The following is a 72,089-nucleotide window of genomic DNA, read 5'->3' on the forward strand; positions in this document are numbered from 1 at the left end:
TAATCACAAGGTCAGTCCGCCTTAAAGCATGGACTATGTACTGTTATCCTTCTGGGGGCCATAATTTACAAAGTAAACATCATGTTGCTTGCAGAAAAGACTTAAAGCTAGCAATTAAGACCACAAGCTCATCGGGAAAGTGTTTACTGAGGGCATAGATCGAGGAAACTCAGAGCTGTTTTCCCATAGAATTCTATGTGAAAACAAGTTTATGGGAGCGCTGCACTTGCTCCTCATATGAATGCACTCTGTGGACTCCGAAGTTGAATATTTTACAGTCAACAAAATTATATTATACTTTGATATATTGATGCATCCACTAAGAGCAACCTAGGGTGGCCCGTATAGGTCAAACACGCTGCGAGGCAAGTTCTTTGGGGGGAGAAAGTGACAGAAACCTGAACATGTGAAGGATTGCACCGAGAAGTGAAGGATTCATCAGTGTTGTGATTCACGTAATACTGTTAGCTGTTTACTGTTAGCTTGTCACTTCTGCAGCTGTTCCGTCACGTCATTGTTTCCCCAGAAACACTCCAGTTGTGTTTTGTGAGCTTTTATGTGCAGCACTTTTCTTTTTATGTACTTTTTTATGTTGCAATGCGTTTGACCTCTACAGGCCACCATGCTCTTACTTGATGTATGGATTCATCAAAGTATAATCAAATTTTGGTTCACTGTATTATATTGTATGTGGTATTTTAATTAGTGTCCATTGTGTTTTGTTTGTTTTTGCAGCAAACACCAACACCATGTTTGACCTTTTAGGACCACCGTAGCGACACCCATGTTTTTAGCCTAGCCAGTGACCAATCAGAAAGAAAAGCTTGGTATGTGTCATTAATTTTTTGGGGGGAAAAAAAGCAATAAAAACAAAACAAAAGAAGAGAGAAGAAGAATTTCAGGCTGACCTTAAGCACGTCCTGTAAATGTGTTAACAATTAATATCTGAACAAGAAACACAGGAACTTCCAATTTAGCTGCAAACCCCACACCTGAATATGCAAAGAGCAGGAAAGAAACAGTTCTTGCAAGTGCAGTGCAGGAACACGGTGCCATGTGGGCGTGCAGCTTCCACACAGGCTCACAGGAGTAAAGAGGTGATTGCATGGTCCCCGAGGAGCAGAATACACACGGAGGGTGGACATTGTGAGAGTAATTTCTCAATTGGTTGAGAGGAGATCTGGCTTTCTTACCTCCGCTGACGTGGGCAGATGCTGTTGAGAAGGGTCCCCGTGGCCTCACAGGAAAACCCTCTTGACGTCAAAGTGCGTTCCAAGCCCACAGATAGAGTGTTTTCATATGAGCGGCCTGGGCTTGGGTTTCAGTGAAGCTGAGAGGAGGGGAGCTTGAAATTAGGCTTGAAGCCTCTTACCATTTGCCTTTTATGATAAAGCTCATTGCTCATTCTTGCTTCTACGGAGAACAATCATGATCTGCTCTCTTCATGCCTTTTGTTTACCATTTGCCGTCCAAGTCTGCAGATCGATGGCGCTTTATACGTCACCATCTCCTCTTCTTTTGTTTTTATCACAATTTTGAAATGCATATTTGCTGTAGCCTTTCTGTTTTTTACCCATGACTCTCTCAGTCTGTTTTTCTTACTGCTAACATCTCACTTCCTTCCAACAGGCTGAAGCTGGTGTATTCACATCTCCAGCTGACATGTGACGTGGGAGCATGCACCAAACACGGAGGTTGTTAAACTGTGACCAGCTGTTTGCCTGTTGCCTCACCTCCTTCCTCACTTGCAGAAGAAAAAAACAAAAAAACATGCATAAATACAGATGTAGATGCACTTATGTACACGTGCACACACGCCAGATTAAGACTCGGAGTGATGTCCATCCGCCTTTGTGTGTATTCACAACTTCCGCAGTGCAAATATTTGATTAAATGCTGCAAAGCACAGACAACTACAAATAGGTGGCATTCTGTGCTTTAACCTGCAGTCCTGAGTAAAACAAAAGGTTCAGCTGCATCTCATAATGGTTTGAGGACGATGTGGATGACCACTTTATTGCAAATCTGCAGCACACTGATAACTTGAAGCAAAAGCTTGCTTGTCAGCGTAACCCAAGCAGGAAATGCAGCACTTATCCATTTGGATATTTTTGTTTTTGGTAGTCATTATGTTTCCATGTTAAAGCCAGAGGACTCCATGACTAAGAATGGTAAAATGACCTTGCGAGCAAACTACATGAAGGCAGGAATGAAGCAGCAATCCAAAGTCTGGTGCATTTCATGGGACCAAATCTTCAGCTCCAGGTCATAAATGCCTGTCTGACAAAAAGACTACAAAAACGAGGCCCACACTTAAACTGTTAGCATCACAACACAACCGCAGTGGATCTCTGGGGTGTGGTGTGGCAGGGAGGGCAGATGAGTGATCTCCTCTTGGTGGCTCTGTTCCTTTAAAATACTACTTCCAGCTTCTCTCCTGTTTGCTGACTTCTCTCTCACTCACACAATTTCCTTTTCTTCTCAGCAGTGAGCATCTAGTCCAAAAAAATCACAGCTTTCTCAATGCTTTACAGGTGTGAGACTAAAACGAAGGGATCAAGGTGAGCTCTGCTCCTGAAACACACGAGCCAACTTACAGACGCACACACACACAGTTAGAAATGGGAAGGAGCAGGACCCAATGACAGATAGAAGAAGAAGCGAGCAGTGAGGTACTCTACTGGTTATCTACTTACATTATTGTCTAGTTGGAGTTAGAGGATAGCCAGTATTAAGCTACTTGTGTATTAAAATCTCATAACACACTAAAATGTTTTTATATGGACTTTTTTATGGAGTTTTTGACAACTGTCAGGTGGAAGGAGAAGGGAAAATGTGCCAGTATATTATAACATGTAATGCTTGGTTTTAAACACAGACTGAATATTTGAACGAATGCTTTTTAAACCATTTGTGACATTAACATGTTGGTTCAGACCTATAAATGAAGTTACATAAGAGTAGGCAGTGAGCCAACAGTGTTTCTGCAAAGTCCTAAACAAATTCAGGGACTTTATTCCATGACTTCTGCATATATGTGTGTTTTTATGATCCATGACTTTCAGTGCATAGAAATAGTTTATCCATTGACAAGTGACCTTTAGGAAACTGACAATTATATATTTCAGAGTTATTTTTTCATTTGCATTTATATAGACAGATGCATAGCAACAGTAATCATGATTTCAATTATGTTTGATTTTTGTAAAAAATTTTTAATCTTTAGTAGTTTATTATCTTTATAACAAACTACTAAAAAGAAGGAATCTCTGTATGTTTTCCTAATTATTTTTACCTGTGTGGATAGCATGCTCTAAGACAGCCAAACATCATAGATCACTGTTTGACAATGACAGCGGGAACTGCATTAGTGTGTTATAATATGTTGACATCAAATGTTAAATGTTATAAAATGTATCTTATATGAGACCTGATTTAAAATATTTATCTTCTTTCCTTTTTTCAGTGCTTTTTATAATAAAATTTAGCTGTTTTGTTGACATTGTGGAAATGACTTTGGTATATATAACAAAGCAGCCAGTTCTTCTGTCACGGTCAGCTGTGTGGCAGGCAGGATGTAGGACCCAAACGCAGGACTCTGAGACAAAATACTTAACTAAAGGTGGCAGCTTTATTGCTGGAAAATACACACTAACACTAGGTACATGAACGCTGGAAAGACCACAAACAAAAGATGAACTAGAACTAAGAATCTTGCACTTAACTGCGAATGACGGGAAGAGACTTGACATTACGTAACATGGCTAGAAAACATTGAGGAAAACACAGGAAATGCAGAGGATGGCTCAACAAACAGGGAAGACTGAGGACTACAATACACAGGCAGGATAACGAAAGGATGGGGAACAGGTGGAAACACAGCTGGGACTAATCAGATATTAAGCAAAGGGGGAAGCAACACTGAAAATGCTGTACACAGGACACGAGACTATCAAAGTAAAACAGGAAACACAAGAGACATACACAAAGACTTGACACTGAGACATGACTGACTGGGGATGAAGCATCGAACACAGTGAGGACACAGTGACTGAAACTAGAAGGTAAAACAACAAATATAACATGAACAGAAAACCAATGAGAACTAAAACCATGAATAACAATAATCAACACTGGGTCACAGACCCATTATCGCGACTTCTTCTTCTTCTTTTTGGAGTTCTCCTCGGGCATCACTTGGCTGTTGAGTTTCTCCGGCTTGGATGTACAGACGTCCTCTTTCTCTTGGAATTCTTGCAGAAACAACTGCAGAGTCACCAGTGTTTCCGACTCCGAGTCCTTTGTCTTGCTTGACTTCCTCGATTTCTTGCTTTTACTAACAGTAACTGAGTTCCTTTTCTGCCAAACCATGATAGTTAACCATGATATACCCCATCATCTCATTTACTGTACAGATGAGGTTTTGGCAGCGTTGCTAATATCTTCTTTTGATTTCTGTTTTAGTATTCTTCATCATCATCTGTCCTCACTAGTGTTTAACTTTCTTGTGACTGCTTGGTTAATCAGAGTACTAAAATGCCAAAACTGACCTCCACAAAAGCAAAACACTGAGCTGCAAGACGCTAAAAAGCTCACATCCATGTAGCAGCTGATTATGCTTGAGTCTGTTGAAATCCAGCTCCCTTCACTGAATTCCTTATTCTATTATTATTTATCACAATGAAAGACGACACTTAACTTAGCAAACATCAACATAAAACAGTTTTAGTGATCAATTCAAAAGCAGCACTACCTTTTGTATTTCACGATTGATATATATATTTTAATTTTATTTGATTCTGCTCTCCCACAGTGAAAATCATCGGGGGTCTGCTGAGAGTGTGGCCATCTGTAACAACAAATTGTAACGATCTCCATTTTACCAGTTGCCCATTTTCTGGCTGGCCTCCGCTTGTTTTCTCTTTCGCCCGCTCCGTCTCAGCTCGTTGACATTTTAGTGGCCCGCCGTTTATTTTACAGCACTTTGCCAGGAATGTGCACAGGGGTGGGTGAGGGGGGTCATGCACATGCAAAAAAAAAAAAAAAAATCACCATTGAAATTCAGCAAAATAACATTTACTTTCTTGGCGAGGAGATGGGAGGGAGCAGGGTAGAAGGCTCATTGACAGAGGTAATTTGCAATAGATTAGATCTGTAAAATCTCCAGTGTGTGTGTGTGTGTGTGGAGGTAGGGAGGTCATGCCAAAATGGTGAGTTCAGGCCAAAGCAAATACACCTTTTCACAATAGACCCCCTTACTAGTATTGGCTGGCTGGCAGCCGTATAGCTGAGACTCAGGAAGTGCGTCTCATGTGTCATGGGGGGTTAATTGTGTTTTTGTGTTATCTTAGAAACAAGACCACCCCCATAAACCCCTCTGAATGCCCTTGCAGACTGCTGCTACACACCTGGACAAATAACAATATGGAATTTTGAATTATGTTCGATACATTGTGTGGTGCCCGTGTCCAGCTCATGGGCATTACACCAAAGGCCACATATGTTGCACAAGAAAGAAAAAGAAAAAATTCAGAGTACCAAATATTGATTTTATTTTCAAGTCAGCTTTAATATATGTCACATCCTTTATTTTATTCAGTCTCTGCTTCCTGTTACTGCAGTGCTGCTCAGAGGGATCACGCTCCAGCCGTCGTGATGGCCTCTGTGTGTGGCGTGTTAAGACAGCCGGGCGGAGGGGGGAAATTGCTGCTCTTGCACCTTGCATTCTTGGGCTGAGTTTCGGGGACCTCCCCTGTCCTTCTCTGTGGCTTCCAGTGAGGAAATTTCACATGTGTTATTCTTTTTTTTTTTTTTTTTTTTTTTTTGACATGTGTTATTCTGAGGGGGAAGACGTCCGTGTGTGAAGCCAGTCGGCAAGGTTTAATAACACAAGAGGAACTATTTGTTGGAGATCGGCCCTGATTATTGAGCTCAGTCAGTTGAATTCTGTCGTTACTTGCTGGGAATGCTTAGCTGCAATTCCTGGCTTTTAGTCACGTGACTGCTGCAGAGCCCTAGGAGGTAAAAGTCCTCACAGAACTGCACCATAGGCCTCTCATTTGTTCTGGGCACAAATGCTTAGATTGCCTCTCAAAAGAAGAAAAGCAAAGCCCAATATTTAAATCATGAAAAGCATGTTAACAAATATTTTAATGAAAAATCGCATTTTTGCTAGGTCACAAGTTGATTCCTTTTGCTCATGACTAACTGCAACAACCCTAACCCATGGTCATTATTTGATCAAAGGTTAGGGTTAAAGTAAGATCATAAGCCATGCCCTAACCCTAAGAATGATCTCAAAAGGTAAGCAGGGGCAGGTCTGATCTGTACTTGAATGGGAGACTGCCTGTAAGGTCCTCGTACTACCATCTTAGTCCAGTCGAGTACTTTGCTCTCAGACTAAGTGCTTACTTGAAGTTATAGGACATTTAGCAGTAGAATGGGAGGCAGAGCCTTCAGTTTTCTGGCCTCTCTTCTGTGGAACCAGATCCCAGTTTGGGTTTGGAAGAGAGACACTATCTCTACTCTTTAGATTAGACTTGAAACTTTTTGATAAAGCATATAGTTAGACCTGGATCGGATGCCAGGGCCCACATGATCACGATAACACCTGTGAGTACTTGTTGGTCAGACCATTCCCACCTTTGATCTCAGCTACACACCTATAAAGCTTAACGACTTCACTAACTTGAAATGAAAATGAAATAGCCTTTGTGGTAGCTCATGCTAGTGTACACACGCACTCACATGGTGAAAGCAACACCAGCTGTGTGACCCCTGCTCGTAAAAGAGGTCATCCTTTTGCTTCACAGAGAGCTGTCACTCCTCATTCTCCTTCTTGCAAAGATCTTCCTTCGCCAAGATTAAATATGCGGCTTGGACAGCAGGGCGGAGATATGCTAAGTGTGTAACAACCCCAGCTGGAAGCCAACTATCTTTTAGCTCCAGTGCTCATCCAAGGGATTGTGTGATACGTCCAGAATGTACAGACAAGCAAGGTACACCACAAACGCTGAAGTAGAGGAGGGCAAAAGAAAATCATAGAAAAGCAAAACGTGGAAAATCCCTCCTCTGGGCCCGCTGCCTCGAAACTGACGTCGGGTGCACTTGTACTCATTTGGTCGTGCGAACGTTCAGCCTCATTTATTTTTTTCTATCTCCGTCTGTGGTTCACACACCTTGTCGTCCTCCTTGGCTCGGACAGCTGCTCCATCTCTCATCCTTTCATTGCTTCTCCCCCTGACTCTGCCTCTCTCACACACACATTGCTTAAAGAGGCACGAGGCTGGGGTTTCTCACTCCGCGCTGACGTAGACAGATGCGAGATTCCCATCGTTACCTCTGCCCATTTATCATCTGCAGCGGTACAATTACATAACTGTGTTTAGACGCGAGAGAAGAGGAGTCGGGTTCCAGCGGGGGACAGTAGTGAAGCGAAGGAGGAAGTCAGCGAGTGCGCTGATGTCACATTTGTGCTCGCTTGCGTATGTGCGCTTTCACTCCCACTCTCTAATAAACAGGTGTGGCCCACCCAAAAGGGCACGTAAACATCACATGTGCTCTTTTAAGACAAAATAAACAAAACCGCAGTACTCATACAGTCCCCTAACTTTGTCCTCACGGTCGAACGCCATTCATAGAACCGTTAAAATGAGACATTTTCACATGCATGCTCAGTTTTTGGACATCCTGAGAAAGAAGAATGAGCGAGGTTGTATCTTACCCTACATGTGGGCTTTGGTGTGAGTCTGATTGGCTTGAGCATATGTTTTTTTTTGTGCCAGTGTGAAATTTATCGATGTGCATGTGTGCCATCAGACTTGTTTTCCACCGACGGCCTCATCAGACTCCAGATTCCAGTTTTCTTTACCTCCCTGACTCATCTAATTGTTTGTTGTGATTTACGCGGCGGTTATCCAGGCATGCTTTCTGAGCAGGCCAGTGACAGAGGGGAGGATTACCAACAACCCTCACCAGGAGACATTAATAGTGGGATGAGAGTTTAGACCCGAGTGAGTTACGGAGTTACATTAACTCAATGTCTTCCTCGTGGTAATAACTCCTGAAGCACTCTCACCCATCTGTCGTGCTTTCTCTCTGACGACATATCTTCTGTGTTTTTCCTCAGTTTGGCTTCATACCCTTGCGCACTCTGAATCCACTGGGGACACATTTTAGTTCCTTTTTCCAAATACCTCGCATAACTCGAAGCATGAGACAGAATAGGGAGTTCTGCCCAGTTCTTTATATTGCACTGCAAAACATATCAATCATTAGACGTCAGCAGTTCTGCGTTTTTTTTTCAGAGAGCACCACGATGGATCAGAGAGGCCGAAATTAAACAGCATCCAGTGACCAGTGTTACGGTGCCCGGGGTCGCTTCCATCATCCCGACATGTGTGAAGGTAGTCGACCCGGTGCGTGATGGAGAAGTGAAATCTGGCGTTGTGTTAAGGACTCAACAGACCCGAGCTGTGCAGAGTGCCGAAAAGCTGAACAAACACTCCTTTGCACAGTTTTCTTAATGAAATAAAATGTGTCCAAAAGTTTTTTAAAAACTTAGTTAGAACATAACTGTTTGCTACTTGTTTCCTGGTATTTATGCTCAACCAGGGGAGTCAAGTTATTTTAGGTAAATACTGTATGTCAGAGATAGACAGCCGAGGCCTGGTTATGTAAGTAAGCAGCTGATGTGTGAGGCACTGGCCATTATGGGAGCAGAGGGAGAGGAGAGGAATGTGAAGCACTTGTGAAGAAGACGTTGATGCCTTATCTGTCCGAAGACGGGCCGGACAGATAATTCGTGCTCACCTCATCCATTTAATTCTTTGCGTACTTGCGGCTTGATTTAAGGTTCCCTCCACCTGCCGCTGTCTTCTTTTGATGGACGCTCATGTTCTTAGAGGTTAAGCAAACAGTCCAAGGCACAAAGTCTGGTTTGTTCCAGTAAATTCACGTCTTTGAACGTTTCATTTGAATACATTTAAATCAGTTTCAGAAGCACTGCTCTTTATCATGTGGAGGATCTGCTGTCCTGTGGCCACACGGCCAATCAGAAACCACGTCCTTAAAGAAAGCCTGTTACATAAGAAGCAGCCATGCCTCATATGGCCGTACTAGAAAATTTGCTGTTGATTCTGGCAAAATGTCCATCAGCAGTGACGCCAAGTCAAAAGGCAAGCTGTCACCACTCCTCCCCTCTTAGACTCTGTGTGAATGAACACTTGGCTCCATAAATCTTCAGCTTTTGATTCACCCCAAACATTTCGTTCCTTCAGAGGTTGGTTTTCAGAGAAATTTATCTGACATTGATCAGTCAGCACCAAAGTGGTTTTGTGAGATATGCGGAAGTGATTCGGGTTTATTACATAACTGACATTTATCCATTACACAAATTATGACTGGATCGTTTTGTCATCCATGCATGACAACTACAGTACGGTTAAATTTAGATTATAGAAATAAATTCTCATTTGCTGGCAGCTTCAGATAACTCGAATTTTAACTTACTTACTATTTTGTTAAGTTAAAAATGCCAAAAAGATAAAATGTAAAGGAAAGAGAATAAGACAAAAAGACAGTAAAAACAACTAAGAACAAAAACGATGGAGGCTGTTAAAACAAAAACAAAAAAAGTTTGAGTCAACATGTGCAAAAAGCCAGTCCATAAAAATGTGTCTTCAGTAGAGATTTAACATGTTCCCGTTTTTGTGCAGATCTGATATTTAGCGGCAGACTATTCCAGAGTCTGGGACCTGCCACAGAGAAGTCTCCGTCACCGTGAGATTTAAGTTTAGACCTTGAATGGATAACATTAGTTTTAAACTAGACCTCATGGTGCTTTCTGGAGCATGAATAGATAGCAGCTCAGATGGGTAAGAAGGGGCTCGGCCATTTAGTGATTTAAAAACAATAAGTAACATTTTATGTTGGATCCTGTAAGTAACAGGAAGCCAGTATGAAGAGGACAACACTCGGGTTACATCCTCCTTTCGTTTCATACCAGTCAGCAGATGAGCAGCTGCATTTTGGACCAACTGGAGATGATAAATAGAGGACTGGTTCAAACCGAAGTGCAGAGTCATCTGCTGTTTCCACCTGTGCCTGATTACCCAGGCAGCCCTGTGTATATGGTCAGAGGGAGGCCACTACAAGGCTTTTTAAAACAATTCTCTACACATTTAATTTCAGAAATTACCCCCCCCAATATGCCTGCATTCTACATTTTTTGTAGCCATCATGCACTGCCATGTCTCTACAGTGGCCCAGAATGGACCAACCAAGCAGTAGCTCTAAAAAGGGCCTGTTCCAGTCTTTCCCATCATTCCCATAAAGCAGGGGTGGGGGAACTCCAGTCCTCAAGGGCTGGTGTCCTGCAGGTTTTAGATGTGTCCTTGATCCAACACAGCTGATTTAAATGGCTAAATGACCTCCTCAACATGTCTTGAAGTTCTTCAGATGACTGGTAATGAACTAATCATTTGATTCAGGTGTGTTGTACTTGTTGTTCCTAGAGTATTTAAAAGTAGAATGGGAGGCAGAGCCTTCAGTTTTCAGGCCCCTCTTCTGTGGAACCAGTTTCCAGTTTGGATCTGGGAGACAGACGCTGTCTCTACTTTTAAGATTAGGCTTAAAACTTTCCTTTCTGCTAAAGCATATAGTTAGGGCTGGATCAGATGACCCTGAATCCTCCCTGGATTCCCATGATGCACTGAGTATTTTTTTAGTCACCTTTCTCATTTGCAGCATGTCTTTATCCTGTCTTCCCTCTCCCCAACCGGTCGCGGCAGATGGCCCCTCCCCTCCCTGAGCCTGGTTCTGCTGGAGGTTTCTTCCTGTTAAAAGGGAGTTTTTCCTTCCCTTTGACTGTCAAAGTGCTTGCTCATAGGGGGTCTCTGATTGTTGGGTTTTATTATTGTAGGGTCTACCTTACATTATAAAGTGCCTTGAGGCGACTGTTGTTGTGATTTGGTGCTGTACAAATAAAATTGGATTGAATTGTTGACCCAGGGTGATATTTAAACCTGCAGGACACCGGCCCTTGAGGCCTGGAGATCCCCACCCCTGCCCTAAAGATCACTGTTTCTTCTTCATGCTTGAAAGGGATGGGTGTTCAGCTTCATGCAATCTGCAGCCTCACCGCTAGATGCCACTAAATCCAACCCAATGGTCATTTATGAGACACCCAAGTGGTATGATGCATTTCAAAAACAGCATGACCCCATACACGAGTCCCAAAAGACACGTGTATGGGAAATTTGATATATCAAAATATAGTACCAGTATGAAAAGGTTTACAGTACTGTGCAAAAGTCTTGAGCAATCTCCTCATTTCTTTATATGTTTGCTAGGAAAAGAGGATATGTGCAACTTACATGGAAATACAGCATATAAGACAAAAATAATTGGTACCATTCTAACGAACTTGAAAGTCAGACTTGAAGGACATTCAAAGCTCGTCTTTGGGAGTTAGCTGACTTTTGTTCTGTTCGCTGTCAAGATGACCCCACACTACTTCAGTGATGTGGAAGTCCGCTTCTGGGGAGGCCAATCCATGACTGATGGTGTTTCATTGTGTATCTTTCTATCCCAGTATGCTTTTACTTCATTGGCAGGGTGTTTGTGATTATTGTCAATTGTCATTGAAAAATGAAGCTGCTGCCAAACAAATGCTTTCCAAATGGTATTGAGTAGTGGATCAAAATCTGACAGTTGTTTTATGTATTCTGAATTCCATCAATTTCAGCAAGATCCCCAACACCACTGGCTGCAATGCACTCACCTGTTGTCACTGATTTTTTAGTTCAATTACTGTGTAGTCTGGCTTTTTCCTCCTGTTTCCTTAAGAATGGCTTCTTGACAACCACCCTTCCACTGAGACCATTTGACAAATGGCAAATGCACTGGTTCTTATATAGCGCAGTTCTACTCTATCTGATCACTCAGAGCACTTTACACAACTTGTACATTCACCCATTCACACAAGCACTTTTTCTATGCTGTTTTGAAGTGCTTTCTATCTAACATTCACACGTATTCATACTATGATGGATGCATCGGAGAGCAACATGAGGTTAGTATCTTGCCCAAGGATATCTGGCATGCAGACTGGAGCAGACTGGGATCAAACTACCAGCCTTCCAGTTAGGTGACCTGCTCTACCACCTGAGCTCAGCCACCCGATTTCTGATAAGGCTCCAATGAACAGTAGGTGGTCAGGTATAAATGGCAGGTATAAGAACTGGACTGAAAATGAATGAAAAAGCAGCCACTGTCCAAAGAACTTTGACAAACCTTAAGAAAGGCTGGAGAACTACTGCTCAAAACCACCAGCTTCCTTGGAAGCAAAATTTACAGAAATGAGGAGTGACTCAAGTATTGGCACAGTGCTGTGTTGACACACATCCTTTTAAAGTATTTTATTTGGCAGCGAGTTTTTATTAAAAAAAGTTTTTTTTTTTTTTTTTTTTTTAAAAAAGGACAAGACATGAGATATTTAGCCGTTTTCACGTCTAGCAGAATTTCTGCCATCTCTCATCATGCGGATGAACTCCACATCCTTCTTGGACTCTGCTAATGACAGCAGTCTGTCTGAACCAGATCTCCCCCGATGCAGACTCTCGTTGGTGTCATGCTGTGCGTCATAGTGCAGAAGAAGAGCTACATCACCAGCTGCAGCCCAAGATAATGCAGTTGGGTAACTCAGATGTGTGAAGAGATCCTGTCTAGAGAGGCAGCTCAATAATAACAACGACCATCTACTTGGCCAAGAAGTGCTGGGAACAGAGAATTAGCAGAAACTGTACTTTCCAAGTAAGAGTGGGGAAGCTGTCCTCTAGTAAATCAGTAACAGATGGCGTCATTATGTCAAAATGATTAATAAATAACATTAAGGAAACATAGAAATGCTACATGAGTGCTCAAATATACTTGGGTGGCCATTTTTTACATTTGGCAAGTTGAGCAAAAATTACTATTTTAAAGGTTGACTTTCTTTTTTTCTTTTAAACTTAATTTTGTGAACCTTGTTTGGAACACAAAACAACGTATGATTGACATGGTAGCAGACATGGCCTTCAATCACACTTTAAGATGCATGTAATATAAAGATAAACATGGAAACCATAAATTAATGGATCACATCACACCCCAAAAGATTTGCATTTCATTTGTAGCCACCATTATTATTATAACTTGTTAATTAAGACTACAGTGATAGTCTTAATTAACAAGCAGGTAAGTATCCCATCTCACAGAGCGATATCCATACCCTTTACAAAACCTTGCAGTCTAAAGTTTGAGAGAAACATTCCTTGAAATTCCAATTCAAGGACTTCTTGAACTATTTTTATCCACTCACCAATTGTTTGAGAACATTTACTTGACCACCTCTTAGTTTCTGCTTTCGTACTTGCAGTTGGTAAAATTTTGTAAGTATCTTTGTTTATTGAGTTCAGGCGGCACATTCCTCAAATAAATACCACTAGAATCGCCCAGCAAGTAAAAAGAAATCACAGGACAGTCCTAAAAACAATAAATGTGACCAAGTACTTTTCAGGTCTTTCTGTGTTTCTTTCAGTGTTGGAGCTATTAAAAACCTTAGACTTTTTTTTTTAGCCATTTTTATCATCAAGCACATCGGCAGCATAACAAAAAAAAAAAAAAAAAAAACCCTGATAAGGATAAGGGGAAGAGAATGGATGGATGGAAAGAAAAGACAAGCTATACAGAGAGGACATAAATTGATCTTGAGCAGCTGTTGGGCTTGTAACAACATTAGCATGAGGGATGCAAACACAGCGTGATCCAAGGTACTTCTGCTAGCACACTGACTGAAACAGAACTAAATACCCGACCTTTCTCAAATCCTTCCAAGAAGTTACATCCTTACAGTTTTTTGTTGTTGTTTTTTTGGCACAAATATTCACACAAATCCTGCCTCATGGCCCGGAACAATGAAAGACTTTAACCAGGCACCCAACAGTTTGTCTAGCGGATGATTGTTTTAATGACGCGGGTGTTTAAGAAGCCAAATGTCACATCGGTTTTTAAGACATTCTTTTTTTTGTGACTCACGCGTGCATCGTGTCCTAACTACGTCAGACGATGCGCTTCGTAACGCTAGCTCCCCTGCTGTGCACCTCTGGGGTCTCATTGTGAGGTGTGTGGCCATTCATGCAGTTAGTAAATGTGACGCGGAATTAGCCTGTTTAGCGTGCATGCACACTGACTGGTGAGTAGTAAAGGAGAAAGCCTCAAGCTTGTGGTAGCATATTTAGTTGCTCTTTTACACACACATTGCGCAGTGTTTGCCTAGCCCCTGCTGTGGCTCCCAGCTGTTTATGAGACCGTTTCCCAAGGAAAGGCAGAATACTAATGGAGTCACCTAACCACTCAAGCCTTTAGGGACAGAGAGAAAGTCAAAGAGCGGGAAGGAAGATGTGGTGGTTATACTAAATACTGGAAGATTTCTTGGAGTAATTAAAACCTGCAAGTTCAATTGAAGCCATATTTTCAAATTTACAAAACAGAAGGGATTTTTTTTTTAGTGTGTCACAGCTAGGGTAATGCAAAGTGGCCTGAAATAAATTTAATTCCAAGATTCACATCCTCTGTCAATTCACAAGAAACTAAAATGAAACTTTATTTAAAAAAAAACAGCCACATTTGGCATCAATTGATAGAAAACAGAAAAAGAGGGAAAATCCTTTTAAACTGACCAAACCACCAACTTCCCTAATGAAATCATGTCAGAGTCATCGGTGAACGTTGCATATGCCAGCAGAGGGCAAATACCCCCACACTCCTTGAAATCCCATGACCACCTAACCACAACTTCCCGCTCGATACAAGCAGTGACGGCAGTCCCGAGCTCGAGCACCTGCACACTGCCCTTTGTTTTCGTGGGAGTTGCTGGGCAGAGGTTAGGAAAGGAAAAGAAATGATGCTCTATGATGAAACTGATTAACCACGCTGTCACTCCTCAGGAAACAAATGAGGAAGCAATGAAGAATGACTAATGCTGGGCTGTGTTTTAATCTCAGTAACATTTTGCAGTATGACGTTTCCAGCCTTTGTTTCACACTTTCCTGTAAAGAGAAACACCCTTAGTCATGGTTCAAGGTGTTTGATCCAGAGTGTTTGACACTTTAGGTCTGTTTCCATCACTTCTGTATCTAGTTTGTTTGTGTTCCTGTTCTTTCTTTCACCATTACCCCCCAATTCATTTCTGTTTTAAGTCCAGTTTTTTTATTCTTGCTTATCCTTAATAATTTTGCATTTGATCTCTTCTTGTAGGAGTCCTACAGTGTACATCAACTTGTTTGGCAAGATGTTTCAAATAATAACATAATTCAGCAACACGTCACGTGCAGATCCAATATCTAATTAACAATTCTACAGTGAATGACAGCATTACATGTAAGGTTTATGCTTCCAGTTTATCAGCCAGCTAAATAGTCCTTACCATGAACCCCCCCCCCCCCCCCCCCCCCCAAAAAAAACGTCATCTTTCTCTCCTTTTCTCTTTCTCCATCTCTGACTTGCACATTAACATTTTTTTGGTCTCCCTGAGAAATACTATCTCCCCACTTAAACCCCAAAGTTACTCGATTCATGCTTCTTGCTGTTCTGTCGTGCTAGCTAGATGCTGAAGTACCCCGATTGCATCTTTACATCTGCACCATGAACAGGGATAGGAAGTAAAAGCAACCTTTTGAACGTGTAGCGGGGCAGTGTTGGGGAGTAATGGAATACGTGTACATGTACCGCCGTTACGTATTTAAAATACAAAATACGAGTAACTATTTCGTTACAGTTACCGTTTAAAAAGGTGGTATTCGGAATACAGTTACTTTGCTGAAATAAAGGGATTACACGGCGGTATTTTCCTGTTTCATGTGTTTGGCTTTGCCCTCTCTATTTTTGGTTTCCACGCCCCAAACAAAACACGCATCAAGAGGCTCAAATGCCTGTGTCTAAATCACGCGGCCCATGTCACCTCTACTTCCTCTGAAACAAAAAGTTCCGTTGGAGCAGCCCTTAAACTCCTCTCTCTATCTCTAGTAAAGTTGACCCAGACAACAAAGTAAAGCTAGTTTTCAGCTACGAGCCCGACATGAACCCAACGTATTAGCCAGAGGTCTCTTTACTTAGCCGCGGACCTGTTTTATATACGCGCGAAACAGTTTTCTATAGGAGATCGCTGCAAAAAGTGCAGCCTTACCTAATGTCCACGCTACTGTTACTCACTTTATATTCAGATTTAAAAATCTAGTTGGTATTGGTATGGCGAGTTACCTTCAATAAAAGTAATAATTCACACAGCAATAGTACATTCATGTAGTTGTAAAAAGCATGATAACATAATAGGTAATCCAAAGTATTCAGAATACGTTGCTCTCATTGTAACGTAACGGAACACGTTACAAAATACATTTTGGGGGATGTATTCTGTAATCTGTAGTGGAATACATTTGAAAAGTAACCTTCCCAACACTGAAGGGGGAAGTGAAATGCCATTATTTTCCTATCTGCATAAAGTCACTGCGTCATCGGGCTGCAGAGCATGGAAAATTTCGATTCTGGTTCGATCCCCCGTCAGCTCCAGTCTGCATGCCAATTATCCTTGGACAAGATACTAACCCCAAGTTGCTGTCTGATGCATCTATATGAGTGTGAGTGTTACATAGTAACCACTTGTATAGAAAAAAGAACTTGTGTGAGGGCCAAGCGCTTTGAGTGCTCAGTTAGACTAGAAAAGCGCTATATAAGAACCAGTCCATTTACCCATCCAGACTTTTATTACAACTGATTCAGGAAGAACCTGTAAGTTAGATAAAGTCATATTGTGATATAGACACATGAAAAAGATGAAATCAAACAGTATGCACTAAAATATATGATAATAAAGACATAGTCTGTCTTACAGTACATGCAAATTCACTTCATAATCATCTTTTGTGCACACTGTAATTTCAAAAGAAAAGTGCAAGCATAAACATACAGTGTAACACAACATTTATTTCCTCTGGGCATAAAATATTTCAGCACTGCAAAGCAGCATCAGTGCAGAAATGTCTTAAATAGATTTCTTTTAGGAATCTGAGGAGCAATCCCCTGCTGTTTATGGTCACATTTGCTAGTTTCTACTCTTCTTCAGTGCAGCTCGAGGCTCATTTTTAAAATGATGGTCACTAGTATGGTTATAGTGGCCCTGAGAGGTCAAACACACTGTGGTGTTTTGTGTGCTTTTTTGGCATTTTTCTATGTGTTGGTGTTAAGTCACAAAGTGTTTTTTTTCTTTTTGGGACACAATAACGTGATAGAAGAGCTGCTGACGTGATAGAAAACAAAACATGTGGAGAACTGTTCTGAGACGTACTCAGAAGAAGCAGAGGATTTTATGTGTTGCGAGAGATGAAAAATGCCAAGTTGCGTTGTTTTAATGACATTATTCATGCAATAGTGTCAGTACGTGTTTGCTATTCGCCCTTCACTGTTAGCTTGTCACATCTGCAGCACTTCCGTCACGTTATTGTCTCCCCCAAAACACTTTTTTTTCTGTGACCTTATGTGGCATTTCTGTGCTGTTTCCTTTCTTTTTCATTCAACTTCTGTTTTGTCTTGTTGTTTTTGCAGCTTTTTGTATCTGCTAGAGCAGCGGTCCCCAACCTTTTTTGCGCCACGGACCGGTTTATGCCCGACAATATTTTCATGGACCGGCCTTTAAGGTGTCGCGGATAAATACAACAAAATAAAACTAGTACCGGTACCGAAAAAAAAGAAGATTTATTCATAACACACGTGAAAAGACCCAGGAAAACCGAGTAAACGATAAAAACGATAACAAAATAACGCTGAAAACCGATAAAAACCCTGAAAACTATACATTTCACACCTGAGCCTCAACTCTCGCGGCCCGGTACCAAACGACTCACGGAACGGTACCGGTCCAAGGCCCGGGGGTTGGGGGCCGCTGTGCTAGAGTCTTCTTAAGCTGCTGTGTGTTTGACATTTTAGGGCCACTGCATAAACTATGAGGTGAGGACGCATGATGTGCATTAGGGTGTGGATGCCTTGTGATTAACAAGCTGCTCCCACATGAGCATGCAGTTGCGATTGCTAAATTTTCACAAGCCTGAAAACAGTCACAATCAAAGGGAAATCACACTGGCTGCTTTTATCTATGCATATATAGCCTGTAAGCATGTGACCCGTCTGTTGTGAGTGTATAGACGTGTCATCATCTGGAAACCCGAGGAAGTTTGTAGTCTGGCTCAGTTCCAATCAACATCAGTATCTATATTTGTACATTTTGACTCAAAAATTACAGCTGTTTACATCTACAGTGGAATACAGATAAGCACTAAAGCGGCACTGATTAGTTTCTTTGTAATACAAATGATGGCTTTGCAGATTTATTGACTTTGTCCTCATCTAAAATTGGCACAGATACTTAAAACACAAGAATATGACCAGCGTGTTCTTTACAAGGGAACAGAGGCCCACAGTCCAAAACACGCTTCCTACCATGTATTTTCTTTGAGTGCTGGCTGAAATAAACCCGACATGTTCAAGAATGTGAAGCAAAAATTGTCCTTTCATGAACCAAGAACCTGAGATAACTGGAGTCATATGGGCCTGTCTGCTTCTTTTCAACAGAAATGGAAGCAGGATCCATTTGATGTTATTCTCCGCAATGTTGAGCCGACAGTTTATAAAATAAAGGCTTTGTTAAAACCATTTTAATTTCTGACACATCTTTATCACAGGGGTAATAAAATGGGTCACATGTCTTTTCGGGGCATTTTATGTAACCTTCATCACGCTCTTTGCTCAACCTCTTCCACATTTTTCCACAAACCTAAGCTTAACCCTGGCGCAGACATTAAATGCCTTGGCTGACTTCTTCTCCACGTTGTTCATTCTTTGTTTTGTACCAGAGTTCATTATTGTACTTATCTGGGAATCTGTCTGCCAGTCTGCTGACTTAGCCTCTGGGGGCAACAACCAATTTTTAAGGGTTTCTCTCTAGCCAGTGTGTCCTTGTTTAAAAATTACTGTTTAACTACATCGAAACAAAGGTTGCTCAAATGTGACTGGTTGAACTCGGACTACAAACAGCAGCAAATGTAAACCAGAACACCTCAGGTACCAAAATCATATTCTTTAAATATAAATCGCTCATATCCAGATATCTGTTGAAAGAGATTATTACCATCACTGCTAAGCAAGTAAAAAGAGAAGGTTTTACACGGCTGATGTGGCCATGGATGAGTGGTCCAATGACACATGGTATGAATGGATATGTGCCAAGAAATCAGGCAACTTGTCTAGCAATGATAACACAGTACAAGACTAACCCATTAAAATGAAGCCTGTGTATTGTGAGGTGCTGATATTGCCAAAGATATTCTAATACTGACAGTTGCACTGACTGGTGTCTGGAGTCATTCATTCATTCTAAATCTGAGGTCAAAGGTTAGGGAAAGATCTTCAATCAGAAGCCTTGCTGGATCTGGAAAATATCCAGCTCTTAGCATAACCCCCGAATTGACACGGAGTTCACAAATCCAGAAAAAACAGGCAGTTCAGGGAGTTTATGCGGCATTGAGAGCATCATTAAGAGAATGCAGAAGAATTGCCACTTGGGCAGTAATTTTCACTCCAAATGAGGCCTTATTTGAAATGTCAGCAGGTTAGCGCCACGCGTTTAGTAACACGAGCGCTTCCTGAAATCATCCTAAAAATGTCTCATTTCCAGAAAACCGTGAGGGTGTAGAGCGCAGCCTTGAATCGTTCAGTGAAGCAATATTAGTTTTGCAGTTATCATCATTCTGACTGACAGTCAAATTGACCCATACCTTTGGCTGGCCACCTCAGCTGGGCATCTCAGTGTGAACCTGAGAGCCAACATCTTGACATGAGAAGGATGCCTGGGAAGGAAACGTCTTTCCAAACCGAGAAAAGACACAGCAAAAGAAAGAGCTTCTTTTGCTCACGTTTTTTCTTTTTTCTTTTTTTCTATTTTTCTATTTTTCTGAGTGCCGAAAGTTGGATGATGTGCGGGGTTGCAGGGTCGGTGGAATGCAGAGTTTCTGGAGTCAAAGTGGAGGTTGGCAAAAAAATCCCTCCATCGCTCCAACAGACAATCCTTCAAAGTCACGATTTCAAAACAAAGGCAGCAAGTATAAGGCACACTGGCAGATATGGAGCAAAAAGGAGCACAAGGACACTAAACATGAGAGCAACCTTATCTCGTAGTTTGGATTAATCCCTTTACTCGCTCTTTTTTCTTGCCAAAGATTATGTTATCCTAATTGCTAAAATAAAAGTAGCCACATGGTGTCAGAAACAATGCGGCTGCTCTGCCTGAGCTGCATTCCTTCAATTAGTGGCTCGACTTATGCGTCAGATTTGTCTAAGCTATTCTTCCATTAGAGCTTCTCCAGAACTTTCCATTACTATCCTAAGGAGGGCAAATGTGCTGGCTCAGCATTAAGAGCGGCAGGACAGTGAAAAGAGAGTGTTTACACCTTCCCCGAAGATCTGTCTTTTGTGATTCCAGCCTATTTTCTCCTTGACAAATAAAAGCACACATTTCATAGCACATATGGGAGGTTCCTGCCAGGAATATGGGTTTAAAGAAAAAAAAAAGACTTTACAGGAACAAGGACTCCTCTGTATAGTCTATTCATTTACAGTAGGTACCTCTGTCTTAGGCCAAAAATCAAATGAAGATCCACTATTTGTCCCTTATTCCATGTTTCCCTATTGGTGCTAATTTGCTCTATTTTGTTTTTCCTGTTTTGACTACTTATTCATAAACATGAGATCCAAGCTTAATTTCTTTTTATAGACTGGAAAGTATTTACTACGGTTTTAATGACTATCCCGGAATCTGTTTATGAGGAAAATAACACCAAAAAAAAAGGAAAATGATGCCTTGATGATGCCTGCATGGTAAGAGTAATAGTAATAGTGGAGAAGTGTTGGAGAGCTCCAGCCGGAAACTCAGATCTGGGTTAGAATGTGAATTTGAAATTCTTTGACTGTGACCACAAGCAAGACCTCCACCGGCATCGACAGGCCCGAGACGGAGGAATGAACAGGGAGAAAGGAGACGGATGAGATGGAAGAGGAGGGAGATAGGCATGATTGGATATGACACAAACAGAGCAGAGGACAGGACAGCACAGAGCCAAAGTGGAAGCACAGAGGCACGGGAGTGAGCTACACACTCTGGCTGTGAGTTGAGTTAAGGAACGGATGGTGGGGCTGATGGATGCATGCCTTTCTGGGCTTGTTTTAAAAGGGACAATGCAGCGGCTTCACAGTGAAGCTGCTCTGCGCTTTCTCAGACTATCCCATGTACTCTGGGATCAAGTGAGGCCTGGTATGGATTAGGTGAATCTGCAGGAATTCACTGGGCTTTGATAACTAAACAGCTGTTTGTGAGCGGAGGTCAAGAGGTCACAGACAGGTGACTGCCGGCACAAAGTAGGATCAAAGCGAGGTCCTCCAGAGTTCAGGGAAATTTGAGCGCAGCTCACTACAAGGAAGACACAACAATGTGCCAGGATCTTTTTTTTTCTACCCTTTGTCTCTGCGTTGGTTTGATCCTCTGAATATAACCTCATTTACGCCTTGCTGCACTGCTGTAGCGAGAGACCGAATGAATGGAAGGACTTTGAAGTACCGAAAAAGGGCAAATTTGTAATCCCACATGTCCGGAGACAACCCACATACCAGATGACCCACAATAAGCAATGATCATTCGGGGAGAGGAGGGGGACACACAACAAAGAGCCTCTCTGTTTACTATCCGCCATCAAACAGTAGACACAAGAGACTTGTAACTGCTAATTAGCACGGGCGATGTACTGTGTGTGCGCCCTGTTTTAGTTTCAACTTCTCTCCAGTAGCCCCGTGGAGACTTTCCGCTCTAAATACCCACGAATTACATCCACATGGACTGTGGAGGAGGCTTTGCAAGGTATTTGCTCAAGGACCTCGCAGCCCCTGTGTTAGTGATGACTGGGACTGCAACTGACACAGAAAACCTGACATTAGCAATAAAAGCACCTGGTTCTGTTTGTGTACTCACGTGTCTGTGTACATGTTTCTAACAGACATCTTTGTGTACATCTTCACGCGTGCACCTACATAGTAGGGCTGGGTATCGTCACTGATTTCTAGAATCGATTCAATTCCGATTCACAGGGTCCCGAATCGATTCGATCCACGATTCGATTTAATTCGATTTAATTCGATTCCATTCGATTCGATTCACTTTGATTTGAATCTGGGAAATTTTGACAGTCAGAAATATTATAATTCAGATCAGTACATTTACATATTTTTGTATCTATAAAAAGGAAGCTGACACACCAAGGCTTTATCAAAGGTGTGAGCGTCACAGCAGAGGCCTTTGTGTCAAAGTAGCTGAAGATAAAACAGAAAAACATGAAGGTGATTTTCCTGTTCTGGGATTTTATAAAAATTTTCTGCAGTAGATCAAAAACGAAAGAAAACCATTAATCAACACATGAACATTACCTCTGAAGTTACAGCGGTTTTATTAGAGACAAGGCTGAGCGTTTTGCATTTTGCATAATTTTAAAAAGTTTAAATTTGTTCGGTATTGAACGGCAGAAATTAGGTTTTATTTTCGGAAGTATATAAAACGAAAAAAAAAAACCGTCGGCCGACAGCGCTGTAAACAACGGAAGACTTGTGCATAACAAGCAAGCGAATAATGAAGAAAACAGTACAGAGAGAGAGAGGGAGAGAGAGCGCAAGAGAGCTAGCATGAGAGAGAGCTGTGCATCGTGGTCAAAGCAAAACAATAAAAGTCAGAGTGAATTCATGACGTTGTTTATGTGAAGCCTAGTTTGGATCTTCTTTTGCTGCTGGTTCGGTCAATATTGTTTGGAGAGAGATCAAACTAACAGCTTTAGAATCAGCGCAAAAAGGGCGTGAACACAAAGCGCAGACCGCCGACAGATCAGAATCAGCGCGCTGTCGGCTTTCAGCCCCGACTGTGAGAAAGGCGACATCTAACTGATTCTGATCCGCGGGCTGCGCTGTGTGTTTAAGTCTTTGTGCAGAATCCATGTTCCTGCTCTCATTTACTGTCTTAGCTGTTTGGTGGTTGTTGAATTTTTGTGAGATTTCACCAGAGATTCTGGCATTTCGGGCAAAATAAATTTATATTAAAAAATCGATTCAGGATTTTAATGAATCGATTTTACGTTATCCAAGCCAGAATCGATTTTAATCGATAAATCGATTATAAAAACCCACCCCTACTACATAGCCTCCTCTGCATTTAGACCCATCACTGCATGAAGTCAGCGATGTGCTGAACTGGCTCATTCACATTTATAATCTCGTATACCGCCAAGGTCATTTTCAAGAAATGAAGGTTGAGTGAACAAACACACACACACAAAAAAACCATAACTAGCTGTTCCTTTGTAGATTTTCAGCTCAGGTCAACTTTCCAACCAACTGGGTGTCATTAGACATTCATCCGTAGAAGCTGTGCGCTTTCAAAAAGCAATTTGAGGTGTCTGGACAACTTCTGGGAAAGATGCATCTCTGAGCTTATTAAGGCATTTTTAAAGCACACATTTGCTAAGACTTAAAGCAATTATCCGTCTCATAGCCGCAAAGTCATATTTGTTGGCAATTTATTAGCCGAGTGTTTACTGTGGCCCATGAGCCCCATCAGGATTTCAATGTTTGAACTGAGATTTAGGAAGCACACAGTCTTTTGCTGACTGGGTTGTTTTGTAGTGAGTAAACACGTTTCAGACACAGCGGACTCCTGACATGTCAGACTACGAGACCAACCTAAAAAGCGACTGTTTTATTGAAGCCAGATGGTTATAAGAATAGGATCGCTTGTACAGCATGTAATGGGGCATCGGTTCATCCACCATATGACAAAGATGCAAAGATTTAGAGAAGACAGAAGGGCTGAGGGATAAGAGGAACAAGGCCAATACTTTCGACTGAGAGCAATAAAACTCATGAAGTTCAAAGCTTCTCAAAATTAATGATAGACCAGGGTTCCTTTACCTTTGGTTCACCCATCACTCTTTCTTTGTCTGTTCAGACATTGTGTTGGTCATCCAAGGACTGGAGTGTTTCTTTAAAATCTGGTTGCAGTTATCCACAAATTATCTTTTTTTCTTTTCGTTGTTTTACCAGGCAGGGATCTGCGGAACATGTTGGCTTTCCTCAGCTGGACATATTGAGTTCCCTGTTTAATGAAACCCCGTTCTATTCATAGCCACTCATGGAAAAATTGGTATATTTGGATGCCATATCATCATAATAATATAATACCTATTCTTAAAACTGAGGGTGAAGCAAGTGGTTTTCTTTTTCAATACATCAAAGTCCAAAGTGTTGTTTGAGGGACAACAAATAAGCTTAAGCTTTGCAGATGTTAATGGCTGATTGTAGCTCAGTAGGTAGAGCAACTAAGCAGAATGCTGGTTTGATTCCTGGCTGCATGCCAGATATCCTCGAGCAATGTTCATGTGAATGTTTGCGAATGTTAAATAGAAAAATACAGGAAAACATTTGTATGAAGGGGTGAGTGATGCTTGTTGTATAAAGCAATTTGAGTGCTCAGGCAGAATAGAAAAGCACCATATAAGAACCATTTACCATCAAATTACACTCTTGATGACCAAGTGAGTATAAAAACATTTTGAAAATCTGAGCTCTTTCTACTGGATAACTTGTGGAGGTCCTTGGAGGTCAGGCACTTTTTAAAAAATGGGACAAAAACACAATGACTCATGAGAGCCTTTCCTCATTACACTACGGTTTTCATCAAAGGTGGTGTCTGGCAATGCTGAGTAAAAGTACTGCACTTTCAGACAATTTGAAGCCGCTGTAAGTTGACTTTCTCAACAACTGTTTACTATTTGTGGTGTGGAAGCGGATCTTGTATTTTCCAACAGCAAATAGCAAATTTGGAGCGGAAATGTAGCTGCAGACATAAATCTCCAAATTTAACCATATTGTATCATTTTGCCAGAGAGACATAGTTTGTCCTCGTTTGTAAATGTTGTTTCACTAAACAGAAACAGAGGTCTTTGAAAACCATTTTGGCTTCCTGCTTGTAGTTTTTACGGTAAGTTATGCTCAGAGTTTCGCATGCATACATGTCGCAACCTTCTCATCTCAAACATAAAAAATGAATAAAATTGCTTCCCAAAATACTAAAAATCAATTAAAGTGTTTGTTTTTGTAGAACACAAAAACAAAAAGACATTTCCAGTACATTATGTAACGACTGGTCTCAATGCTAGCCGACTTCAGTTGATACATAGCAAATTTCATAAATCGCATAAAGCTGCTTTAATTTACAGCTGATGCAAGCCGCTTTGCAACACACCTTCACCCCAGCTCCTATTGTATTCTTTGCCTTGCTGCCCCTCTCCTGCTTTAGGCTGTCCACCTATAGAGAGGATCTGTACTCTTTCATGTGCTCTCCCATCAGCTCATTACTGCGGATGGAAATAACAATCCTATTTTGACTAAAAGGACTCTTGACTGGCCTTGAGTTTGAACATTCACCATTTCAATGTGAGCACACATTCAAGAATTAAAAGAAAATGCGTCACCAGACAAGATCGCTCGTTTAAGGCTTCCATCATCTCACCCACCATACAGAGCCTGGTCGGATCAAACCGGCATTATATTCTCCCAAAAGTTCCAGACAGGTTTAAGAGAGCATTACATAAGTTCTGGTGAGCACACTGTAAATACACAAGATTTCCTCTTGAATTTGAAAATTTGTCTGGGACTCTAATGTCCTGGCTACTGTGTCTGCTGTATATGCATCCCATTATATTTAACAATGATCCCATGAGCTAAAGAACTACAGTAATAATTATCCCGTTAAGGCTAACGTTATTATACCGAACTCGATAACATGCAGCTCCTTGTGTGCGTTTGATGCTTATTTCGACTAATTCTGTTGTTCTGCTACTAATTGTGGTGCTAAGTAAATAGTTTGTAGATGCAAGGCTCTCCCAGTTAATATCCAACAAATGCCGTACTGATGTTCAGCTACTTAATGCAAAGCAGAAACAATAAAAGATGCGGAGCAGTTTAAGTATGCTGCACGTGCACCCTTTGATTTGTGTTTGAAATGGATTTGACTGACTCTGTGTTTCCCTCCCAGTTTTGGCATCAAATATCTAATATTTGGAAGTTTTTTAAGCTAATTTAATAAGTCTGGAGCCACATGTTGAAGTTGTTACTTATTTTTAAAAAAAGATATAAGTACTATAAATAACACAGAAGAAGGTGAGAATTAAACTTGTGGGGGGTTTCACCCAAAGGGATTGTTTTCTTCACATTTAACTCACTCTGGCAATCCCAATGGCCTTGAGCAGTTTGACAACATCTTCATTAATGCTTTACACTGCAATAAAGTCTGTAGTAAATAAACAATAACTCGTTTGTTGCATTTTAAATGAGACTGGATATTTATATTGCTGAGCTGGTGAGTCTGCAGGCGTAAAACGTAAGCGGGAAGGTGAGGGGAGGGCTGTGCACGTGTACGTCTCCCTGTCCAAATAATCACTCCAGCCTGACTCTTAGCAGTAAGTGCTTGGGGGCCCTTGGAAAGAAGGATGGGAGGCCCCTTATCTAAACAGAGAGCTGAAAGAACAGGGGGCCCTGTGGTTTGTCAAGGACCACGGGAAGCATTCAATCCTGTTGCGACATGCTCACCTCTACGCATAAACAAACCTACCCAAAGTCCACCTGCCCTGCTTTTAGCTTCACATTCACATGTGGACATGCATCGGAGCCCACCTGACTGTCAATGGCTAGTACAGGGAGAGAGGCAAAAAGAAAGAAAAAGAGAAAGGTGATAAGGCAGAAAAAGAGACAATAATGAAGGAGGAAAAGAAGAAAATTCAGAGACCAAATAGGTGGCTCTCCAGCCACTGGCACAATGCTGCTGCGTTATTATTCTCTGACACCCTACCTCCCTCCTCACGTGTTGCAGCAGATACATGGATCTCATCAAAAGGTGGAAAAATGGCCCTCTGCCAGCCAGCTACTTGCCATGTGACTTCATACCCAGAAGTCTGGTTTTTCAACCATCCGACATATGTGGTTCAACAGTGTACATTTAAGTGCACAGACAAAAGCCCTCATATGCATTCTCTTATTTATTTCGAAGTGAAACGAGGCTCCTGGGACGATTGATTTGAAGCACTAAAGAAGACTGCATGGATCGAAGCTCAGCATCGTCCCAGATTTCAATAACACATCTGCTCCTGGATAAACATTACTGCAAGGGTGCAAATTATAGCCTTGGCAAGGCTCTAGAAACCTAAAAGCAACGAAGTGAAACCTCCATTACTTTTTCCACCCCCGTGGAAGTTAATTAATTTTTATGAGCCTATTGCTGTTTGCACTTATTTTGTAGTTTGAGGGTGGCAGATAAGCATATGCTCATTTTTCATCTTTATTTACACTCAAGGCCTGTTGGGTTGGATAGTTTAAAAATGAGTACTACGGCGCTTCATAAAGACCTTCACACCGGGCTGGATCAGACATGCTGGCATGAAAGTGTAGGATCTTTAAAAGTGTTTTTTAAGAATGCTACTGAACCTTAAGCCTCAGTCACTCAGGCCTAGATGCCTCTCAGTGACCTCCAACCTGTGGTTGCAAGGAAAAAATGTGTATTTCTCAATCAGTTGGTGAGTGGTTGCTGAAGGGTCGCTGCTCGCAGTGAGGTGCTGCCAATGCTGCCCCAAAAACATCTTTGCAATTGCTTTGACACCTCAGAAAAGTTGTGTTTGTAGTCAAGCTTGCATCTTCCATACTTCTTATGGATATTATGGATATTATATAACAATGACTAAGACAGTAAGTTAGTGATCAAAGCAATCACAAGCAGGTTTTTGGTGTAGCCTTTGTCAGCAATGATTGCCAGATGGTCGCTAATCCATGTATATAGGTCTGTGGATATCGATTAAAAACATGGGATTAGCCACCTTGGAATCACCTACTGGTTTCTGGACTCCTTATTTCAAAACATTAGCATCTGGGTCATGTTACTTTTCTCAAGCCACATGAGACCCATTGGACAAGAGGGTGGAGTGCTAAGTTATCAGCTAATGCTAGCAATCTTGGTTTGCACGGTGCATTCATAAACTGCAGGGTATGTAACACTTATGTGCTACATAACAGACCATTGAAAGAGCTACTGACTGGAGCTGCCTATATTAGGATTTCAATCAAGGAGGCACTTAATTAAAGCCTTAGCATAATCCAAGCTGGTAAGTTAAATAAATAAATAAATTACCCATTATACAGTTGTGGTAGGAGGAGGAAGAGCCTGTCCAGAGGGCCGAAAAGCAGGTTTTCTAGCAGACTGCTTTTTAATTCTGTGAGGGTAAGCATTTTATTTTGGGAGTCTTTGCTTTTGGATCCAGCTTCATGTGGCCACATCTGCATTTAGTGCTGGATTCATTTTTTTATGCCCCAGAGGTTTCCACTTGATCCTAAGAGATATGACGTCACTACCTGTCAGGTTAAGTAATTAAACATGTCCCTCTCCAAATGTCATTAGTCGCCATTTTCCACTTTAAGGCTTAATGAGGGCCAGGTTTTGTGAAACGAAGAGACCAAGGGAGGAGGAATAATTAGGACGACAGATAAGTGATGAGCAGCAGTAGCAGTAGCTCCTGCGACAGAGTTTTAGCATCATAGCCTAGCTGAAGTAAAACCTCTGTGTGCTGTAGACCTGGAAGCAACTTCAAAGTGGAAGACTGTCTTAAAACCTTGAACAGGGAAGAGCAGATTTAATTGAGAGCACATGTTATCCAGATGGCCCACAAAAATCGGCAAGTATGATTAAACTACTAAAAAGCAATGGAAATCCCTGACAATTAGGCCAGATAGTTGCCATATGCACCAGACTACATTAGCTTCAGGCTCCCTTTCCCCCTTCAGGTTGTAGAGTCAGTGTTCATCCTGTTTCGTCATCATATAATCAGACATGGATGCATTTTAACCACTTACAGATATACTTATTGTTAGATTTAAGGCACAGACAAGTCTTACAAGAGCTATTTAAGTTACATTCAGAAAAAAAACAAGTGGAAATAAAGGTAAAACATAAGCAGAGAGGAGGAGTAAATATTTTTCTGTCGCTGTGCCGCTTGACTGGATTTGAATGTGAATACAGCAAATTCCTCCACTCTTGATCTCTTTCCACGTCAAAACAAATGCCAAGAGCAAAATTATTTGACCCAAGCCCTTTTCCAAGGACATATTATGACAGGCAGTCACTCTCTGCACCTTTCATGGTTGCAGAGTATCAGATATAATTTACATGGATTTTTCTGCTTTTGGAACAGTTGCGAGCACAGGACTCGACAAAGTCCACCTTTTGGAGCAAATACGCTGAGGAATCATGGAAAAATATATGCCTCCCTTCAAAAGATTTCATGCAATCATCGTGGCTTTACTGCACTTAGTTAAACTAAATCAAAAAACGGGGTTATTCGTATTTGATTACCTGGAAAAATGTTGACGATTTTTCCATTCACGCTGCACAATTCCTAGAAGGTAAACAGAAAAACAATGTGGTATTAACTTCTAAATAGTGTCAGAAAAGACATTGTGTTATTTTTACAAGATGCAGACTGATTTTTGTTTGCTAATATCTGCCTCCAGTTTTAAACTCCTTAGAGACAGCACAGCTGCCACATTTTGTAGTCTCTCGGCTTTGCGGTCGCCAGGAAAAGCTCAAACAAGAAACAAATAAATCTGAGTGCAGCAGACCACAAAAATGACAAACCACTTTTTGAAGAGTAAGTTCTTAATGGTGCCCTCCCCTCCCTTAACCGAGATGACTTTAACAAGGAAAAAACACCCACAGACAGTTTTGAACATCACCAGTCCGAGGCTCTCAACACATTCCTGCACATACTTTATGATGAAGTGGTGGAACTGTTATGGAGTAAACACTTTTCCCCTAATGTATGTTGTGTCCTTTGACAAAGATTCTCTAAATTTTCCAGAATGAACGACTCTGAGCTGTGACTTGGTGATGATAACAACATTATTAATGCAGGGTCAGTGCACCTGTACTGCATACAGCCAACAGGTCTCGGATATCTGATCTGCTTGGGCGTCTTTCTCAGGGGTTTCTGTGTACTTTTTGTGTCTTTTGAGGTTTCCTGTGTTCATGAGAAGAATCTATTTAAACTACCATGTCTTTTGGCATTCACATACACTGTATATAAACTATGGATGTAACTATTTATGATATCGCCCACTAGTTTGTGGACATATCATTTGGAAGCTATAATGTTTTACCTGCCACCATGTAGTTCTGGGCTAGAAGTTACCATATTTTGACAAAGACAACTTAGCTATGAAAAGAAGTAGCTTACTTAGCTATTAGCTTCAGCTAGCAAGCTTGGCTTGCAAGCAACGTTAATATATTCATACAACTGTATGTGTGCAATGTGCAGACAGATACCTGCCAATTAGTGCTAAATAACAGAATAATAAAATTCTAGACGCCACTCATCCAAACTGCAAAGATTTCCTCGAAATAGCAATAACACCACAAACAGTGGCAATTAGTCCAGTTTCATGACTACCATTAGCATAGCAGAGATTTAGCCAATTGGTTTCAGTTACAGCTGCCCCTGTATACTGACATTTGCACAAATGCCTGTCTGCGCAACCCGACAACTAACTTTAAGCTTAAACGTAATCCAAATGGGTAGGTGTAAACTGGAAATTCTCTGAAAGGTCTGAGTTTACGAGTACAAAACTTCCCATGTTGTAATCACAAGTTTACAAATAGAGATAAATTGTCCAAAAGTATGAATGTTCACTTCAGTTTAAAACCAGACTGGCTTTAGGAGTCGTCACAGTGGATCATCGGCTTCCATCTCACCTTATTCTAGGATCTTCTTCTGTTATGCAAACTCGCTGCATGTCCCACTTTGCTATGCTCCCAGTTTGAATTGGGAAGACAGACACCCTCTTAACTTTTAAGATTAATCTTAAAATTTTCCACTTCGATAAAGTGTATAGTTGAGTTAGGTGACCCTGAACCCTCACTTAGTTACACTGCAATAGGCCTAGGCTGCTAACCATGATGCACTGTTTCTTTATCACTCATCTCTTTTAAATATGTTCATACCACTACTATACACAGCTACTATATTTAGTAATTTCTTATTAATCTCTGGTTCTCTTCCACAGTGTGTTTTTGTCAAACAGTCATGACAGATGGATTCCCCTAGCTGAGCTGGAGGTTTCGAGGTTCCTTCCTGTTAAAAGACAGATCATCTCAATGTTGTCTCTCTAACGTTGGCTTGAAACCACTCAACCTGAGCTGTGTCTCTGATATACTTATTTCTTATCCTATCCATGTCAGTCACTCCCAGTGCAAATTTAAACATCTTCAACTCTGCCGCATTGAGCTTTGCTTCCTCTCTTTTTGTAAACCTTCCCTTTCACTCTTGCTGCTATCCGTCGGTCACAAAGAAACTTGTCTTCACCTGCCCCGTCCTGCCTACACTCTCTTCCTCACCTCTCTTGTGCACTGTCTATTGCACACAATCAATAATGCAAACTCCCTTTGATGCATGCTCAATCACACAGGTAAGGAAATCACAAAAAGTTGATTCTGTTCATCTGGATGTAGCGTTTTCAGTTGGACAAACTTTTCGTCACTCATCTTAGTGACTTCAGTGTATTAAAAGAGATGAGTGTTAAAACAAAACAATAATACGATAAACTTTCCAGATTGGAGTGGTAAAGGAATCAAATATTTAGAACATATATTAGAAGGAACAGAATTTATTCCATTTGACAGACTAGTTACACAATATAGGATCAACAAGAAAAGATTTTTAGAATATCAACAAATTAAATCCATAGTAAAAAAGAAATTTAAACCGGGTCAAGTTGAACTACAAACACCACCAAGTGTGGTACAATTTCGTACTCTTAAAACCCCAAAATTACTTTCCAAAATATACAGAATGCTTTCTAAAACAGATGAATCAATATCACTTCCTATTGCAAAATGGGAAGCAGATTTATCAGTTAACTTAGACCAAAACTTCTGGTCTCAGATTTGCTTAAAAACCTTTCATTTAATTAGAAATCCCAGTCTTCAATTAATTCAATACAAAATACAACATAGAGTGCACTATACAGGTCATCGGATGTTCAAGATGGGCTTTACGTCTACCAACAACTGCTCACACTGCCAAACCAATTCACCGGACAATTATATCCACGCTCTTTGGTTCTGTCCACCAGTTCAGAAGTTTTGGCGCAACTTACTGAAGTGTCTGAAATGTAACATCTCAACTTCCCCTTTAGTGTGTTTGTTGGGCAGCTTAGATAATGTCACTACAGAGAAGAATATAGCCCATATGGTTTTCACTGCCCTATGCATAGCCAAGAAAACAGTCTCCACAGGAGCATCTTCCTTGGAGGGCTCAGTCCAGGGTTGTGGTCATGGCCTATTAAGGGCTCTGGTGGCTCTTAGGTGACGGTTTCCTCGTGGCTGCGTGCAGCGGGGCTAGGGGAGGGTCTGTGCTGACGGACGTGGGTTACTGACCTGGTAGCCTGGCTGCCCCTGGGTCCGGGACGGGTGTCGGGTTCTGGGGGTGCTCCGTCTCTGGGGTGGGGCCCTGGCTGGGCCTTGGGGGCTTGGGTCCTGGTTGGTGTGTTGCCGGGGTTGTGGGCGGGTGGCGCCAGTGCATCGAGCCACCTGGGGGGCTCTTCAACCGGTGGGGGAGGCTGTTACATCTTGCAGGAGGTCTGGAGGAAGATCTCAGCCTGGGCATCTATTGTCTTGTGTAGTCTGGAAGATGAGTGGATGATGGGGTGGGTGCACTTTTCTCTGTGGTGGGGTCGGGTGGGCTGTCCCGGGCTCTGTGGGGCCGGGTGGCGCTGCTGCACTGGGCCCCGGGCCTGGGCCCCCTTTTCCCTGGCGGGTTTCAGAGTATGGGGTGCCTACTGGGGTCAGCGGGGGAGCTGGCTCAAGGGAGGGGTCACTTGCCCCTCCCTTCCTTCCCTCCCCATCTCCAGCTGCCTCCCTCTTCCCGCTCCACCACAATCACCCACACATGCAGGGCCTTGGGGTAAAGGTGTGTCACCAGGGTGCAGGGGAGGCATCCCCCCCCCCCGGTCCCCTTCTGGCTGCCTGTGCCTCAATTTTATCTCACAACTTAGACATTCACATTACTCACACTCTCATGGTAGCTCACACACCCCCGTTCTCTGCTGCCTGTTGGAGCGGGGGGGCTAGGAGGAGGAGTTGGCCGTCCGATTGGGGTCTGGAATGTGGGGCCTCCCTGCTGCTGCCGAGTTGGGGCAGTCTGCTTCTCTCCACCCCAGGGAAAAGGGTAACACTACCTGGGTCTGGGTGCAGTTTCCCCCTCCAGGGGCAAGGGTACCTGGACCTGGGGCTTAGAGTACGCTTGGGGAGTGTGATTGTGTGTACAGTGTCTCTCTATGTCTGTCTCCACGTGTTGAGTAATTGCATATGAGAGCATGAGGGTGGGAATGGATGTTTGTATCTGTGTGTGCCTATATGTCTGTATCTATATGTCAGGTCGGGTATCAGACGCCACCTCTCTGGGGACATCTCAGGCCCTCCAAGGCATGGAGGCCGATCTCCCCCCACCACTTCCCCTGCCAGTGGCAGACGCCCTCAGACATTGGTGCGTTGGTGGTTCCTTGGTGTCTGGGGATGGGCGTCCAGGTACACACCGGCACACTCCTTGGTGGCTGCTTATCAGGGCCTGGAGCCTGGGGCTCGCTCGGGCCACTTCGGGGGTGGGTTGGCCTCAGCCTCTCGGCCTGGGGCTCAGTCACTCTGGCACTGCTGGCTACCGGCGGAGCTCACGGGCACGTCACTGCAACCCCTCCTGGCTTCTGCTCTGCGGCTGCTGTGACCCCTCAACTGGGGCTCTCTTCAGCTCTTTCTGGGATGGTGGCACGGCTGCCCCTCTGTTGGTCTTCCTTGGTCTCTTGTGTTCTGAGGGCCTCTGGATGTCTGGAGTTTTGATCTCCTCCATACCTGCTTCATGCCCTGGAGGACGGGGCTGTGGCCCCCCACACCCTCTAGCAGATCATGAACGAACCTTTTAAATACACATGGGTGCTCACACACACAAACGACACCCTTTTTGGCTCCTACCTCAAAGCACACTGTGCGCTGTTGATCTTACGTGCTGCACAATAATGTTTAATATTTATTTTCTTCTGCTTGTTTTCTCTTTTTTCTTTCTCAACAGGTGATCCAGGTCTAATACATACTTAGAAACTAAAACAAACACGGATTGCAGAAGAAGTCAAGTAGAATTCATCCATCAACCCGCTCACAAGCAATGAGTGTCAGTGTACCATAAAATAAAGATTATTTACAGAGCAGACCAACAGGTGATCCATATATGTATTTTTTGTCTGCTTATTTTGTTGGTTTTTGTTTTTTGCCCTTTATTCCCGTCCCTCTTCTCTGCTGTTTTTCTTTCCCTCTTTCTTTCTCCCCTTTCTTTTCCCCAGTCAAGTCTGTCCCGTATTTAGCAAGTGAAAATAAAATAAAATAAACAATAAAAGGTGAATCAAATAGACCATTACGGCAAGGCTGGGATGGTCCATTTGGTAAAGTAAATCTGTTGGGCATCTTTCTTCGCCTTTAGACAATAATTCTGATGGCAAAAGAGCCAAACGGGACAGACAAAAGAAAAAGAAAAAAAAAGAGATGAGTGCTAAAGAATCAGTGCATCATGGGAAGCAGCCTAGACCTATTGCAGTGTAACTAAGGGAGGGTTCAGTGGCACCTGATTCAACTATATACTAAAGAAGTCACTTCTTCAGTCTCCAGTCTGAAGAATTCTAGGTCAGATGAACAGAATCAACGTTTTGGGACTTTGGGATTTAAACTCCCCCTTTACTACTTCTGCTTCTTGCATTTTCAACTGCCTACCTCTCACACACGTTTCTGTGAATGAGTCTTTGAATGCAGAAGCATTTGATTAGCAAATTTGAACATATAGTAAATATTATAAATATGTTCTTTAAAAAGAAGTGGGAAAGTGATAAAGTTTCTTCTTTTCTACAACTTTTCCTTCTGTCTATATTAGGGAGCCAGAGGTAAATTAGTTGTGCTTTTTTCCCAAAATGTTATATTTGCTGTTTTGGCCATGCCCTAAATAACCCAGTCTGCTTTAAACTGCAAATGTCACAGTGGCACTGCTAGTGGGGAACAGAGAAGTTGCACTCTGGTATTCTCAGGGTGTAACATATTTGGGGGCTCATCCAGGATAATCCATGGACACTCCCACCTAACTAATTTCAACCTGTAGGAGCTCAGAGCAAATCCCCTTCCCCACTTTAATCTCATCTCTCACTCGAACAGAACAACTCAACACTTTCTTGCTATCCTCATACATGTCCTGCACCAGCCTCACATACTTTTCTGTAATACCATAATTCTTGGCAATCAATAAATTTGGGTTTTTTTGTGTAGCCTCTTGCTTTGCTCATTAATCATCTATTTCCCAGTTGTTTTTGTTGTAGGTGGCTATGGGACTGACCTGATTTTGTCAATCTGGCACATGGTGAATAGATAGAGAACATATCTAAAATATCCATACATTGCTTTCTGTTTTCTTTTTATTTATATGTAGCAGTGAATAGTTTTATATCCAAAACCATCTTTTTTTTTTTTTTTTTTTTAAATGGCACTTTTTCTATAGTTACGTTTGAGAAAAATCCTTCAACCGCCATGACCTCCACACTACTTACTTATCTGCAGGGCTACACAAATACCAAATAAGACATTAAAGTTTTATTTTTAATGTAAGGATATCATACCTAAAAATGTAAATTATTATAATAAAATTCCTCTAAATCATATTTAGTTAAACAGATTAATTGCAGATAAAACTATATTTTTAATTGTAAGGTATGCACAGTAAAAAAAAAGCCTGTCCTACTCACATAGTGCCTTTTTTGTACTGCTGCAGTGCACAGCAATGGAAAATCCAATGTGAGTATGCCACCACAGCTGGAGGGAACACTTTGTTGACAAACACAGAGCATGGTGATCCTCATTTCTTCCACAACCCCCCTTGATGAATTTTCTCTCTGTCTGCTGTGGACCAACAGAGACACAACTAAAACCTGAGCAAAGCGTAAACTTTGTACTGGCAGATCTCTAAGTGGGTCACGAGATTTCTCCTTCAGATTTCACCCCTGCATGACAGAGAGACTGTGGGTAAAAAAAGATAGATGCAGCCACTGTGATAAACCTCTGCTTTGCAAACTCTCATTTTTGAAGTCTCAAGCTGAGCACTTTTGCAATTGCCATCTTACAGTAGATTTGTGAAGAGAGTTGAAACTAGACATAAAGTCGTCAGGTTTGCATTTCCTGAGGTGATCAGTCAAAAGAGGCAAGACCTGCTTTCCCTTGTACTGCTATACGAGCCACCAGAAGATTTACTGCCTTGTTGGCTATTAGAAAAAATGGCATCCATCCTTTATATACAGTCTATAGTTGCTGGGGTTTTAAGAGCAAAATAAAAGACCGTAACATGAGCTGATGATTAAGAATACACACTTACACTTCTTCTTTTTTTTTTATTACTATGATACTAAAGAAGGAACATTTTAAGTCTGAAAAAATGTGCAGCAGCTTACAAGGGACACTTTTTTGTTTTTGTTACTCAGTCAGCAGATTTTTAATATAGCCTTTATAAACTCTACCATATTAAGCAGCTCCTAAACACAATAAATCAGCACCCTATCATAAAAGGGTGTTTAACTCTGTGTTTTGTTTTGTTTTGTTTTTTTGGAGGGGCTGAATGCACCGTAGCACATTAGTGGCATTAGGCTGCCTCATGGCACTGGTTGGCTAATCGTTTGTCCACAAATGGCATCCATTCGAGCTTTTGCATCTGTTTGATGTGTACAGATTCCAAGATCTGGACCCAGAAAAATGTCACAGGGGGAAGAGCACACGCTTAAACATCTGTGCGACCACTTGAGATGGTGTGGATCATAGCATAGAATTTAACAATGCTGTTACAGCCAAAACTTTCTCCCCTCATTTCTTCCAGCAGGAATTATGTATACAAAAAGAGGTCAGAGGTTACTGCACTGAAACTCTTCTTTGCATGAGAAAAAGATTTTCTGCTTATGTTTAAACAACTCATCTGCTTTCTGTCAATGTTCTAAGTAACCATGAAAGTACAGTAGGAGGCTCGGGCTTCAGAGATAATGTCTGTTTAATGTGCCCTGTCTCTGACAATCATGAGAATCATTAAAACAGAATCCTCACTTGGGGCATTACAGCAACATTTCAGTCACAAATCAGGATGCACCAAGAATGCTTGGTGCATTTTCTCCTGGTTAATGCATGTTGTGTTGTTCTATATGGGACCGTATCAACAACAGATGTCTTTCCTGGTATTTAATCATACCTCCAAAGATTTGAGTGAGTCAGGAATTTGCGCTTTTCTTTATGAGTGGGACAAGTACTGATTACTGGCCTACTTGCAAAGAAGAAGAAGAAGCCGTCCCAAAACCTTTCACTGCCATGCTTCTTACACTTAGTTCACCTTCATTATAAATGTATTCCTAACAAATGGCAAAATTATTGCTGACTGTGCAAGAAAATGACTGTTTTGGGATCTTTTCCTTAAATCAAAAGGCAACAGACCGAGCTCATAGCTTAGTAAAAGTCACAGAAATAATACAAGGAGCTTGGAAAGAAAGTGACTGGACTTCTTTAAGTTTCTTGAAGATGTTTCACTCGTAAGCGCTTCTCTATTCACCACACCAATTTCAAAGAGGCTTATTGCTGTTGCAACATCATGTTATTTGCATGACTGAAAGATGAGTGCATCATTTCCCAATCGGGAGTGCATTGTTTCTGGGAATGAGAAATACCTTGATACAGCAGTTCACTGGAGGTAAGTTTAAATAACTCAGAGGCAAGAGCAGCATCAGCTTCTCCCGCTGTGCATTTGACATTTAGTCCAGTTCTTGTGGCTCTTTAAATGCTTTAATATGGCTCATTTTTGGCAGGCCTTGCTAAATGGCACCAGAGGCTATGCTTGGTCTCGGGGGTCTTTTAAGGGAAAGAGGCACCAAGGAGGACCACTATGGCACGGCAGCCTCCCTGCTGCGCACTCAATGTGTGGCTCCAACCTACCCGACAGCACTTCAAAGTGCCTACCGACTCACACACACACATCTGACTCAGATAGCTCGAGACTGTGTTTGTGTGGGGGCTTAATGTTCATTGCTTGACTGAATGCATTTATCACCACCATGTGTGCATGAGCATATCAGTCCACATGAACACGGGTGAGTGAGTGTTCGTGCACACAAGACAACAGAGCTTGTGATGTGCTTGTGTGCGGTTACCCATGCGTGGTCACCTCTCAGATCTTGTCTGAGGACAGTAAGTAACCAACAAAGGACTAATTGGTGCACTGAAAAGGGGTTTAACAGTAATGTTTAGAGAAGAAGAAGAAAAGGAGAGATTAAGGATTTTGTGGTGTTTATTAGGGAGTTTATATAAGTTTGAAAAAGTCATTATAAGTCATCTGCTGGACACAAAGTGGAAATAATCTGGTCTGCATTAAACCCCTAAGGTTATAAGGAAACCCTGATAAGTTCATTTAAAGACAAAAAAATCTCTCATTCATAAATTCTGTTATTAAAATCAAATAAAAATCAACTGTTCCTTAGAAATGCTCTTCTCTAGGCAGGGTTTGTCCCAAGGCACGCACCGCTGTTTCTGTGGTCTGTGGAGCTTTGGCATGAGGACTGATTTAATGAGAAGAATAAACTTAGTTTGAGGGAAAAAGGTACATGAGCATCTTCAAATTCCTTTCTGAAAAATAGTCACTCTGGAAAAAAAGTTAATAAAGTAAGTATTTAGCTCAAATGAAAGAGTCTGAACACGAGGCAAACAAAGGAGAGCAGATGAGACATGAGGGTATGAGAAATGTAGACCGGAGGGATGGGGAGGTTTTTTTGGGGGGACTGGGGGGGGGGAATGCTGATGGGAGCCTGGCACTAGTGGAGTGGCGGGGGTCTGCAGGAGCGGCATGTTCACAGAAATCTTTCTCTGTGGCTCTTTATCTGTGGGCTGGCAGCACTTCAGTGAAAGCCTTATCACCATAATGGACACAAGGGAGAGGACACGACGAGAGAGCAGACTCAGCACAAAGCCACAATGAGCGGCGTCGAGCACGTGAGCGCAGAGGATGGAAGCACACACATACGTGCACGCTCTATCCTCTTTCCTTCTCTTCCATAAGCACAAAAATGAATATTTCACTTCCCCTTTGTGTCCACTTGGCCTTCCTCTGCACTATAAAGTTTCGATAACAACTGCACAGAAGTCGGAAGGGCTTTCACTCCCATTGCATAATGTCACTCTCTTTAAGGGTTACTGGCTTTAGATGTGACTTTTAAACCTGTGTGTGTTAAACTTCAAGAGGCCAATGTTGACAGTCGTAAGAGTCACTTTAGATAGGGCTTCCTCCCATCTGGTTCTGCTGATGGGACACTTGGGGTTAATGGCCGTGTGTGGTTAAAGCAGATATTGGGGCTCAGTGGTCAAAGGCAGGAATGGCTTAAGACTAAATCAGGAAAATTACAGACTGCGGGAGAATGGAAAAAGATTTAAAGTTCTTTAAAGAAATTTAAAGTTGAGATGGGGACAAAATGTAAGGAACAAAAAACAGGCAATGTAAGGAAGATGGATGGGGGACAGACAGGCCCAGAGATAATGCAACACAAGAAGGAAGTAAGTAGATGATGAAAAGTCCAGCCAACATAAATTGTTATGCTCCAGCCCAATTAATGCACCCTGTAAGTCTGTGTGATGGCTTGGCAGTGTACAACAAATGAAAGGCTTTGTAAACAGCTGAAAACATGAACATGAATAAATAAAATTGATGCATTCGCTAACATGCATTTCTATGCTATTGAATAAATCACACAAGCGGAAATGGTTCTCTTGAGGAACAGAGCCAGGGCGCTGACCCCAGAGGTTTATGAATGCTTACACCAGATGGAAACATCTGTATAATATCCATATTTTCTTTCCAGTTTTTCTTAGAAAACATTGCAACTTCTGCCTGCATGGCTAATGAAGAGTTAAAAACACACTCTCAAGCATCACCAAGTTGTCTTTGAAAGACTTTGAAGACATAGAGAAAAGGGTCCAGAAGCTACCCAGACACTGGTTGTTTACCCCTGTAGCAAACAAAAAAACCCATCTGGAGGCTGGTGGTCACTGAAGATGGAACAGACGAGGAAGTAAACAAAAATAAAACCAAATGTATTCATGTACATGTAACAGTAAGCGGGATGATTCAATGACTTCATTGAGGTATAACCAAGAACATACAAAGTCATGCTTCTTTAATGATTTTTGTTATGTTCGTCACGCTGTTGGTCATTCTTGAACTGTCTACCTTGTTGGAACACTTTGTTGTTGCAATGAAGTTGTAGTATGAGTTTTTGGTGACTTTTCTATTCAGTTTATATGACTCACAGTTCCAACTTGGGTACCTAAAATGCACAGCTTAAAGGGAACAATGGTGATTTCCTTTCAAATTTGAAGACTAAACCATCCACCCAAGCCTTTCTAATGATGTGTGGAGACAAAGAGAACTACTTCCTGTAAATGTATAACTAGTATCAATCTATCAATTTACAGTAACTTTGTTTCAGAACTTACCTGAACTGTTCTGTCTCTATGTGAAAGTGAAGTTGATGCACACTACTCTAGCTAGCTATTACTAGTGACAATAAGCTAGTACTGCATCTACGTTTTTGGTGATTTGGTGGGAAATGTCAGCAGATACAGTTCTGCGACACAGCGTGAAGCGAGTATGTTTTAGGGTTTTTTGACAAAATTAAAATAGTTTCAATGGGTGGGAATGTGTATTGTGTTACATAGCATATCTGCATGAAATTCAGATGTGTGCTTCCTCCAGTGGCACTGCACAAAAACGGTATAAACTGAATTTTCTGAATACTGCACGATTATCCCATGTTTCTGAAGGACAGTCCCAACCTCTAACCATGAACTATATGTTAAAAGGTGTATTAAAATATAGTTCACTACCCTGACACAATTGATTATTTTGCAACCTGTAAATGAAAAGTGAGTCACATGCTTGATTTAGCAATGTGTAGAACTATGAAGACTCAGAGTTCCTGTAAAGTCTTCACCCTTGGCAGGACCCACTACAATGTCCCAAAGGACGCTGTGAGAAATAATAATAGTCAGCTAGCAGCTATGTTTCAGCGTCTGGGCCATGTCCAGACCCAAACAGAAACAAAAAGAGGTCAGGGACTTCCAGTTTTGAACCATTCCTTTTCTCATATCTGTTTATCTTAGCTTTAACTTGGCCACAGCTTTACCCCTCAGACACTCGGCAGCTCACATTTGTTGTGACGTTAGCGAATTGAAGATTCGACGTTGGTTGATGGCAATTTTTCATCATATCTCAAATCCTGGCCAGAAATGGTGTGAACCCCTTGACTTTTCCAGTAGAGGGAAGGGACATTTTGCTCTGAAGAAATCTAACGTTACGTGGAGGTGAAGTCCAGTTGTAAAACAGCTAAACATGAGTCAGCCGTCATCTGTGGGATATCAGCTGAGTATAATGGAAACAAAATTTTCCCAAGTTAAGTTTTACACATAATCTACTTTGCTTGTTGTTTTAATCTTGATAAAAAAAACCAACTCCTCACTCTAACTGGAATGAAGAGTACAACAACCCTCAGCCAGTCGGCCCCGGTAATCACAGTTTCAGTACAATTAGATTTTGTTGTTCGAGTTTTTCACTGAGATTTAAAATCTTGGCACATGCTTCATATTTCCACTTCTGCAATCTGTTTTCATTAGGCCCTCATCTCCCTGAAGGAAATAGAGCAATTTTCATTGCCAGAATACACTCTGTCTGTGTCAAATATGAAAGAGGACAAAGGCAATGCATTGTTGTTGGTGGAGACGAGAGGAGTCGCTGAATTAAGCTGTTTTGGTTTGATCCCACTTAAACCAAGGAATAAAAAGACAAAACAATTCCTTGCCAAGAAGCCATCCAGTAACTACACATAAGAAAAAGAAGTATGCAGTAAGGACAACAGATAACTCACTCATAGTCACGTGTCTATATTACTATGGTTGTTGGGACCCTCATTGACAACAATGTCTCAAATAAGTGTGTATACTTTATTAATTTAAGTTGGAAAATAATTTTGTTATCGCAGCTGAAGTTGAGCTCTATACAGCTCAATAAATAGAACACAACTTAAGCCGAAATAATGTGCACTCTAACACTAACCCTAAACCTATAATATGATATTATTTGTGAGCTACAAAATAAGCTACAAAATAACAACAAATTCTAGAGAGATATTTACCAAACCCCCCCCCCCCCCCCTCCCCCCCAAGAAAACAGAATCCCAATAGACTTTTGGGGGTTTCTTTGTTTCTTTAAAGTTTAAACTGTTGCTGAAATTCATATTAGCATTCTTTAGTTACACCTCATCCCACTGCAGAATCCAATTTATCTTTGTACACTCTATTGATTATGAAGTCTACTGTTTATCTTCATCAGAAATTATATAATTTTTCTTGGCTCACTTTAAGTCTACTTTAATTGAACGCAAGCTAACTGTGATTTCTAAGCTAACCACTGCTAATGTAACTCCCTTTAACGGTGTAAAGTCTGTGTAGTTATTAATTGGCTGGTTAGCTGCCAATAGTGATGTTTATTAATTGTGGTTGGTTGAACTGTAGCATGTGACAAGCTGCAGTGGTAAGTTTAGCAAGACTGGAAGGGCTAACTACTATTAAAGTTTCTCAGGGCATCGGTAGGCTGAGGAGACATGAAAATATGCTTTAAAAGTGTCAGAAAAGTTTAACCAGAAAGTTTCTGGCTAACAAATATTTAACCAGACTTTTCAAAGAGACTCAGAATATGAAGCTGCAAGTGAAAGCCATGCTAGCATCAGTGCTAGCCTCCAGAGAGTCAACTCTGGAGGCTAGCACTGATGCTAGCATGGTACCTGAATTGAACAGCTTTCTTCAAGAATTTGGCAAGCAGCTCTCTTAAAAAGAGCCCTACAACTGGCACTTACACTTCACTTTCACTCACAAGTAAATCCAAAGCAGGGTCACTTCTGTGCTGGAGTTAATTAGAAATGCTGCTGGCAAGAAACCCAGGCACAGACACTTCTTAGGGTAAGCCCTCTTTAATGTGTGCTTTATGCCATTAATAAGATCCAGATTCTAATGCAGCTTGCAGCGCATGTGGTTGGTGTGTGATGGGCAGTGTTAACATTGTTGGTGCTGTTTACAGCTATGCTGAAATTTATTGGCAGTAATGTTTGTAGGGCTGATTTTACATCGAGTAACCGCCCATACTGTTGGATAGTTATGACCCTGTTATTTCAAAGATGCAACAGTGGAAGTGAATGCACACACTGTCATATTCTTGCTGGGATGAGGTTTGATTTATCAGTGGAACTGTTTATGCAGTCACATATGGTTAGGTGCTTGCAAACAATACAAAGGGGCCTTTGATGTCTTGTATATTTAATACAATTGTGACTTTTAAAAAAAATAAAATCCCTGTATTGATAATATTACATGAATATCTTCTGCTGTAGCGCTGTACACATTTGTGTGTGTGTGTGTGTGTGTGTGTGTATCAGTACCTTGAGTAGGATTATCTGATGTATGTGTGTTTGTGCCCCAAATTCCCCTGCAGGTCTCCTTTACTGTCAAAGCACCGGTCCTGTGGTGTGTCTTGCTGATCCTTTTATCTCACATCTCTTTCGTCTGGCTATTGTGTCCCAAATCTTTCCTACTTTATCTAATCTACTCTCTGCCTCTCTCTGTCTCTCACCCACAGGCCCCTCAGGTTATTATTCTGATGTGCTTGATCTCGCAGGTCTTTCATCCCTATACACAGATAGGCACGAAGAGGCTGTTAGCTGGAAAAACAGACTGGGAGGATGCCCTGTGCATATCCTCGTAATTGCAGTTTTAGATTTATGCAGCACTTAAACTAAACCTGAATTTTCTTTTTGTTTATGTCAAGTTCACTGTGTCAGCTTTGCCATAAAAAGTGAGCAGGCTGTAAGCTGGCTGTAAACTGTGACTCAAATCAATTAATCAGTTAATGAATCCTTCCATTTTACATCTCTAAGTCACCAAAATAGCCCATTTTTAAACTTTAACTCCTTAAACACTGAAACCATCACATTTGTCTTGGTCAGCATCATCAGATCCTCTCTGATTATTTTTCTCTATATGTGTTTATATGTGGTGAGGAGACCATTTCCACTAACTGTGGCAACTGACTGGCAGCATTCATTAAAACACTTAATACAGTAATTTAAAAAGTATCTTTAATAAGTTTATATCAAGCGAGATATCACCTCAGCGCGAGCCACAGCATTTAGTTTTGCAACCTAACTTTCAGCCCGTTGACATCAGTGCTGGTCCACCTTAACAATTTTTGATTGCAGTTCTTCATTTTTGCCTGCTGGTGTCACTGTTGCACTGTGTTGAAATCCTCTCCAGGCAGGAACTGCAGTCAAGAGGAGGGTCTTATTTTTAAGGTGGTTCGTGAGGGTTGAAAAACTACCTTATTCAGAAACTTCCAGCGCTGTATGAGTAGCAGTGTGGAGGGATTGTGCAGTGTGTGTCATTATACAGTTTTGTGGAACACTGGCTTGTATTAAGCAGTTTCAAATCTGTTTCATATGCATTATCCCTGCGTATGTCTACACCTCTCTCTGGCTGTACATGTCTTTTACTGCCTGCTAGCACCAGTGCTGGCTCTGTCTTGGTACGGCAAGGGGTGGCTGACACAGAGAAAGCAGCTTACAGCTCCACGTCCCTGCTTGGTGCTGGCTGGGCTGGGTGGTGAGTGCCTGGGGGCCTCCCGGATTGCCACCAACAGGGCTTTATCGCCCCCGTGGATTACTGTGATTTCATCAGGGTCCGGGCCTGCCTGCAGCGCCACGCACACTCACACTTGCATATGCATGCATGGTATGCTCACAGGCTGAGACAATGTGCAGGGAGCAGATTGCTTGTCAGCGATCACAAATGAGTAGGAATACACAAAACAAGGATGCGAATGAGTACAGATGCTACATTCAGGAGTCTCTCAGTTTATAGGGGTGGGGTTGGCTGTAGCTCTGGAGGTAGAGCAGGTTATCTATTAATTGGAGTTTTGGTGGTTTGATCCCTGATTGTACCATTTTGCATGCCAAAGTATCCTTGGCATCTGAGTATAACTGTGCGTGAAAATCAGATAAAAAGCACTTACGTATAGAAAAAAAACTGTATGAATGTAGGTGAAGCAGGCATGTTGTATAAAGTGCTTTGAGTGCTCAAATAGAGTATAAAAGCACGTTATAAGAACCAGTCCATCTCGCATTTATAGCCATTGCATGTCCTTTTGTGTCCTTAGATACAATTATTAGCTTTAACGAGTATATGCAACTATGACCGCGTCATCACGGTAGGTTGCTGGAGTAAAGGTTAGCTGAAGGTGTTGGTGGTGAGTTCTGTGTGGACCAAGCCAAACAGCAACAGTTACTATGGTCTTCTGTGTGTGTGTGTGTGTACAGATTCATGTGAGCATGGCAGCCAAGTGGCTAGTATCAGAGGTCAAAGCTTTTTACTGGATTTGAAACTTCAGGTCAGCGAGAAAATGTGAGAAAGACTTAAATTCTTCTTCTCCAGACGCCTCTATTTATCCTCTCTGGAGGTTCACACTCACATGGTGGTTACATCATAGTTTGTGCTGTTAGCGACTAAAAGACAGCGTCCAACTTCAGTTGTGTATTCCCTGTTTACTGCACTCCAAATGTTGCGACGGTCAAATGAGATTTTGCCTGTAGGGAACCACTGATATACCAGACGTGACCATCCCAAATGTTTTCCACTTTACAACAAGGCCTAAACTGATAAGTAAAACTTTGTTGGTTGACGTTGGATGCCTTTTTTTGTGTGTGTGGTTTTTATGTGTCACACTGCACAAAGCTGACCTCAATCACCTTTTTACATAATTTTAGCAATATTTATCTATTAGTTTTAGAGTACACCAGCTGGCCACAGCATTAAAATCACCAACATCACATTGATCTTCTAACCAGTTAGTACATGGACATCTCTGCAGCGGCAGCTGTCCTTTGGGTCCTGTAGGGTTGTAAGGAGGGGATAGGTCTTATTCCTGCATATCTTGTCAATGCATTGCTACACTGAGATCTGGGAAATCTAGAGACCTGATCACCATGATTGTGTTTCTTTAGCTGGTCCTTAGCAGTTTTGCACTGTGTATGTGTACTGGAGGAGGCCATAAATAAAAAGGGCAACATAAATGGCAAGTTTGGTTTTGTGTCAAGGTAACATTCACATGTAGCAAGTGCCCAAGGTTTCCCAGAAGAGCAAAGCATTGTAATGACACAATCAGTGCTATTCTGTGCACCAGTGTTTTTAATTTTTTGTGTGGCTGATGTTAATATACAAACAATATCAATATTTCTGCAGGTATTTCAAAAAAGCTAAGTCACAATTAATCTAATTTTAGTCCTGAAAAAGCTTCCTAAAGAGGACATAATAGGACATGAACATGTAAAATTACTGGATTGCCCCTTTAACCAGCACTTTTGTGCACTATCCTGCAGGGTCAAACCTTTTTCTGCTTCTCACATCAAATCAGTCCAATGTGTCAGACAGCCAGTGGTCTCCATCCAAGTGAACTCTGGTATGCTTCATGTGTAGTGCGAATGCAGTCAGGCCTAAAGTAGAGCTATAGCCAGGAAAGTTTGCATTGAATCAAACTGCGCTGACTGGATTCTCCCATATTTCCCCCGAATGTTTTATATTACAGGCATCGCAATCATAACATTTTGCTTTTAGACTGTAAAAAATAGCTAAATAATACTTGACAAAGTGAACCACATATCAGGCCTCTAATCCTCCACTGACAGGTAGCTGGATAAACTAATTAGTGATGGCTTTGTGTAGCTACCAAAACAACTATTTATATAAGTAAATTCATACTTTTTTCAGATACTTCAACACCTTTGTGTATCTTAACTTGCTTACACAGACATGCGATGCAGTCTCTTTCACTGAAAATCCTTAACTCATTCATTCTCCTCTTGACTTAAAGTTTACTTTAGCTTGATTTATGCCCGCGAGTGCTGCGTGTCTAAACTGGTCTGCCTGCCTGCTGCCGAGGCTTCTTCCTTTAGCAAACGCTGACCCACTGAATCTTTTCATGCTGGTCCTGTAAACTGACACACACGGCCACTATCGTAGCAAAATAGCCGGACTGTGCAGTTAAATCTGCTCTGCTCTGTCTTTATGGCTCAGTTGGAGCAGCAAGGTGGTGTAGTAAATAACAGTGAATGCCCAGAGGGCTCTTTGTGTCTGTGTCTGTATCTATAGTTGTCTCTTAGTGTGAATATCCTTCTTTGTTTATGGAATAGTGTGTTAATGAGTGCATGTGCGCGTGCACCAGTGTTCCTGTCTGGCTGTTTTTATGGTTTTTTGTGTGCCCAAACTGGCATATGAGGCTACGAGTGTGTGTCTGTATTTATGTCTATGTCTGTGTCTCTGTTTGTGTCTGACTCCCTCTCTGTGTATGTGTGTGTGGCTTTTGCTCTTAGGTGTGACTGTGATTGCTTGGCGTTGTATAGCACTCTACGTGTCTGGCCTCAGATGCTGTGATCAGTCAGTTTGGCTCCGTGCAACCAGACGAGCCTTTCCACTCTACAGAAAAAAAGAAACTGCAACAATTATAGAATTATATGAAGTAGGAAGTCATTGGTGAGGAAGTAATTGCTCAGTTTCAGATTCAAGTTCCACATAAACATCATTTACGTATGATGTCAGCGTGCGGATGTTACCCTTTAGCTGAGACGCTTCCTTTAAAGGGATATTCTTGTTTTTGTCTCCATATTTGGTGCTTAGTGCTCACCATCGTGAGCTTATCGGGTTTTATCCCTTTATAGATTTACTTGATAAACTTAAGTCTGTCTCTCTTATGTCTGAATGTAGTCACTGCTATTACAGTATGTATGGGGAATCTGATAACCAAAAAAGTCCACAGGTGAAGCTCACTTTAAAGGGTCAGATCCAGATTGCAGCATGATTTAAACTTCAGTGTTAGTGCTTGCTGATATCACTGCCAAAGCACAGATAAACAGCCATATGTATCTAATCACGTATGTTATCCCTTAACTTATAGTTTCTCTGTGTTTTGTTGCAGGTTTTGTCATGCTCAGTTGCTTTTGCAGCTGGAATTTTGAGAGATTTGTGCGGTTATGAGATCACAAAAGAATCCAACCTGCCAGCCTCAAAGTCATGTGCTTGTCGAAAGCCACAGGATATTGATGCAATCTAAAATTCACTATTTGTTTATTTCTATGCCTGTTTAGATAGTAGCAATCACAAAGACATGAGAGGATGGTACTTGGACCCACCAAGTGAAACAAATTTTTTAGGGAAAAGAAATGAAGAACCAGGATTCATTTCAGGTTATATTTATTTAACAAATTATTTAGATAATTTCATTACAGCTCCTAAACAAAATCCTAAACAAACAACACAAGCACATCTAAATAATTTAATTATTGCAGAAGAAGAGCATTATGGAAACTCTCTTGTCAGTTCAGCTACGGTTACCCTGCTGCTCCACGTAGCCAGCAACCCACCTGGTTCTCCATGTGTCCATAATGCGCTCTGCCTTAGCTCAATGCTCCATCCGTGCTTGCTAGTCACAACCGGTGGCTAATGTGGCTAATGGGCAATTGCTAATATTAACATTTGCACCATCCAGGCTAACGTCTATGAAAACTGTATAATATGTCAGTGTTGTTAAAACAGTACCTTTACTGACCTCTGAAATTCTCTGTTCAGTGTTATGAATGTGAACTACCTTAGCTGTTAGCGAATCGAGGAGCTGTGTGCCTTTCTGTAGTTAGCAATGCTATACGAGGTTCACTGCCAGCTTGATGAGGCAAAGGTGGAACTGTTTATACTGATATTGTTTCAAATGAATTGATATTTAGTATTTATTAATAACTAAGTATTGATATTCTTTTTGTCAACCCTAGCGTGCAAAGCTCAGTACAACAACAAAAAAGGCACTAGCTTGTAACGCTATTCAGCGATGGTGCCACGTACGTTCAGTCAATCCAAAAATCTGATATCTCAAGACCTACATCAAAACACAATCAAACTGAGCAACATGAATGGAGGTAAGTAACAAAATATGTTTGTTTGTTTTTTTAATTTAGTGACTGTGTGCTAAAAGCATGCAATCCTGGATAGCCAGAAGCAAACTGTTTCCCTGGATACCAGACGCTAACTCAAGATTCTGTTTCATATTTGTATGCTACTGTGTTACAAAAACTCCTCAGCTCTAAATATGCTTCAGCAATCAAAGATGTGTAATGTGTAAAGTTATTGTAGAGTTTATAGCGTCTGGTGTCAATTTATGGGATGGCGATATTTGTGAGAATGCGGTCAAAGAAACCAGAGCTCTTTCCATCTATTCGTACTAAAAGAAGAACACTTTGTAATGATAGTTTTCAGGGATTTCCTGCCTTTATCTTCCATAATCGTACTGGGTAATAAAAAAAAAGATCCCTTTTTATTTTATAGGCATTTGCTTTGTTTGCACTCTTTTGGCTTTGAGAGATATTAAAATGTATTACTCTCCTTTTGAGTGATGAATGAATGGAATTTCTTGACATTTAAGGTATCTTAATTACAGGCTGATCACATCACTTCATAGCATTCATGCTAAGCTTTGAGTGTGTAAACTGACTGTGTAACCAAGTCTGCCTCTTCCTTATTGACTGTTCTGCACTGACGCCAACTGAAAAGGTTCTTTAAAGCTCATTGTGCAGGCTAACAAAAAGAGAATACTAAATGTGGGTGCTCTTTGATGTGATTATGGGCGCAGTGGCGATGCAGCTAATGTGGCAAACCCTTAGTCTTTATCAGAAGCTTCCTCTTAAATCGTATGGCTTTTATGTCATGGTTACTGGTGAATGCTTAAAGACACATAGGAATCAAAGCACACAGGAAGAAAAGAAAACCGCAATCTCTTCAACGTGTTTACACCAAAAGTAAAATGTTGAAATGTCACGTCACTGCAGTGATTTCATTTTTTAGCAGCAGTTGGAACACGTCTGCTAACTAAACAGACTGCACTTGTACAGCATAATCCTTACAGAATGTCATTATCAATGAGCTTTCTCTTCAAGCTAAATGTACACCAGTCACTGCAATCTATACAAAGCGTTCAAGAGCAGCCGCTAAATAAACGGTCCTTGCTTTCATAATCCCACCTCCCAAGCACTCCAAACCCTTCCTTTTTATATTTTATTCTTTCTGTTCCTTCTCGCATACGTAATTTTCTCTCCTTTCTGCCAACTTTCATTTCTTTTTTCTGCTTCATATTCATTCTTACTGTTTCAGGCTTGTCCATGAGAGACAATAGCCTCATTGTGATAGTATTCCATGTGTGTGTGTGTGTGTTGGACCACACAAGACTGCAGAACGCAAGGAGACGTGTGCAACGCTCCTTTGCTCTGTACCTGCCTATATAATCATACCTCAAATCACCAGGGTCTGACAGCTCGTCACCTTGCAGCTTAGACAGAGGAAATACCTCCAGGATTTACACATCCTTTAAGATGTGCATACGTGTCTATAAGTGTGTATGTCTGGGGGAGAAGACAAAAGGACCTTTAGGTACCTGTCTCCTTGTGGCACTTGAGCAAAAACAGGGCGTGATGTGACACACACACACACACACAGCTTTATTATGCACTTTTATCAAATGACAGAAGAGTTTTATGTTGATAAATAAACTATAGATCAGGATAGAATTATTAGCCCCCCAACACGGGTTTTCTAAACATCCTAGTTTTATTTTGGATACCAATATTATCTTACTTAACACACAGAAACAAAATTATTACATAAAAACTACCAGGGTCAAAATGATCAGTCCCCACTGACGGTGATAGTCAGGGCAGACCAGTTAGTAATGTTCACGTTGGTCTTCCGGAGGAAGTTCTTCACCAGGAGCAGCGTGTGTCGTCATAGGTCGTCGTTTTGGAGAACTAAGTGATGATCCAGATCCAGTTTTGCTGCCAGCTGCTTGAGGTTTTCTTTCAAAATCTTCACATATCCTTCTTTCTCCATTGTTCATTTCACCTTGACAAGAGTCTCAGTTCCAGACACACTCCATTTTACTTCGGGGTTCATGTTCTTTGGGTTGTACGCTCTCCATTCTTTCTCCAAACATAAGCAGCATTTCTGTGGCTAAATAGCTCGCAATTGGTCTCATGTGACCAAACGACGCACTTCCTGTGTCCATAATCTTTCTCTAGGTTATCCTTAGTGTTGTTTTTTTTACTAAAATAGTCCTGTTACTGGGTGAAAATCGCAATGCTTTCTAATTAGAACTAGTATGTTTAGATGTTGAATGTTGAATCGTTTGCTCTGTTAACAAAAACACAAAACCTTGCATTTCATAGGTGGACTAATAATTTTATCATCATCTTTACTTCTGGCAGGATTTGTCAGCGTAGGAGTAAATTTCGCAAGGAACTTGTGACTTGCACATGTAATCTAAAAGCCACAGCAGCGGCATGATTTAGTAATGCCTTTGGTCACCATCATCACATGAACTAGAGATGATGCATGTGTTTGTCCTAGCTGGGCCGACAAGTTAATGGTTACAGCCCTCAAGACATGGTCAGCAGTTTGTAGCAGTTGCCAGAGAGAGTCATAGTATTGCCATAACTAGTTACCTTCACAACTGCACAAAACATTTTAAACCAAATGCCTACAGTCAGTGTCTTAATCAGTGCAGCTTGAGTTCATACAGAAAATCTAAGTTGGATCAAAATGTAAGAATTACATTAGATTATTAGTCTTTCCGATTTATTTGAGTTATAAAAACCCTCAAGAGAGAATCTTTGTGAATGAACCTCAGTCTTCAGTTGAAATATATGACTGGGTTGATGTTTGGATGGATTCAAAGTTTGATGAGGTGGTAGACTACCTCAGTCCACACCAAACTAGCAAAAGACAGAACTTTGATCATGCTCTGGCTCACCAACCTTTCTGGAATCTTGGTTTTCAGACTAATGCCAAAATGGCAAATAACAACTTGAATTACATTGTCAGCTGATTCTGAGCCAAAATTCGCCCAGGTTCAAACCACCTTGCCAAACCTGGAAGCCTTCACAGGCATATGAACTTGAGTAACATCCCATTCTTAATGCATAGGGTTTATTATGATTTAGGCCCACCCTTTGCAGCTTTAACAACTTTGACATATTTTGCTGCATTTCATTTTAGTTTCTTTTGCTGTCTTAGTGTCAGAGGTTGTGTGTGGATGAGAGGAAGAGAGGAACCAAACGCAGGACTCGTGGATCATGCTGAACTGAAGACAGTTTATTATAAAGACTGGATGAACAGAAGATGAACAGACACTGGCTGGCTGAACTAAAAGCACACACGGGAAAGATGGCAGTGACAACATCAATGACAAGACAGTGAACGAGTGGAAACTGAAGACTTAAATACACAGACTGATGAGGTTGATAATGAAAGACCGGTGAGTACACAGCTGAACATAATCTGGCTAATGACACATCAAACGGACTGGCACGAAAAACTGGAAATGAGAACGAGTGAGAAACAAACTGAACATGATCCAACTGAAAATACTGGGTAAACAGCCCAGGAACCCTGACACTTAGCTTTTCAGCTCCATTATTTTGCCACTTCTTCCACACTAAACTCTTCTGTTCTACAAGCTGCGTGTTAAGAGATTTGGTTGGGCACTACAGTGCTCTTCAATTGACCCACTGGCGCAAAAGTGTGTCAGCCCACCAGGCAAATGCCCGATGTACCATATTACCAGTCCAGCCCCGGCTTGGATGCAGCTGCTTGGCCATGGACACCCGTTCTGGGAAGCTCTCTTCACACTGTTCTGGATCTAATGTGAAGGTCACATGAAATTTGGAGGTACGTAGTGATTGAATCTGCGGAAAGTTGGTATTTTTGTCTTTCCCACTCACTTCCACCTTGTCATAATACCACTAACAGTTGACTGTGGAATGTTTAGCAGTGAGGAAATTTCACAAGTGGACTTGTTGCACAGGTGACATCCTGTCACGGTACCACACTGGAAGTCACTGGTGTTCCAGAGGGCGACCTTTTCTTTGACAAGTGTTTGTAGGAGTAGTCTGCATGTCTTGGTGCTGAACACCTTCAATGATTTGGATGGGTGAGTGAATACTTTTGGCAATATAGTGTATGAATGAGTAATGGCCGGATCACATTTGGTGCTCCAGTGTGCAAAGACAATAAGAAAATATATAATAATCTTATATTCTACAGCTGGAGAAAAGGCCTGTATATAAAGAATTAACTATGTTGAATATCTGTATTTTCAAATGTGGTAGGATTGTTTGTATAGGCACTGAAAAGCTGAATATTTTCTCAGTATGTGTATGTTTGCGCACGTGGATGTGTTTCAACTCTGAAGGCCATGCTACTATAAATCATGTGATACACTGCAATGCGTTAAAGCTGAAAAAACAATGGTTCTTAGTGAACCTATACTCAGGCATAGTTCAGCAGGAATTTAAAAAGATGTTTTAATTAAAAAAAAAAATCTTAAACAGACCCTTCTTTTTGAATCTGCATTAGACCTAATTAGAACCGTGCCAGTATTTTAAGCCCAAAACCAGTATTATTGTTTAAACTTGTAAAAATATCTTGAGGGATGGGGTAAATTCCTTTTCTGAGAAAGCAGCCACAAAAGAAGCACTTTAAACTTCACCAGAACATGTAATTAACCTGCCAGCACGACAGTGGCTATTATGCAGGCAAGGTTTCTCTTAAGCATGGCAATAACCTACAACTACTACCTCCACTTCAGGATGGTAAAAAAAATCAGTGTGTGCATGTTGTAAATGTGGGTTTTATGTTGCATTTAGTTGCTCGTGATAACATCTTACTCCTGGGTAAAAAGCAAATATTATTTTTTCCTACGTTTGAGTAAGTTATAATGTTGCACACTAAGTGGCAGTTGTAGCAACCACTGTAATTGCTGTTTTATTAAAATATTAGATGTTTTTAGAAGTTGTTGTATTTTAAGAAACTGGATGAAAACACAACCAGTAAGATGCAATTCAAAAGTGTAGCTCACTCCATTCCCCGACTACATTCACGTATCACATCCTTGGTTTAGTGCTTTAGGATTAAAGTTCTGACATCTGCAGTGTGTATATGTTTATATTTACACTTGAAGGCAGTATTATTACTATGAATTCTATTTTGCATACCCAGCTTCCCAAGCCTGTGTCTGATACTGAAAATTTCAATTCAAGGATCCACTACTGAACATTTTGTAATTCCCACTTCTAAACATGTAAAGGTTTAATGTTTCCATCTTTCTTGCTGTCCCAAAATTTAGCTTTCTTTTCCTCATTGGCCAACTATCTAAGTCCTTGTTCCATTTTTACAGTGTAGAAATGACTCCGAGTAAAAGCAGATACATACATACAGGCCACCCACCTAGTTGCAACACGATGCAATCAAGCCTTTTTTTAAACAGCAGATTAAAAAGGTCTACCCTATTTTAGCCCTCTTGTATGTTAATCACTGAAAACATCAGGTTAAAATTATAAAGAGGGGTAGATAGCAGGTTTTTATAATTATATTTCCTTTTCTTGGTTTGCTTCCTCAACCAGATTGTAGCATACACACTGACCACCACTCTTTCTTTCCCTGCCCACAGAGAAACCAGTGGGGGTTTGTGTGTTTCAGGAAGCACTAAAGTGGTAGAGAGATGGGGAATGTGGTAATAATGATATTTTTTTAATTGGAGCTTTAGTTTGTCTGTAGTTGAGCTTTTAATAGGAGATGCTCTAGTGATTGTCTTTATTTTAGAATATGAAAATTTAACCCCAGGAGCCAACGGCACTAACAGCTGAAGTCTAAGTGTTACAATGTTGACTTAATAGTCATATCAGTTGCATCACCCAAGGGGAAAATATCTATTTAAATATATCAGGACATGTTTTCATTTTTCCTCACATTGTTACCTGACTGCCCCTCTGTGAATCACCAGCTTAGCGTGGTGGAGACGTTTGTGTTTCCCAGCAATCCCAGAGGCTATGCTGTCAGGGCTTTTGATTCAGGTAGGGTCTACCAAGGCAAACTGGTCCTGGGTTAGGGGCCGATTCACAAAACCCCTGAAAAAAGGGACCAAGGGACCAGACAGCAGACACCCCAGTAACCCTGTTACTGGGGTGTCTGGCCCCACCCTGGATTCAAGCCTGAGGAGGAAACTTGAGGGAGAGCGGCTGGGAGGTATGCCTTAGCAAGTGGGGCAAAACTCAAATTAGCAACATGGGCCTTCTCGGTTGGGGCGCACCAAATGCAGGAGGTGCTGTAGGGATAAGGTGCAGTGTGTGCCAGGCAGCAGCCAGATGTGGCACTCCAGTTTCCAGCTCTTGGGACATGGAACATCCCCTCTCTGCTAGGAAGGAAGCTCGAGCTAGTGAGTGAGGTTGAGAGATATGGCTGGCTGGCTCACCTCAATGTACAGTTTTGGCACTAAAACCAGACTCCCAGAGGGAGGCTGGACTGTTTCAGGAGTTGCCCTGGCTGAGAGGGCTGTTTTCCTTTAAATCAGGTAATATGCTATAATATGATATACAATCATTTGCATTTTGACATTGACAGTGAGACCTGGAGGAGCGTGATTCGGAGGAACGGCCAGCCTGATCTGATCCCAAGTGAGACTCCATTGTTGGACTTCTGCACCAAACACAGTTTGTCCATAACAAACACTTTCAAACATCGACGCCTCGAGGTCGCCGGTTGATGATTGATTTCTAGGGAGAGGGAGATCTGGGATTTTCTGCCTCAGATAAATGGCACAAAAGGATGAGTGAATGGATATGAATTGAGTGAAGGATGCTTGGGTCACAAAAATATTTATTACCTAGGTGACTTCTTTTCCTTAATTGTGATCAAGCTTGGCAATCAATATTTTTGTGCTTACTGTTAAACTCTTCTCCTTCAGATATTTCAGTATGAAATCACTTTTATTTTGGTTTAATTTTCTCCAGTTACTGCAAATCAGAACTGATAAATTACCAAGCCCTGGTCTGACTGACTTAACCCCTCTTGGGTGAGGTGTTTTACAGCCTTTTTAAGTAAACCTCTTTATAAACAGTGACAACTTTCCTATAAAAACCACACTCTTTGATATTAGACATTATGTTGGTATCTACAGTGCTATCCCACTTACAGAACAGATGAGGCCTTCTCTCAGGCTTATCTTTTGATCTGGCGCTCACTCAGTCCTGATGCCCTGATCACTTTGTCTGAACTTCCCCCCTTTATCTTCTGTTTCTTCTCGAGCCTATCATCTTCCTCCATGTGCTTGCTCTGTTGTACCTTTGGTGAAAGCAGCATGTCTATTCGTGGAAAAACAACCCATCACTGCATGTGTGTGAGCAGGTTCTCATACAGATAAGAGATCTTAAACTAACAGAAGAGCTTAAGAGCTATCAGATGGAACAGACCATGCAAAAGATGAACCGATTACATGCATTTGCATACGTGTATATGCATGCACAGATGCACGTGCACACACAGCAGGTCATATGAGTGGGAACAGAGGGTGGCAGATTTATTTTGCAAGTGGGACGGAGAAAAATAAACATAAAACATATCTTAAGAGGTTGAAAGTGGGAATTCAAACTACTGACCTTGTAGCTAAAAAGTGATCAAGCCTGAAAGTTTGAAATGACAGATGAACACAGAATGTCCTTAAAATTACAAAAACACAGGCCAGTAGCAGAAGGCACGTCAGTAGTTTTTATTAACACAGCAAAGAGAGATTTATTATCTAACAATAACCTTTACTTTTGAAACATGATGCCGGCTAAAATGCAAATAAAAACAGAATGCAATGATTGCAAATCTCACAAATTTAATGAAAAGTTTTGGTTCATTTAGAATTTGATGGCAACAGACCGTCTAAAAAAGCAACTATTATTAAAAGTGTATTAATCAACTGCAGCATTTATTAACCCACGTCCCAACCTGGACACACATTGCCTGGGTCTAAGTTATTCGCTAGTATAAAGTTTGTGGGGTGGCAAAGCAGCCATGATGACTAATGTAACATCTGTTTATTTCTTGTTGAATTCAGGTGAGTAAATCCACAAAAAGTAGCAGCATAGGTCAGCTGGTCACAGCCTGTATACATAGCTGACAATAGAAATAATTGTCTTTTCTTTCTAATTGATTATTTTTCCCACACTGTACCATTACAACTACTTTTAGGGTACTAAATCCCACTCTAACCCCTCTCAAATACAATCATTTTTCTATAGAGGAGTGGCAAAAAAGATACCCATCTATAATGTAGGCAGCAGCAAAGAGATATATTTTTTTAAATTGTCTAAATACATTTGTTTGAATTCGATTTTAAGTTGAAATAAAGGCCATATTCTTTTAAAATCCCCCAAAGATCCCCTTTTGGACTTACAACTGCTTCTGAAAGATACATAAGCACACAAACACGCACACACAAGTACAGATAACAAAACGTTGGAGCCATACTGACTGTACAGCTGACTGTGTAAAGCTCACGTTTTTGGTGTGCGAATGCAGACTTGTCAACAGTTTCAGTACTGATATGTCAGCCTCATGATTGGTTGGTCTGCAGCCTGAATCTCGGGGAAACCTTCACTCAACAGCCCTGAGGTGAGTAAACAGTGTTCTTATGTGGTAGTGACTACTGTCTTGTTTCCCTACCAACCCAGTGTGTTTTGGTTGCAGCAGCATTGGCAGAAACTTGTTCATTAGTTATCTTCCCCGGGGCAGAGGGTTTAATAACAATATCCCATTGTCCCGTTGTGGCATGAGGAGAACAGGGAAAAAGACAACCTGAGGCTGAGGTGTTAAAGATAGTTTTTTAATACAATGGTGGCATTATCACGCCAGAAGTGTGTGATTGTCTTGGGATTCTTCATTACGTTAAAGAAGAAAAAATGACAACACTGCAACCTGATATTTGAGTATTACCTCTGCCTTTTTTGCTATGTTCCAGGTCAGCCTGCCAAACAATATTACGTAATCTTTTTTTTAAGAGTAGTCTTAATAAATTCAGTCACAACACAAAAGTCTGTGTACATTTTAAGATCACAGTTGATATCTTCAGGTAAGAACTTGCAAGAACCTATCGAGTATCTTACATTAAGTGAACATAAGCAGAGCCTGTCCACTTAATACTTCCTTTTCTCTCTACCCACCCATTAAAGATATTTTCTTAACACTGGTATGACATTGTGACTGAAGCATCTGCGAGGTTATATCACTCCTTAGTTTCAGAATCTGGCAAAGATTTTTGCAGAAGTCAGTATACTGTGGGCTCCTCTGTAATAGTAAATGTCTTTCTTCAGCATAAGAGCCTCAAAACTTTTCAGGGTAGGCTTCAAAAGAAGGGCTTTGAAGTCTCCCACCATATGGGAGAATGAAATGCTTGGCGAGCTGTCAGATTAACTGAGGAGGCACTTTATTTTGACAAGCTCATTGGCTCCTCAATACAGGCATCATAAAGGCTTTGTAAAGCTCAAAGAGCTGGAGACCACAACTTCATTGATCCACAAATGATGCAAACTGTGTTATTGCTGGAAGCCTGGAAGTTGGTTTTGTGTGGTCCTCTCTCTCTCTCTCTCTCTCTCTCTCTCTCTCTCTCTCTCTATGTAGTATATGTACATATATATATATGTATGTATGTGTCGGGCCATATATAAAACATTTGGTCTTTGGGTCTGTAAAATTAAAGCCAAAAATAAAGTGCCTTAAACCTGCAATCTTTCAGATTTCCAGCTGGTTGTGACTCCTCAGCTTGCACCTGTTTACTTGATAAATTAAGTTATACTGTATTTGCACTTTTTGCATCTTGCACATGACTTCGTCCTGTCTTGTCTACAATATCCTGACCATAACTTGAACCTGGTATTTGATACCTACTGCATAATCCACTTTGTATTGTCTCTGTCCTGTCTTTGTTTATTGTACAGTTAGTACTGTATAGTTATTATTATAGTGTTGTATAGTATTGTATAGTTAGTAATAGTACCTTTTTACCTCTTAATTTTACCCAAATTTAGCAAGTTAGTATTTATTTGTAATTCCTAGTTTTATATCTCTTGGAGATATATCTTTTATATTCTTATAAATGCACCATGGGGGGCTTGGGGTGAAACAGCATTTCGGTACACTGCATACTGTGTATATTGTTGTATTGACAATAAAGTTCTTGAATCTTGAATATCACTGCAGTTAATATACTTTTTCAAATATTTTTTTTGTTTTCTTTTTCTTAGTTTTATGTCTTAGTTAACTTAGATTGATGTTCATAAACTAAGGTCCCATCCAAACCTAATGTATGTCAAATTAGGCCTCAGTCACACAGGACTAGAGACCAGACTGCCCCTCCCTAACAACTATAGGGACTGTAAGGGAAAAATATTTATTCTCCAAAATGTGCTAAGTGGGTACTGGTGGTTGTCACTAGGTGAAATCGGTCACAAAAGTGGTACCAAAGTTGCAAGGAGCTTACCTAGCAAAAGCAAACAATCTCTTGCAACCACTCACCAACCAGTCATGCAATACACACAGCCAAGATATAGCCAAACAAGCCCTGTACATTGAATTTAAGAGTAAACAACTGTTTATATATAAAGCTGTATTTGTCTCTTCAACCCTGTTACCATCTTCAACCCTGTTATGCTAGTCTCAACCCCGTCACACCTACATTTTCATATATAATTTTCTTAAAATGTTGAAAAAATAATTGAATGTTTGCTGATTTCTGTCTAAAATATTGAGCGCTATCATATGATCATTGATTTAGATTACAATTCTCAGTTAAACTAAATTTTTGATGAAAAATGAAAAGATTGCTTTCACTCATTAGTTACATTTCAGGATTTAAAAGAGTAAAAATGTGTGATCTTATGTCATTTTTCCATGTAAAATTATTGAATTAGTATGGGGGACATCTAACTAATGTAAACATATTGATTTCTTTGGAAATACATTTTATGATAATATTCAGAGAGCCTCCAAAATGTCCATAACAGGGTTGAAGAATTACAGTCACTAGATCTTAAAAATATGATCAATAATAAAAGAAAACTAATGCCTGAGATGGGAAAATGCATTTTTCTGATAGTTAAATATATCCTTAATGATGTGGGATATACATATAAATAATACATTTTGGTATAAAATGTGAAAATATCCAAGTCCAATTTTAGCTATTCTCGTGGAATGACTCTCATGCACCTAGACATGTGCATAACATAACTAGCTCGCCTATGCTAGCATTACTTGATAAGTTACAACCTTTTTCTAAACGTGGCCATGGCGACGGCCAAAATGCCAAACTCGAGGCTTCAGAATCCAGAAAATAGCAACATAGTGACTACTTTCATCTTTCCTACAGTTCAATTAAAAGCTGTGCAATACAGCTAGGCTGTTAGCTAGCCATCATATAGCCATCCTTTGTCACATTGTAGTTGCAGCTGCCATCAGGCGGGAGGCTAAGTATGCCCTGGTCAGGTCACCTCGCTAGATTGACTTACAAAAATATTACAAAACTTTTTCTAGTGAAAGCCACTGAAATGCATATTTTGACAGTTACTGGGTCATTTATGGGTCTATAACAAGACGGTGGTATTCTTTAACTTGCATTAAATTCGACACATGATACTTGCCAATATTAATCCCCTGTCAATCAGCGCAGTTCGCAGTAATCAAAGCTGCATTGTAACAGCTTCAGATCTCTAATAATTGACATGTGAGCCAGCAACACTCCATTAAAAACAAGCTGAGGAGTCAGTTCAGCTGTGTCTCCCTTACCACAAAGCCACAAAATGTAAAACAAGCCTTTAATAAGAAGCACATGGAGGAGTGGCATAAAGCTTTAACTGGCTTTGACACAGTTTCGCTCCTCATTCATATGTATGCCACATCATAATCAAATCCCTGCTGAAAGTAAAAATGCCCGTTTCCAAATTCAACACTTGCTTACAAAGCACATTCATTTAATCTTAGGGGGCTCGTATATATTTATAAAATTAAATGCCTCCAGTTCATTTATGAGTTTTATGTAAAACTGTAGCTAAAGCATAATTTATCTCAATTTGTCTCAGTTTGGCGTGGTCATTCTTTGTGTCACATATACACGGGTCTACAGGTGCAGCTGACCCTGGAGCGAGCAGTCATTGCAGTCAGGAAACTATTTAGAGCTGTGAGACGGGATAGACGTCCCACTGAGCATTCAGGAGTGTTTGGTATTACAGGTGAACTAGGACGCCCAGTGGAGTATTATGTCCACAACTGACCTTACAGGTCTGCCAAAGATGGTGAAATCTCTGTGTTTATGCACTTGAGGTCCAGACTTCAGAGAGGCACTTGCAGAGGAAAATGAAAGGTAATGTGAGTACTTATCCATGTACAATAAAATATCTCTTAAGCTTGCGGTTTCTGTGTAGGTATGTGTATCCTTTCAGCCCCCGATATCTAATTTTCAGTTTATCATTGAATAATAATACTGAATGCTAATTCCCTGTTGAAAAATCATTGGGAATCTCAACTCTGTGTAGGCTCTTGCTTTCTTTTGTGGTAGTTCCACTAACAAAGACTGTCCCTCCTCTTGATGTGAAGTAGTTTATTCCACTGACAGGTGTGTTTGTGGGTGGTGTTCCTGATAGTCTAGGATGGGGTTCAGAGAAGCTTAGAGAAGTTTCTTTAAAGCTGCTGCTGCAATTTTAATGAGCGGCAAGGAGAGGGATTGGAAAACTAGAGACCAGCTTGTCTTTAGTGGTCTTAACCGCTAAGTTGGTCTTTGTTAAGAAATTACGTTGGTTGCAAACTTAAGCTTAGTATTTGCCACTGGCCTTTTCTATGCACGCTAATGTCAAAGCATGCCTATTGTTTGATAGGCCTCTCTCCTATTAACATAGATGTCCACTCAGCCCACTCAAGGCCAGTCGATAGTGGTTCTCAAATATGAGGCTAATTTGATACAATACCTCAGAACTCTTCACATAGTCGCCTCTTTAGACTTATGACTTTGACATCATTCACCAGTCAGTCACACATGTCATATTAGCTAAGGCTGTCTTCTATTAGAACACTAGAAATGGCAAGTTTGAGGTAACAAACTTGGGGTTTCTGTCGGTAACACAAAAATAAGGCATGCACACTCGTGCAAGTGTAAATCTTTAAGGACAAACATACAGCTGAGATGTGTTTAATTCTCAAACCACCCTCCACTGCACAGCAATCTATTGAAACATGTTCTAACACACACATATATAGATATATACAATATATAAGACAAAAACTGAGTTTGTACAATTCTAGCAAGCTTGCAAGTCAATTTTTGGTATGATCACCTTTATTCTTCAACACAGTCCAAACTTTTGTAGGCAGCTTTCTTGTAATAATAACAGGAATGGCTCTTCAGCCTTCTTGAAGGACATTCAAAGCTCTTCTTTGGATGTTTGGCTGCCTTTTGTTGTGTTCTCTGTCAGGACAATTCCACAGTGCCACAATAATGTTGAGGTCCGGGCACTGGGAAGGCCAGTAAATGTGTCATTATGCGTTTTTCTATCCAGGTATGCTTTTACTGCATTTGCAGTGTGTTTGGGATCATTGGTAAACTTACAACTTGAATTTAATTTAGATGCTTTTGTATCATGGATCAAAATCTGACTGTTCCATGAATTTTGACAAGATCTCCAACACCACTGACTGAAATTTAGCTCCAAACCATGACAGAGCCTCCACCGTGTTTTACAGATGGTTGTACACACTCACTGTCTAGCTACTGTTCATTTGCTGTAGGTGCTTTTTTATAACTTGTTACTTCTTTTGTCATTTTATGCTCGAATGATTCACAGGTCAGTGTGAAGTGGTTTAAAGAACAAAAAAACAACTATTCCTCTGAAAATAGCCAGAAATGAAAATTACAAGAAAGTCTGACTCCTAGGAAGCAAATTACTGGGAAATAAAGGATGACTCAAGACTGTAAAACTGAAGGTGATCTTATTCTGTTTGTCGTCTTGTCGGAGATACTAATTCAAGAGGAGTTGTTGGTCTGCTACTACAAAATGAAGGGTAAAGGTTAGGATTAGCTTAAAAAATGCAACATAATGTGATTTATGCAAAAGAAGAAAACTGATTAGTTTAAGCTCTGCATTGTCATATGAAACCTTATTTATAAGTAATGATTCTCCCCTAAAAAAGCAAGAATAATTTCCCCATTCTTTGTATTTGCATTTGTTTTAGTGGGAAGAAACTTCACACCGAGAGTTACGAGGCGGTGGGGAAACTACTTAGAAGTGGTCCTCCTCTTTATTTAAGCATTACATAAGGCTAAAGTGAATCCTCTCTCCAGCTATCAGTGACCTTGAGAGTTACATAACAGGAGTACAAGTGCATGTATGTGTGAAACAGAGCAGAGAGGAAGAGAAAGCTGCGGAGTGAAACGGTTTGCTAACCTGCGGAGGCAGCGGCACATAATGTTCAGTATTGACCTGCTTGTATGCTTCAGTGACTTCAGCAGCGTGATGTTTGTACCTCTTGGCGTCCGTATCTCCACCTGAACTCTGCGGCGCACACTGGGCTGGCTCGGCTTCCTGTTATTGGCAGGGAAACAAAAGAGATCTCAGAGCATTTGCAAGTGGCGAGAGTAACCATCTGCAGTGCTTTAAGTAGGCTACTCCGTGTACATGTAACTCACTAAACACCTGCTGAATGGTGGAAATGTGTAAACTGTGTAGATAGCAAAATGTGATTCATGCTTCATTAGATTTTTCTCTAAATATATTTTGCAGATAAGCAGCGCGGTGTGTAAACACGGCTTCTGGAACATCCATTAGGCTGCACTGCTAAAGTTCTGCTGCTGAGTTAAAGTTTTAGTTTGTCTTTTTGCTTCGTTTTAAAGACTGCAGGCAAACAGCAACGCCATGCTGTTCTTATTCTTCACGCATTTTGGAGTACCGGTTTAATTTATGATCGAAGGCTCCTCAAAAAAGGTATAAAACTATTATCTAGACTGTGATGCTTATTGGATTTGCCCTAGAAACAAATCCCTCTGACCTATCTGGCTCCGTTGGTTTTACAGATACCAAGAAAAGCTTTACAGTTAGAATGAAGCCAGATGGAGGCAGCAAGACAGACATAAAAAGCCATATGATGATTTTACAATTTATTTCACCTCATCCTATCCACTCAAATATTTTTAATAGCTCTGCACTTAATCAACTGGTATTATTTTTGTATTTTTATATATTGTATTTATATGTTGTGTTTTAAGAACAGCAATACTGATTATAGCTTATTGGTTTGGCTGCTCAGTCTGCCTGAAAGTCCTACACAGACACGTGAGCTGGCTTTAAAGAGTTAAAAGATATAAATCAAAGAGTTAGCAGATGACTAGCTCGAGCAGCTCTCCAATATGCTTCAGGTTTATATATTATATATATATATATAAATGCACCACGCTTGCTGCGATGGACAAGTGGCACCAGGGCAAACCAGAGTCATCAATGGAAACACTTGGAATGGTGTAGTAAAGAGAATCCATCAAGGAAAGGATCAAAGTTGTGACATTTTCCTATATTCTGAGATAAAAATCAATCCTGTGGGTGGGTTGGACGCTGCATGCAGCTTTTTTTCCTCCCTTCTTTTTTGACTCACCCCACCACTTTGGCCTTTCTGGTTTGACCTACATTTAATGGTGCCCTTGTTTGCATGTAAACATAGCTTAGTATTACAAATCAGGTTTGGGGTTTGGTCAGGTGGTGGAACATTTTTTCAGCTCGTTTTTGAATGGAGAGTGCTAAATCGTGTTTATGTGTCTAAACCAATAGGATTCGAAGTGGTGTGCACATGCGGGTGTTTGTGGGGGTCAATAATGTGCAGGGTGTGTGCGCCTCGGCGACTGTGGACAGAAGTGGTGTATGGGTGTGTGGACTGTGTGCTGTGTATTGTGTATATCTGTACAGTCAGAAATTAGTGCTGGGGGTTATTCTGGAAAATCATTGTCCGAGATGATAAATGATATGAAACAGTTATATATCGTGTGGCTGTTCGGGATAACCAGGGAGTTTCTCTGGTGCATTTTTAATGGGAAAACTACTGTGGTTTTACAACCAAGGCCATGGCCTGCAGTGAAAAACCACACTGCCAATAATAGAAGATGCCGATATGAACAAAAAATTGAGAAAAAATAAAAAATGGCTGATTGAAGATGGCCTCATAGGTAAAAACAAAACAAAACAAAACAAAAAACCCCGGGGGAAACATTGTGTGCATTTCATAAAGTTGTAGTTTACTCGTAAGTACATTTGTGGAAACACAAGCACATGTCTGACGTTTAGCCTTTAAACCAGCATGAAAGCAAAGCTTGAGATTATTCTGTGGCCTAAAAACAGCTGAACTGCATTGAATTGTGTGCATGTGATTGTATTTCTTTCAGCGGAGCCTTGTAAACTGTCCGCCCGACGTTATCAACCTGCCATCGGCTCTCCTTCTTTCTCCCCGCAAGTCAAGCGCACCAGAAAGTCTATACAAAGAAGAAGATATGATTATATATCTTGGCAGGAACAGTGTGCATACATCAGCGTGTTTATGGGCGCGTGTGCGCGTGTGCGTCACGGCGTGTCCTGGTTGGAGGAGAGAACCAACTCTTGGAACACTAGACAGAAGATATATACCTTTTTTCCAGAGCGAAGGGAAACACAGGCGGGCTCCAAATGATACACGGCTCGTCGAAGAGGCCCGCGAGAGCACGTTCTCTTTTCCTCCATCGATTCCTCGTCTCCAGGTGAACCCAGCTGTGAACCCGCGAGCTCCGCGGGACACATTTCGTTCATTTTTTTAACGGTCCTCTTAACGTGACAATAATATCTCACAGCCAGCCTGTCTGCTGTCTCCCAGCATGTGCTGACTCGATTTGAACCCAGCTCTCCTGTCAATTTCTTCTCTGCCAGTTGGGCAGACTTCTCATCTTTTTTCTCTCTCTTTTTTAAAAAACATTTTTTTATCGTGCCTTTTTTTATTCGTGAAGTTTCTTCCTAGAATCTAGTGCGCTTCCTTCTTCCTTCTCGTAGGTAGGCCTCTTCCTTTGCCAGACAGTGGAGCACAGTGTTCCTTTGTTATTTCCAGGGATTAAGTCTAGATAACAACCGCAGCCACTCAGGCTCACCAGCACATCAGCAGCTTTTTATCTGTGGCTTTACATGCCTTAATTGGGATTTTAGAGGCATGTCCCCACAAAGGGAAGGGATTCCTAAATATCTCAGCTATGAGTTGAAACATTGGACACTTGACGGGGCTCTTACTTTAAAAAATAAATCAATAGCTGTCTCTTTTTGATGTGTCCTTATATAAAAGCAGATATAGTGAGTTGTGTGTGAGTTCTACCTTTAATATCAGCTGCTGTGATAGAAACGTTTCATCAGCTTTCGCACATGCTCATTTGCTGTGCTTCCACTCAGGACAGAGGGATGATACATTACCAGCTGGTCCAACTCCAGTTGGCCCCTCCCCTTGACAACAGTTGCCTAGTGCCACAACTGGAGCCCATCACTGGGGCCGGGCTGACAGCCAGCCTGCCAGATGTGAGGCCTTCTCCACGCTGTCTGTAATCCAAGCAGAAACACAAACTTCAGGTACACACACTCGCACGTACGCAGATAACTCAACACTCGTAAAGTATAGCTTATCGTGTAGCACTACGCAATTACCTGCCGTGTGTGTGACTGCCTTTACTCTTCTTCTAAGAGTGCGCTGTAGAACATGAGAGACAGTTTCAGAAGTGGTATGCAGACCTCCCTGTTTTCCATCCAAACCCAGGAGTGACCTTGTTGTGGCCACAGATTCCCCTCCGTGTAAAGCAGCCTCCTTCAGGACCCTGCTATTAGCGGCTTTGTGGGTCAGAGTGGCGACATCTTAATGGCACACAGACAAGAGGAGGCTACAGACCCCTGCACCCTCCAGCACTGAGAGCACAGCTGACTGCAGGGAATGTGGACGCTTTGAGATGTATGCTGACAGCAGCCACCAGGGGCTGGTTGGAATTTGTGTTCGCGCGAAGATAAATGAAGTACTGTTTTTATGCTGTTTTTACAAGGAAATCTTGGCAGCTTTTTACATCCACTAAGGAACTCGTACATGCTAATTATAGGCAGGGAACTAGAACGAGGAACTAAGAAAAGGGGCCTTTGTGCTGAAATATGTTTTTATTTATGCTCCAGTTTGTAGGCTAAGGTCAGGAAACTGCCAGATTGACTTACAGCACTCAGCACGTGTCGTAACTTCAAATTCTGAGAAATCTGTCTATTTTTTGGGGGGGGGGAGGGGAACCTTGAAACTATTTTTATGACTGTAGAGTAATAGAGTTCAAATGGAAATGTGTGCCAACAGCCTTTTTTTGCAAATTTGCATGAGTGAAACAAAAGGGAGGATTAATTAATCTCATAATCTTAGTCAATCAAAATACTACAGATTGGGTATGCATGTAAAAGAACTTTATACTCTGCTCAAAGCGCCTTATACAACATTGAATGTGTAAATAACATTTGCACTCCGATGAAATCAACTTCAGGTTACTGTCTTGCCCAAGAACGTTTTGCATGCAAACTGCAGCAGCCAGGGATTGATCCATTAACCTTCCGATTAGAAGACTACTTCCTGCTCCCGTCCATATCAGCCAACAGCAGGTAGAAGAATCAAACTTTATCGTTATCACTGCTGACCATACGGATTTACTGGGATCTAATCAGCTGGCTTGGCAAAACCTTAACTGTAGTTCAACGACTACAACTGTGCCCCGTATCTGTGTGAAATACTGAGTGAAAAAAAAAAGACTTCCCAATGCATGTATTGAAACAATTAAGATCTCTTACTTGGGCCAATGAGGTACGAGTTACTATTAATTCAACAAGTTACACGTTCCCTTGCTGACACCGCTAATGAGCATTGTCAAACACGCTCAGAACGACTGAAGTTGTTTTAGATCATTAGTTGCCCGATTCGCCGATTCATGAATGGACTGGTACTTATATGGCTTCTCTGCTCTACTGGAGCACTCCATGCAATATGCCACATTCACCCATTCATACAAGCCCTTTCTTCTAACATTTAAACATATAAAATTGGAAGGCACATGAGGTTTAGTATGTTACCCAAGGACTGCAGTCAGGGATTAATCCGCCAACCTCCCAACTAGCAGATGACCTATGCTACATCCTGAGCTATAGCTATGCCACCCACACACAGCTACATCACAGTGAGATGGGATTTCTTGACATCTGCTGTATTTGTCAATATTAGGGCCAAACTATGGAAACTAAGAGCTGTGGGCTCATTCTAGTTTTAGTGAAAATTATCCAAATAAGGATGAATGGTGCATTTTCTGGGAACTACTTTAGGCCTTGGATTTATATTGATTTGGTCTGAGAGTGAGCATTTACTGCAGCAGTATAGTGATTGTTGACATGTCAGTCAGTGCTACATGTTGCTTGTTGATGTATCCTTTCTTAGTTTATGGTTCCAAGAAATTATCTATCAGATCATCTTTCTATATATTTGTTTACAATGAAGTAAAACATAGAGTTTTGTCTGCCATTTCATTGAAAGCAGTCTGAAAATCTTTATACTCTTCAGTGAGTTAAGTATTGTCAGGCTCTCATAAACTGCTTTAGCAGAAATGGTAATAATGTCTGTGGCATTCAGGGTCATTCTGCTAAAATTGTAACAAGTAAAACAGACTTGAGCTACTTGGAAAACCTTCCAGAGGCCCTGAGAAGTAGTGTCGTTGAGCTAATAAGTCACCATTTCCGATATTTTAAGTGCTCTGCCATGCCCAACTTCACCAGGCTCTAACTTGGCCCGTCCAGTCAAAACACTGGAACGAGTGTGTTTGTTGGTTAATCTTTCTGTTATGCTTTTAAACTAAAGTTACATTAAAAAATATCTTTCTGTTATAACAGAGCATGACTGTGTAATCTTAGGGAAACAAGTATGTGGTTAGTAGGCAATCCTTCAGTCCCTGTTAGCACAAGTGTTAATATGTTAGTGGCCACAAATGAATGCATTTCTCATCGTGGACTAAGGAGGACACAAGCCATAAACTGTGAAAGCATGATAGGGCCCCTGCCCAATGATCCAGTCCAGGTCAAGGCTGACAATTAGCTGTCACCTGACAGTATCATTGTTTTATAGCCTCAGAGACAGTTCACAGTGAGTGCGTAGCATCAGATAGCCTGGTTAATGAGCCTTATCTGAAGTGGCGACTGGCAAACAGCCAGCGAGAGAAAATAAGACACAGTGGGAGGAGAGTTTAAGAACATAAACAGATGCTCTGCTCTCAGATCTGAAAAACAGTATTTCCTTCTCCTACTCAAGAGAAAGTTTCTCCAATCAATCCCAACGTGGTCTCCTCTGTGTTAAACTCCAATACCAGAAGAGACTTACAGAAGCAACAGCGGCAGCCGTCAACCTATACACGGCTTGACCCTCTGTAAAAGTTCAGCCACCTACCTCCCCAAACCTCTCCCATCCACCTCATTTTCCAAGCCTTTGTTCAGTCACAGGCCACGAGCAGAGAAATGTAAACAGAGCGCCCTGCTATGACTCACAGGGAGCTCCTTTATCATACCCACTTGCCAACGTAGCAGCAACCACCCCAGAAAAGAAATGAAGGGGGAAAATACAGCACATTTGTGCACAAATTTGCTGTCATTGATCATGACTGTAAGAATGGATTTATTTAGCTGTAAATATGCGATTAATGGACTAAATCAACCTAAGTACTGAAGAGATTAATTTAATCTACTAATTTAGATAACTATGTTTATTATAAAAACCAAACAAATACAGCTAGAATCACTTTCTTGCTACATGCACTGCACACCTATTTGACCATTTGTCTAAGGAAATTTGGCTGCATGCTTGACAGATGCTGTCTGTATTTGCTTAAAGTCAAAAGAATGAGCTTGTAACTCAGTTACATGGATAATAAAACATTAAATGCATTTAACATCTTTTTATACTGCAGTTGTATATCACTCAGGGTGGCCTGTGGCTTCATTATCACTCGCTCGCTATTGCGAATGCTCTGCGAGGCTAACATCAAAGCCCTCCATAAGTCAGCTGGTGTTTGGCTCGCTGCTCTTCAAGCTGGCAAAGACCAGGCTTGAACTTCAGAAGCTCTGGCCTCAGTTGCACAAAGAAAGCAATGATGTCAAAATTTCTGGACACGCTGCAACATCATACCACTCTGAGGCTTGAGAGGAGCTAAAAGCTCTGCTGAAATCTGGAAATGGAGGTGCGACCATAAATCAGAGGTCCCTCACACTCTCTCACTCCTCACTAATTTCAGCCTTTTTTCTCTCTCTCCCATCCAGGCCTTCGGCCTCTCTCAGCCAGCGACGGCACATTTTAAACCCATTAGCGATCGGCCTGCCAGCTGTACATCAGCAGAAAACCATAAATTGTTTTATTGGATGAAGTTTCTGCAAAGTGATGAGCTCAGCGTTACCGATTCCCGGTATACTGCAAGCGTATTGTGCGAGTGAAAGTGTGCCTCTTGTCAAATATTCAAGAAAAAATAATTGTTATTTCCAAGGATTTTGACATTCACTTTACTGTCTCGTGCGCATTTGTCACGCCTTTCTCCAAATCTGTGTCAGTGGGCTGGGACCTTTTATAGTGTTTAAATTGAATTTACTGTATAAATATTTGACTTCTTATTTCTGATTTTGCAATAGGCCATCTGTTATTTCTGCAGGCATGTGCTTAGCAAGCATAAAAATCATTGGTGTTTTTATTAAAACGTCTGTTTTGCCTTATGTGCAAAAGTTGCCGGTTAGTGCCGTCTAAGCTACAAGTTTTCTTTGACTTTATCGAAGAAGGATTTCACAACTCGTGTGAAGTTGTTTACATTAGGACCCACCTCCCTGTTCACACCAGCCTATCCAAGTCACACAGCTGTGTGCAATGCAAACACTCTGAGCCCCCTTGCATTGTGTTGCCAGGGCAACAAGACCAAAACCAGGTATATCTACCGTCCACTTGGTGGGCAGCCCACAGCCCCTCAGTGAGCCAGATGCTCCATTCCACATCAGTTTCTCCAATAATGTCACGGTGACGATTTTTCAAACTCCCCATCAGGCGAGGAGGTGGAGGGTGGCATTAGAGGATTTTGGGGGGTTTTGGTTGGTGGAACAAAACCAGTTTCCATTAACTGATTATTGCTGTTTTCAACTGTTGCTGTGGAGACGTGATTTAACCCAGACGCTTAGCTACCCTCTTAACCTCCTCGTCATCCACTCCCCCATCAGTATATACACTATGTACTGTGGAATAACACATCGGTGCGTCAGCAGGCCATGGGGAGGAATGTTGTCTCTGAAGACAGGTGCGTCACACCAGTACTGCCATGCAGCATGCACAGGAAATATTCCATTAGTCTAACTCCCTGGACTGCAGACCCCTACAGTGACTGTTTATTGTCTGCTTTTCATTGTAAGAGGACCTTTATGGAGAAAACCAGATCGGTCAGTCGGTGACGACTGGAATTTAAACTTGATGCTGCCATCAGCAGACTGTGTGTTCACCATTCAGGATTGTGGAGGAATATAATTAACAATGCCAAACATAACTGACCTACAGTGTCAGTGATCACATTTAAATCACTATTGATAATGGTGGTCCTAGTATTGCTTGATTTATAAACTCTAAAACTCAGCCCTGCTAAATGCAGAACACTTGCTTTCTTTGGTGTGGTGAGACCATTCAGAGATGGCTTAATGCATAAAATATATAGTATATA

This window comes from Neolamprologus brichardi, chromosome 23, assembly GCF_056152115.1.
Source record: "Neolamprologus brichardi isolate AB-2024 chromosome 23, ASM5615211v1, whole genome shotgun sequence".
NCBI lineage: Eukaryota > Metazoa > Chordata > Actinopteri > Cichliformes > Cichlidae > Neolamprologus > Neolamprologus brichardi.